Source organism: Thalassophryne amazonica, chromosome 10, assembly GCF_902500255.1.
Source record: "Thalassophryne amazonica chromosome 10, fThaAma1.1, whole genome shotgun sequence".
NCBI classification, from domain to species: domain Eukaryota; kingdom Metazoa; phylum Chordata; class Actinopteri; order Batrachoidiformes; family Batrachoididae; genus Thalassophryne; species Thalassophryne amazonica.
The window spans coordinates 84,760,927-84,833,015 of NC_047112.1; the positions used below are offsets into that span (position 1 = coordinate 84,760,927).

Sequence of the window (72,089 nt, forward strand, 5' to 3'; positions counted from 1 at the left end):
ACCTCATGCAGTGGAAACCATCTATTCTGTCCCTGTTAGCTGGTGACATTAGCTCATCTTATGAATTGTTGCATGAAATGTTGTAGCATTTAATATGTATGTGCATATACACCTTACACCCCTCAGATAAATCCTCAGTTTTGTAGAAGCAGTTGCAAAGACCAAATTGTCTACCTGTGATTATTAATAGGATAAAGAGTATTTGAAGCAGACTGAAGATCAGGATTCTGACATTAACTTCCAAAGAGAGATATTGAAAATGTTCAAATACTGCAGATCAGTGGGAGCTGATCGTGAAGTGGGTGGATGGTTAAAAAAAAAAAAAAAACCACAGTGTAGTCCGAGTGGTACAGCTAGAAGAGGCTTTCAGTACTGCTGTGTGACTGAGAACTTAAGGCTCAGGTTTATAAGACCAGCAATGATGGATGGGTCAAAATTTGGATGTGGGAGAAATGAGAATGCTGTAGCATAAAATATTGTAATCACCTGCAGGAAGTTAGAAATGTATCAATTGCATTTAGAGTCAAAAGTCCTGAAATGAGGGGTTAAACATCTGCTTTAACTGGATACAATACAAACAACGTCTGTGTCTGTGTCAGGTCTGTTGCCCTAACTGGACCTGGCCTTAAACTGTGCCTGAGATCGGATCCTGCAAACACAATTTCTCAAGCACATCACATAAAAAGAGACAACATTAGACAGAGATCTCTTTGTGAGCTTTGCGCAAAGGGGAGAAGCTTCGGAGAGAGCGTACAAACCTAAGACAACCTTGCTTTCCCCTGCTCCTCTCTGCCGCCCCCCGGTGCTTGCTCTTTTATTAGGAAAGAAAAAAATCATAAACAATACAACGTAGCATCAGGGTACATTGTGTTTGGGGAAGGGAGGGGTGAACGGTTGCTTGTGAGTTACGGTTTCCTGTGAAACATGCTTGTTTCTTTTACCGAAAGAAGGGAGTAAGCAGTTAAGTTTCGATGTCAACAGAGTCCTGAAACAACCTTTAGTTCATCACTGTGGCTGAGCAATCATTTAGCTTAAATGCAGCATATATGAAGGGGTACATAATTATTATGATTGAATGAGTAAATGAAGTATAAAAGAATATAATTCAGACAATAATAAATGTAGAATCCTTTAACAAGTCAGCTAAGACACATATTCTTCAGTCTTGTGGCTGGTTTCACTCCACATCACACAGATAACAGATAGTTGATACAGTTCATTTCACAAGAAGCAGAAACTCACTCAGACTACTTTTGATTACATTGAATATCATGTAAGCAGGCAATTATTAATTAAATAAATGGTAACAACTCATAAAATCCCCATCAGTCTGTTTTACCATTTATTACCCTAATTCAGGACACTGAAATTCCAATGCCTTGAGTAACCAGTGACATCAGTATGTTTTACAATAATAAGGTTGCAAAGACCTTGAGAGAGCGCTTTGCTTTTACCCATCATGGTTCTTGTGTGACACCTTTGTAATGAGACACTTTTTTTAGGCTATCATTTGGGACTGAACCATCTGGTATTAATTTGCACTGACAAGGGGCAGGACTGCTTTCTAATTAGTGATAGATTCAGTTGATGTCTTGGCTTTCCATGCGTTTTTGTACGTCCCTTTCTTCAGGTGTTCAATACTTTTCCTGTGTTATTTCACATTATTACACAAAACTAAATTCACGGACATCGATATTGGGTTGTTACTGACATCTAGTGAAAATTTCATGTCAGTAGTAACTTTACAAATATATTTACTGAGAAAAATGGTGATATGTTCAATATATTGTACCCACTGTACATGAGGAACGTGAGGAAAGATCTTGTCATGTTCATGTCCTGTATATATACTTTTTTTTTTTTCCATTCATGTCCTATGAATTGTGTGGATCATTTATCTCTTGGTATCGTAATCAGCCACCAAATTACATTAAATTAAACTTCAAGCATCTGTTTTCCAGGTAACACCTACAAGTATCAGGCAGGGAGCAGAATGAACGCCTTGCTGTGGTTCAAACACTTGAGTGCTGCCTGCCAGAGCAATAGACCACCGGTACAGTGCCACACCAACATATGCACACTCACAAACTGCTCAGTGCCCTCGGAGCTTACACACGTCTCTCTAATAGGTCCTGCTAACCTGATGTCATTTGAATGAGCAACAAAAGGAAGACGACTGACTGAGGACAGAACAGCGGGATGAGGAGGAGACTATTGATGACTTGAGTTGTGGGAGCTTCACTGCCACGAGGGCTGACCAGCGTTCCCTGAATTGTGCTCTGGCCTCACCGCAGCCTCACCTGCCACCACTGCCTTAATCACAGTCCCCTGTGGTGACGAGTCTGCGTGGCTGAAAGTGGCCGGGTTCTGACTACTGATCAAGGATCTGCACCACTGCTCCTTTATTTTTGTTTTTTTTGTTGGTTTTTTTTCTGTGGGCGTTCTGCATTCAGCGAAGTCATTTAACTTCTCACAGACTGTGCTGAGGGACACACACAATCTTCTCCTTTATTTATTTATTTTTTTTGTTTGTTTGTTTTTTTCCTGGGGTAACTTCTTTTAATTGCCCTCCGTTCACCCCCATCACGCTCTGACGCTGGATGTTTGCCTTTTCATTAATGGGATTCACTCATGCACAACATGCACGCTCCCCGTTGGATTAGTCTGCTAGACTTCAGAAGGTTTGAAAACACTTTATTTATTTATTTATTTTTTTCTTATTGCAGCTCAGTTGACCTCCTCCAGCACAGACATTTGGCTCGTTGTCTACGTGAGTTTGCTTTGGGTCACGATTATTTGCGTCACGATGCAATCCACACGCTTGACGCAAGCGTATTTGATTGCATTGTCTTTAACGTAAGGGCTCTGATTCGCAATCAATCCCAGCATAAATGCTTCCCCCACCTCTCTGATGGGTCTAGTTTTTAATACAGATCTTGTAATGTTGTTCCTTCCTTCCCATTCTGTCGTAGCCTTGCTAGGTTTTTGTGGATGTTTGTGTGTTGTAGAACAGGCTTGCTCGGGGTGGGTGTTCCAATACTTGCTTAAATACACCAGATTGTGTCCTTTTTTCTTTTTTCCTGCACAGGTACGATTATCCCAGAACCTAAACTAAGAAGTAGTCAGGGTTCTGGAGAAAAGTCTTCTTTTTACAAAGCTGCATTTTGTTTGAGTGGCATCAGCTTGGAAGGACCATGCTCCTTTCAGTGGACTCGCACACAGAATAAAACACTAAAGACTTGAAAACTGTGATGGAGCCCAAGGGAGAGAGCAATGAGAAATCCTAACACGTGGTTTTATATCCCTCCTCCCCTTATGGTTGGATCCTCTCATTCAGAGCTACCTGGAGCTATACACAACAGTGTTTTATGTCTTGTTCCATATTTATTTTGTTTTTGTTTTGATAGGCATGCTGCAGTTCACAGTATACCATGTAGTTGATGATTCATTGCACGTCAGTGTAGTTTGTCTGTTATATTTGAGTATTAAGTTGTTTTTTTTCCTCTTTTTTTTTTTTTTTGGTTTTTACTTTTTTTGAGTGATTGTTTTTCAACATTAATGTCCAGCTGGGTTTTACAGTCTTCCATTTGCTCCTCTTATTATATTGACCGGCACCCCCACCGATCACCTTTAGGCTCTAACCACTTCACGTCAGAACTGGGATAGCGTACACACCGTGAGCACTTTGGTTATGATTTGCGCAAAGCAATATCTTTGTCGCTCTGGTTTTCTTTAGAGAAGGCAGAGAGCTCCAGAGGAATAAGGTGTCGTAACAGCTGTTGGGATTTGATATTTTCCACCCAGCATCGCAAATGCTTCGGTGTGCCACAAATGCACAAATCCTGTTTGTTGTTGCACAATCAAATTCTGTGCTGGGAACTTTTCGCCCAGAATATTGTAGCCGTTCATTGTTGTTTACATTGTATTTTTACACAGTCTTGAGCCCACAGTCACAGTCCTCTGTCTGCTCCACAGCCCTTGGGGAAAGTTGTGCATCAGCAAAGTGGGCTTCCCATCTGTCCACAAGTTTTTTTCCTCTGCTCAGTCTGTGTCTAGACTGTTAGTGGAATAGAAAGGTTAACAGATCTATCAGCTGATATCCCTCCAACTCCCCTTTCACTGTTCCAGCCTTCAGCTGTTTTGTGGACCTGCAGGGTTCAGGCCTAAATAAAGCATCCACTACAATGATGCTTCCACACTAGGCACAATATGCAGCCATGCAATTTGTTGTGCACCATTTATTTAGTTCAGCTTGACATTAGAGAGAATCGTGGATCAAACCACATGATTATGTGTTGCCTGTAAAACTGTGTGTCGTTTGTTTTTTTTATAGCATCTTTCCTGTGGAAGAGAAGTTAGTGGATTCGCATGTGAAAAATGCAGTCAAGCCAAACATAGAATGCACACACATTCATGTGCCTCTGCGCCTCCATTTTTTTTTAAACACCAGTTCAAAGGAAGCCGGCTAGTCCCTGGACGCTGCCGTCACCGCTGAGCAGCTCAGAAGCCGGCAGGCCTGTGTACTGATGGCCAGCTCATACCCGCACTGGATAGTGTTGTATTGAATTCAAAGAACAGACAGAAACGTAATCGGTTCTGATATGACCGCGGTGTCGAGGCACAGGAAGAGCTTCTTGTGCGTCATAGAGCAGAAGCTGATGTGACACACTCTGATTGGTGGAGCTCTGTGCTGATGTTTGAACGGGTTGGGTGATTGTTGGCTGGAGCAGACAGTATGTTTAAAACAGCGTACTTTTGTTTGTTTACATTTGTATCGGAGAAAGAGTGGAATCTTGCCAGAATCGCACCATTTTTACAATTTGGTTACTCGATAAACTGCTGCTTTGCCTCAAATTTGGGAGCATGAGAAGTGTGACAGATCCTGTAATCATCCCCATCACACTTCCCGTCTAGTTAGTTAATCTTATGTAGGTGGTTATTGAGAAAATTATATGAAATGGTGTAATTCAGTTTGATTTCTTTGTTTTTTCCTTCCTGTTTTTCCACATCATAGACGAGGAGGGGTGCATTTGTAAGTTTTGAATACCTTTGTCATGTAGAGCACATTTTGAGGTTTCCTCATTGTAAGCAGTTTGCTGTTTTAAATTGTTTATGTGTAACGTATAGTCAAAATAATGGAAACACAATTCTATGGGTTGTTATTTTATGTTGCTGTTATTTTAGTATTTTTTTATTTATTTTATTTTTTAGGCCAAATCACTTTCACCATAATGACCGTGACCACCACAGCATGTGTGACATTTAGTATCTCCAATCAATATTAATTTTGAACTTTTTTTTTTGAAATGGCAAAAATACATTGTCTTACATGAATACAGATGTGATTGCCATGTTGAAAAATCGTCTTTACTGTGTTCATGATGTGCATCGTGTTTCCATTAATTTGGCCGCCCTGTTTACAAATGCACAGCTCATCTTCAACAGAGTCTATTTCCTCAGATTTTTTTTTTTTTTTTTTTTTTAGGGTCATAAAATGTTTAATAGTTGATATAACGGCTTCCAACAGAGGGAGCTGTAGTGTAATTATGACAGGTGTCTGATTTGATAGAGAAATGGAATGAGTACCGGCTGTGCTCCGGCCACTCTGCACCGGGCGAGTATCGTTCACTCTTCACCAGGGACGGCATCAATGTGTGTTCTAATCAACATATGTGACAATGATTATTTCTAAATGATCCTCACAGTCACCCTGTTCTTGGCTCTGCGTGCGCGTGTGTGTGTGCGTGTCACCCATGTGACTGGCGAGCGCTGTGACCTCAGTCCTGAGTGATGCGCTGCCAGGTGTGAAGACAGAACCAATAAACACTCTGCCCTTTTGTTTTTTACTCCACACACCTGTTTCTGTTCTTCACATACGTCTTTTGTGTCATTTTCTCTGGGACATGGGCACCGGTGTGTCTTCTGTGTGTGTTTGAATCGCTGCCACGATAACTGTTGACTGTGGGGTTTTTTTTAGTTTTGAGCAGAATGACCACCAGTAACTGTAAAAGTCAAATGAAGTGGCTGCTGTGAACAGTGTTTCAGGTGTTTAACTTTAATTACTTCCATCAAGGAGGATTTGTGATCACCGGTGCTGGTTTACCAGCAGGATATGTACTGCCACACATATGCGTGCGAACCCACCACACAAGGCACTGAACTGCACACCGGGAATAATTTTTTTATTTTTCCATCTGACGGGGATTTGGACCAAGGATCCTCTGGTCACAAGCGCATCACCTCACCTTGCCAGGATAACTTAGTTTTCAGCCAATCTCGCCAGAATGATTTCAAGAGGAAGAAGAACTCCTTAAATTCTGGTGTTGAATTGGCTCTTGATGAAGATACGAGATCATTATTTCATACAAATAAGGAGGAAACCAGGTGAAATTATGTTTCCAGAGGAAAACTGCATGGATGGATTGTTCATATTAATTGGCCTTTTCAGTTACCTCTAGAGCCGTTCTGACTGTTCCCGCTATAACAGTCTTAAGGATCTTTTTATTTATTTTCTTTGCTTTCTTAAATTCACATTGTAACATTTCATTATTTCTACTATTGATCTAGACAATTAGGTAATAACGCTGTTGTGTCTGATTTGCGGACGTTCATGCTGGTTATACGGTCGCAAATTGAGCTTTAAAAGGAGTTTTAAAAGGCTATTTGCGACCGTGTAACAGTATGAACGTCCACAAATCATCAGACACAAGGGGATTATTCCCATTCTAACTTGATTCCATCGTTTGCACGGTTTATTTTTCTGTAGGTAATTTGCTCGGCGAGGCTTATCGTGAGGCAGCGTCGCTCCAGCAGCGGTCAGTGCGTGAAGTAATCCATCAAACGTGAAAATCCATCAAATGTGGAACAGTAATTCTGTATCAGAATCCACAATAATACTTTCATATGGTAGCTCAAATTCACCCATTTCGGAGGTGGTACGTGACTTTCTCTCGCTCTCAGCTAACAGCGCTAACCACTAGCAGGGCACACAGCCAGTGTTCTGTCAAATTGTGCGTCTCGTCGCATAAATTGACAGTTCCGTGTCCCGACAATATTGTGCATGCATGCGCAGTTGTGCAGAGGACAGGAATGACATCTCAGAACACCGGTAAGGGCGCGGAGTAATACATCCAATATTTTGCCACTGTTACCCCGATATCATACGGTCTGAACTAATCAGATTCGTGAAAAAACGTAATTGGATTAGAATACAGATTAGCACAGCAATTCTTGTTTATCTTCAAACTGATAAATTCCAGTCACTACTTTTGCTTGAACACCACCCCACACCAGCTTTTTCTAAAAATGTATTTATTTTAATGAATGGGGCAGCACAAACCCTTCATGCACTTGTTTCCAAAACAAGATAACCGGTTCTGGTCCATCTGCAGTTTCACCAGGAAAGGCATAAGGGTAAACCCATACCAATCAACATGAGGATCTGTAGGTAATCTGCTCAGGAGACCCAGACAAAACAGGGGAAGCCAAGAGATTTAAAAAGTCAGTCATCAAAATGAATAGATTTTTTGGGGGGGGGGTGGGGTCGTTTCTCATAAGGAAGCTGATGGCAGACGTTCCCACACTCACACAATGGTAGAAAATCAAAACACAGACACCGTCCTAACCTTAAACTATCTGTGACCCAGACTTAAAGGTTCAGTGGGGATAACTTGGGTGTCATGATTTGGTCATTACATCAGATACTGAGTGCAATGTCAGGTTGTTAAAAGGAAAACGATCGCCTGCTGGTCGAAAGAGAACTTCTGTTTGTTCAAATGCTTTAAAATGATGTCTGCATCTAAAGTGATGCAATGCACATGAGTGATTTGTTTTGATTAGACAACATAAGTTCTTAATCCCTTGGGAGGACTCCCTCAGGGAAATTGAGGTTCCAGTAGTATTGGACAGCAGCACACAGGGTAAGAAGCACACAGAGTAACAAAATTAGAAGTAAGAAACAACCTGCAAAAAGTATAAACATAAATACCAGAACTACTGGCTGCAGCTGCTCCTCTCCTTCCCATCCCGTTTTGCTTAACACCAGCAGCATATAAACAGGAATAATTAGAAATCACACAACCATTCACTTACCTGACTCAGCGCTCTTCAAGCTGTGCGATTACTTGAGCATCATATAAAGAGCGCATGTCTGGAGTTTTTAGACTTTTATGTCATGACTTATGATGTTATTGAGTTTAAACAAATAGTATTTTCCATTTAGTCCTATTGCCAAATGGTTTGGGGTTTTTCCCCCACACGTGCTAATTTTTCAAAATTGCTTCAGTATGTCGCCCTGATGTTTCTTTTTTAAACATGTCGGTCCAACTGGGCAATCCAAATATAAGCAGGATTCTAAATGATTCTGCATCCAAACTCATGAAAAGGATCCGGGCTGCACAGGGGCTTAGTGGTTAGCACTGTTATATGTTCGAGTCCCACCTATGGCGGGGGGGGAGACAAAAAACGTGCGCAGCCACAGCTCTGACTGCGACACTGCCACCTGGTGTCGACGAGGAGGAACTGCGGCAGGAGGAAGTGGACGCGGCGAAGCAGAGAATCGATGGGAAAGTGCGGAGGAAAGGAAGCAGCTACTGAGAGGGGCTGGAGAACCCGCCTGGTTTCCAATACTGTGCTACGTTTCTCTTCAGCAGTGGGGACATTTTAGACGAGTGGAAGCTGGTGGCGTTCCGTGGACAGTGTATGGCCAGACGGTGAGTGTTTGGGCGGGCAGCACGTAAACACATCAGCGTTCTGTATCCGCTAGCTGCAGCTAGCTCCTTGCCGAGGGTGAGATTTTATCATGGCATCAACAATACGGCAGTGTTAGGCTGGCAACGGGGTGTTTACCGTCCGTTTTTTCCCATTGCTGTTAAAATGTCCACCAACCTGATGAAAGGGCGATTGTGTTGAGGCGCCTGCGTGGTTGTGCTGTTATTTTAGCTATGCTAATGTTAGCAGGTGCTGGCATTTAGTGCCTTGTTTTATTTTGACACCAGAAAGCTTCGCTGACGTTTTATTTTTGTGTGCGTGTGTGACTCCTGTGTTAATGTTAGGATGTAAACCTGCATTCTGGCTGTGGTTAAGAAGAGCATCCTGGAGCGCAGGTCCACCTGGTGGGACCGTCTGCAGCGCCGCAACTAAAACGCGGGTTTTAGGCAAACCTTCCTCCTGTCTTACCAGCTCGGACTGGAAGGTCCACCTTTTATTTGTCCTAACAGTACGAATTACCGTCAGTTCCATAGTGACGCAATTTTATTTTGTAATTTTGCCACAGTGTACCACTTCCACGGGGACTTGCATCAAACGTGTTCTTATGGCGCAGATTTTGAGCTTTAATTCAAGGGGAGTAACCATTTAGCAAATAGTTTTTAACACTCCCTCCATTGGACAAACTACATGAAAGTATTATTAATACAAGAACACATCTTTTTTGAGGGCTGGATCCAGAGTGAAAATCTGACAGATGCATTTTTGCCCAATGATAAAATAAAAATCGTATTGTTCATTCTTTATTCGTATTTTATTTTATTCGTGTATCACATGGCTGTGGAACTTCCCTGTTTAAAAATAGTCAAGTTTTTAGTTTTTTGCAGAATTTATTTGCTCCGGAAGAAAAGTAGATCTGCAAATTTACAGTGTAGTTTTTAGAATTTTATAGAATTTATTTTTAATATTTATTTGCTCCAGACGAAAATAAAAATAGATCTACAAATTTACAGTGTAGTTTTTGGAATTTTATAGAATTTATTTCTAATAGTATTTATTTGCTCCAGAAGAAAAAATATAACTACCAATTTACAGCATATTTAAAATATGAAGAAAGTTGAGAAAGTGACCTATGCCACGTGACTGAATGGGTGCCTTTGTTCGGATACATGTATTTAGTAAATAAATAAAATGTTTTCCGATCTGAAAGTTTGTGTGTGGCATAAATACACTTAAACCAGGCATACTTCCATGATGATTTATGGATAAATTAAATACTTTTACAATCAATGCATGTGGCATATCCGATATTGGCGACATCAACAATTGACAGCGGCTGAGCAAGTGGGTTTTGACCAACGATTTTAGTCAGAAAACCACAGAAAATGTAATGTCAGTCATCATAGAATGCCTTTCAAACCACACTATTGTCTGAAAACTATAAACCACTTACCATTTCTTGCTGAAATAAGCACCCAATTTTCCTTGCACAACAACTTTTTTCCTGGATTCCATGATCATTGACTCGACTGGACTGACGCTATGTTTGTTTTGATCCAGTTTGAATTTTCGTGTGTGTGTGTGTGTGTATATATATATATATATATATATACATATATATATACGAGGTCTGTCCATAAAGTATAGGTCCTTTTTATTTTTTTCAAAAACTATATGGATTTCATTCATATGTTTTTACGTCAGACATGCTTGAACCCTCGTGCGCATGCGTGAGTTTTTCCACGCCTGTCGGTGACGTCATTCGCCTGTGAGTACTCCTTGTGGGAGGAGTCGTCCAGCCCCTCGTCGGAATTCCTTTGGCTGAGAAGTTGCTGAGAGACTGGCACTTTGTTTGATCAAAATTTTTTCTAAACCTGTGAGACACATCGAAGTGGACATGGTTCGAAAAATTAAGCTGGTTTTCAGTGAAAATTTTAACGGCTGATGAGAGATTTTGAGGTGATACTGTCGCTTTAAGGACTTCCCACGGTGCGAGACGTCGCGCAGCGCTCTCAGGCGGCGTCATCAGCCTGTTTCAAGCTGAAAACCTCCACATTTCAGGCTCTATTGATCCAGGACGTCGTGGGAGAACAGAGAAGTTTCAGAAGAAGTCTGTTTCAGCATTTTATCCGGATATTCCACTGTTAAAGGAGATTTTTTTTAATGAAAGACGTGCAGACGGGTCAGCGCGTCGGCTCGCAGCCGCCGCGACGCTCCGCCACAGGAAAAACACCTCTGTTGGAAGCCTTAAGGACAAGTTGGAACATGTCCAGCTGTTAAACAATTTCTCATATACTCACTCCACTGAAAGCCATCAAAAACCGCCTGGATTTTACAAATGGTTATCAACACGGAGGTGTTTTTCCTGTGCCGCCGCACCGCGCCGGCTGCGTCCCGACGCGCGGACCCATCCACTCGTCTTTCATTAAAAAAATCTCCTTTAACAGTGGAATATCCGGATAAAATGCTGAAACCGACTTCTTCTGAAACTTCTCTGTTCTCTCACGACGTCCTGGATCAATAGAGCCTGAAATGTGGAGGTTTTCAGCTTGAAACAGGCTGATGACGCCGCCTGAGAGCGCTGAGCGACGTCTCGCACCGTGGGAAGTCCTTAAAGCGACAGTATCACCTCAAAATCTCTCATCAGCCGTTAAAATTTTCACTGAAAACCAGCTTAATTTTTCGAACCATGTCCACTTCGATGTGTCTCACAGGTTTAGAAAAAAATTTGATCAAACAAAGCGCCAGTCTCTCAGCAACTTCTCAGACAAAGGAATTCCGACGAGGGGCTGGACGACTCCTCCCACAAGGAGTGCTCACAGGCGAATGACGTCACCGACAGGCGTGGAAAAACTCACGCATGCGCACGAGGGTTCAAGCATGACTGACGTAAAACATATGAATGAAATCCATATAGTTTTTGAAAAAAATAAAAAGGACCTATACTTTATGGACAGCCCTCGTGTGTGTGTATATATATATATATACATATATATATACACACACACCTGCGCGGTGCATTGTGGGATCAAATCAAAAGCTGTGTTCACTGCGGGGACACTTTTTTTTTAATTTTGTTTTTTATTACCGATAACGAATGATGCGTAAAAAAAATCTGACCGATGCAACTGTTTTGGGCCTGTTTTTTGTCGTCACTGTGTTGCAAACTAACTAAAGGACAATAACGTTTACAACAAATCTGTCATCTGGGATGATCCTGGGTTAAAGGTTCACTCAAACAATGGACCTTTTCCATCGTTGTATGGACCAACAACACGTGCAGCAAGTCTTGACACTTGTTATAAATAATAAATGATTATATTTCTGTATATTAGTGTTTTAATGGTGCATTTTCTGCTTTCAGCTGCTCTGTAGTTACCATCTGAATGAGAGGGGAAATAAATCTCCGTAATTTTTTAAATTATCCGATGGTAACATTAATAGGTAACAGTGAATGTTGATATCACTATTAATTAGTCCCTGGTAACCAGACAAACTGTACAAAGGAAGACTCTCAACCTAGCCAGTTGAAAACATGACATCAACTAAATATGCCAAATATAATTATTCACAAAATTTTCTCATTTTAATTTTCTGTACTTTAAGCTAAAATCATTATAGAGAATCTGTATAATTTATTACCAGCCTTGAAAAATGTCAGCTACATATTTCATAAACATTACCCAATCTAGAACAGCGCGTTAGTAGTGAATGAATCAAGTTGAATTCATTCTGTATTGACCAATGAAAAAAATGCCTTAATGCACCAGTTCTTATGTGATTTGACCTGAGGTCTGATCTACACTACCAATCAAAAGTACAGACATGCTTTACCATTCAGTTGAATAGGAAAGCTTGACCGTTATTTGGCCCAAATCTGATCTACAAAATCTGTCTTTGGGACGAACTTGCTTCGAACTGTCCACATGCAGACTGGTATATTTTTTTATGTTTTGACCTAGCAAGCAAAATATGCATTTTAGTATTGTTTAGGGCTGCCACAAACAATTATTTTGATAATCAACTAGTCACTGATTATGTTTACGATTAGTCGACTAATTGGATCATACATAAATTGGGGCTTATCGCACCACCATGCAGCTGTTATTTGTCTTTGAATGTTGCTGTTGTTTATTATATAATTTAATTAATTATTTATTTCACTATGCCTTATTGTTGCCAATATTGTTTTAACCCATTCATGCCAATAAAGCAAATTTAATTTGAGAGTGTCACAGAGAGAGACTGACCTTCTCAATGGTTGTATCAGATTTCTTTTCCATCGTTGTGGTGAAAGCAGATTGGCCCTGTAGGTAGTTATGGTATTCTGAGTTGAACTGCTTGATCATCTCTTTGAAGCTTGGATTGTCAACAATGGACCAGGGTCTGATATTAGTCACCAGCATGTTCAAGATTTCAGGATATTTGCTTGCCGAGGTTTGCATCTTGTTGTCTTGGTAACAAAGTCGTCCACTGAAGAGGAACTTTTTTAGCACTGTAACATAGCGTTATAAAACATTAGTGTTATCACATTTCCTATTCAAACATGACATCGCTGTTATAACGATATAGTAACAACATATCATGTGTGCTAAGGCAAATGAAATCGCCATCGTTAATATTAACGTTTACAGCTATCAATATAAGTAGCTTGCTATAGATGGTAATATTACCAACTAACTAGCTAATTAGCTTACCAAGATGACTATCCCTGTTCGTCAGCATCTGACTCAGCCACAACGTGCTTCCTTCTCAGACGCTCCTGCATTGCCGTTGTACTGCCTTGAAAGGCAAGTTCTGCTTTGCAGAGTTTACATTGTGTGCATGCTGCATGTCTCATTAATTTGGTTAAAATGCTCCCAAACTTTTGAGCTCCGTTGGCAGCTAGCCATGATATTGTTTAGCGTAACTTTTACGGTGACATCACGACTGACCCCAATTACCACTACTGCACGTGTGTCAAGGACAGAAAGGCAGTAGAAGATACAGCAGCGAGAGAAAAACAAAGCTTCAAAAACTAAACAATGACTTTGATAATTAAATTAGCCACCAACGATTTTAATAGTCAAGGTAATCATGAAAGACCAGGCACCTAATTGGCTCTTTCCTACTCTCCTATTTTACTCTTCCTTTTCAGATATTTAGATATACCTTTATATACTAGCATAGTTCCACCTTAGAATTGGAATATAATATATAAGATATACCTTACTGAATTTTCATGACTAGTTGACTAATCGTGGCAGCCCTGGTATTGCTGAGAACGGAACGTGATATCAGCAACTACAATATTTATGCTATTAAAGGCCACTCCCCTATTAAAAGTGCCCCCCCCCCCCCCCCCCAATTTTTTTGGCACATTGCATGTAGCGAAATTGTGAATTCCTGAGAGAACAGAGTAAAATGAAATAGTCCTACCTCATTTCCACGAAATCTCAGCAAATCTGTTCTAGTTTTCATGTTGCCTATGCAGCCACAGTACCTTGTATGTCAGACTCTATCATGTGTCCTGCCGTTCTCCTTTCCTGAAACCATTTTATCAGCTCCTGATAACGCATCCCCCCCACCAGGCAGCCATTTTGCTGTTTTGGTCAAGGAAAATTTATCTTTCTTTCTACACCACTCCCAGATGCATTTCCTATGGACTAGGAAAATCCAAGCAACTTCTTTTCTGCTTGTTTCACAACTTTTAGCTTGAATGCTGCCAAGTAGCAATGTTTGCGCAGAGTCATTTCATGTAATTATGTAACAGCTACTGCATGCAGAAAAACATTCATTTCTACTCTGTACTGATTCTCTTGCATGCAGTACGCTTGTCTGTACATACCATAAGGCCGTACTGTGTACACCATGCATGCAAATGATCATCAGTAAACGCCCCTTCATGGAAGCTGCAGGTCCCCGATGTGTTTAATGCAGTAAATATGGTATTATTGAATGGTAGGTACAGCTTATCAAACTGTTTTTTAATTCATGTTAAGATGCTATCAGTTGTTATAGAACCATAACTTGTTGAAGACAAATGTTTGGGTAAATGTTGAGATAGTACAGGAACAGTCCAATGAAAATGTGCTTTTATGAAATAATTGTAATAACATATTCTAATCCATGTGACAGGCTATGTGTTGTCGGCCCATCATCTTGCCAATATGGGAAAAATGTTTTTTTGTGACTAAAATGGGCAAGAATATGTTACTGAGAAATGTCTCATTTAAATTAGATTAGATAGTACTTCATTGATCCCTTGGGAAAACTCCCTCAGGGACATTGAGGTTCCAACAGCACACAGGGTAAGAAGTACAGAGTAGCAAAAGTTAAAGTAAAAAAGAAAAATATTTTGCAAATGTAAATATCAATACTGGTTTACTGGCTACTACTGTACCTCTCATTCCCCTCCTCTGTCTTCCTGTTACTCCTCCTCCCCCTGAGTAAGGTGTTGTACAGTCTGATGGCCTGAGGGACAAAGGAGTTTTTCAGTCTGTTGGTCCTGCACTTAGGAAGGAGCAGCCTGTGGCTGAAGAGGCTCCTCTGGTTGGTGATGACTGTGTGCAGAGGGTAACTGGCATTGTCCATAATGTACAACAGTTTGTCCAGAGTTCTCTGCTACCATCGCCAGAGAGTCCAGCTTCATGCCAACCACAGAGCCAGCTTGCCTGAGCAGATGTGTCCTCCTTCGATGTGCTGCCCCCAGTACACCACGGTGTAAAAGAGGACGCTGGCTACTACGGACTGGAAGAACATCCACAAGAGTTTCCTGCAGATGTTAGATGACCGCAACCTCCACAAAAAGTTCAGCCTGCTCTGTCCCTTCCTGTACAGGTGGTTGATGTGGGTTGTCCAGTCCAGTTTGCTGTCCAGCCACAGCCTGAGGTCCTTGTAGGAACCCACAGCCTCTGTTGTGGGTTCCTGTTGACATGTACGTCCTGTTGTACTTATGTATTAACATTTTACAGAGGTGAGGGATACTGCTTATTTTCATGTGAGTCTTTGGACCATCTATGTGGCTTGACATGGAACGAGCCTTGTTTAATCTCTGAGACAAATGCTGAGTCATAGTAGCAGTACTTCAATAGAGTACAAGTATTACATTATTATTCCAAGTATTAATTATGATCATTATGACCTTAGTAATTCAATTCCTTCTTTCATGTTTTAAATGGTGAGAATGATGAAAAGAATCCTTGGTTTTATTTGGTTATTACTTTGAAAGAACTCTGACACCCTGTTGTTCAGTATGTTGTGCGGCGGCACTGTGCCATTGTCTACCCAGAGGGCAGGCTGGTTCTTGGCTTTCTCTCTGTATATTACTGACATGTACATGTTTGATCTCTCGTTTCATTTTTCCCTGTAGTCCTCTCTTATTTCTGCCCCCTGCCCTGTCACCTTCCCGGACCACGCGACGCCCTGTTTGCTCCAGAGAAACAGGCAGCTCTCATCCTTCAGGAGCATGCTGTTGGCCTCAGTGGGTAGGTGGCTAAGAGCTACAGAGGCCATGTGTCAGGGGTAAAAGGGTGTTCGCTGCTGGGGACACCACACACTGCGCCAGGTTGAGGGGTCTGTTGATGTGGAGATGAAGCTCAAACAGCGCATGGTGGTACTGTGCGCCGTGCTCCTCCTGCTGGGCCTGGCTAAGATCTTCCTGCTGGATGGAGGCGAGGGTTCTGCAGCTAGTCGCCGTGACCTGAGAGCATTTCGCAAGGTGACATTTGCGCTTCATGTTTTAAACAAGTTAAATGTTAAACAAATGCTTAATGTTCTCAAAGTTGACAAAATGTACTTTGTTAAAATGTAGTTAGAAATAGGGCTGGGCGATATGACATAAAATTCATATCAGAATATAACTTGAATACCTTCGCAGTAATGGTATATATCACGATACAAACCTAAGTGTAAAAGTTAGAATGAAAGTGTTTCTGAATGGGTCATATAGTCCATTTGCAAAACTAAATTGATTAAAAAAAACAAACAAAAACATATCATTAATTTTGAGCGCCTGATTCTCTGACTTGTTAGACATGTATTTTTGTGCATTGGCATAATCTCATTTCGCCATTCCTGCTTCTGTCCAGCAAGAGGCAGTGCTAGTTTGTCTGCTTTTGGTGGCGCTTTGTCCAGAAAGACCGCAGAGACGCCGCCACGTGGGTTGATGATCCTGATTGGCTTATGTCGTGGGGTTCCACCAATGATGGTGCAGAGGGTGTGGTCTTTTTTTCTCTGCTCACTTGCCCAAGATGGAGCTCTCAGCTCAGGCTTTCTGTAAATACGCGCACCAAATATGACCATAAAATTCACAAAAAAAATTTGTGGAAATGATTAAATTGGAATTCATGTTATAGTAGGCCTATTAACATAATTTAAAAACTTGTATAAAGCTTGAAACATGCACTTTTAAAATGCATTGAAACAGAGGCTGAGTCTGGTGAATTTAATGGGACAATTGTTTAATTTGGTCATGTGACTTTTACATGACTGAATTCAGTTAGCCGGCTCCAGAGGGTTAAAATATCTTCAGAGTCACTGAGGAAGATACGATGACATCATCAACAAGCATTACAGCGATTTGTCGGGGAGTCTAAATCATTACCGTCGGTCAAATTTATACCATGAACCGAATATATCAATTATATTGCCCACCCCTAGTTACTGCAGAGTACCTTTTTATTTCTGTGGTATAATTTTACTAACTTTATTACTGGTAAGAAATACTTATTTTGGGGCAGAGTCTGTGAGCAGTACAATCAGTTAGGTCCGTGAGGTTTTTGCGGTTTGAGGTGGGAGTGCATGTACATTGCCCAAGGTTGGAATTCATATGGCAACTGATGGCAACTCATATTCATATTGATATGGAAACTCGGAATTTACAGCTACATTTTTTTTTTCTTTTTATTTAATAAAGCAGTGATAAAATGTCAGTGTTCTCACTGAATCATTGTGGTAAACCGAGAGAAAATGTTGGAACTAATGTTTGTGTTGATAACTGACACGGCAGACCTGTGTTACTTTTGTCGATCAAATATACAGAATAAAGTATGATGTGTCCAGAATTCATCCATAGTTCTAATGAATAGTTGTGTCCACTGTTGTATTTTAATGGATTACAGTTGTACAGTAATGCCACAAATTCTCCCACCGATGTCAGGGTGTTGCCACACAAGGCATTCAATAAACACAGAGTAATTATGGGATTAAGGACTTTGTCCAAGGGCCTCGAGGTATAATGTGTCAAGCTCAGATTGTAACTGGCCTTCTGTGTCTCTAACATGCAGAGAGAAGCCCCACCAGGTTGGAAACATTTTGTTAACAATGCAGACAAAAAAATACAGACAAATATCCCATTAATTTGGTTGTTAGTATCTTACTGGCAGTCACCTGATTTTAATTTCATATTTTTTATAAGGACTGCAGGTGAGTCTTGCATGTCCTTGTGAGTAGTGCATAGCTCGCTCGGCAGCGCATGTGTGAATTCTATATATTCTACAACCCCTGGCAATAATTATGGAATCACCGGCCTCGGAGGATGTTCATTCAGTTGTTTAATTTTGTAGAAAAAAAGCAGATCACAGACATGACACAAAATTAAAGTCATTTCAAATGGCAACTTTCTGGCTTTAAGAAACACTATAAGAAATCAAGAAAAAAAAATTGTGGCAGTCAGTAACGGTTACTTTTTTAGACCAAGCAGAGGGAAAAAAATATGGACTCACTCAATTCTGAGGAATAAATTATGGAATCACCCTGTAAATTTTCATCCCCAAAACTAACACCTGCATCAAATCAGATCTGCTCGTTAGTCTTCATCTAAAAAGGAGTGATCACACCTTGGAGAGCTGTTGCACCAAGTGGACTGACATGAATCATGGCTCCAACACAAGAGATGTCAATTGAAACAGAGGATTATCAAACTCTTAAGAGGGTAAATCATCACGCAATGTTGCAAAAGATGTTGGTTGTTCACAGTCAGCTGTGTCTAAACTCTGGACCAAATACAAACATGGGAAGGTTGTTAAAGGCAAACATACTGGTAGACCAAGGAAGACATCAAAGCGTCAAGACAGAAAACAAAGCAATATGTCTCAAAAATCGAAATTGCACAACAAAACAAATGAGGAACGAATGGGAGGAAACTGGAGTCAACGTCTGCGACCGAACTGTAAGAGACCGCCTAAAGGAAATGGGATTTACATACAGAAAAGCTAAATGAAAGCCATCATTAACACCTAAACAGAAAAAAACAAGGTTACAATGGGCTAAGGAAAAGCAATCGTGGGCTGTGGATGACTGGATGAAAGTCATATTCAGTGATGAATCTTGAATCTGCATTGGGCAAGATGATGATGCTGGAACTTTTGTTTGGTGCCGTTCCAATGACATTTATAAGGATGACTGCCTGAAGAGAACATGTAAATTTCCACAGTCATTGATGATATGGGGCTGCATGTCAGGTAAAGGCACTGGGGAGATGGCTGTCATTACATCATCAATAAATGCACAAGTTTACGTTGATATTTTGGACACTTTTCTTATCCCATCAATTGAAAGGATGTTTGGGGATGATGAAATCATTTTTCAAGATGATAATGCATCATGCCATAGAGCAAAAACTGAAAACATTCCTTGCAAAAAGACACACAGGGTCAATGTCATGGCCTGCAAATAGTCCGGATCTTAATCCAATTGAAAATCTTTGGAAGTTGAAGAAAATGGTCCATGACAAGGCTCCAACTTGCAAAGCTGATCTGGCAACAGCAATCAGAGAAAGTTGGAGCCAGATTGATGAAGAGTACTGTTTGTCACTCATTAAGTCCATGCATCAGAGACTGCAAGCTGTTATAAAAGCCAGAGGTGGTGCAACAAAATAATAGTGATGTGTTGGAGCGTTCTTTTGTTTTTCATGATTCCATAATTTTTTCCTCAGAATTGAGTGATTCCATATTTTTTCCCTCTGCTTGGTCTAAAAAAGTAACCGTTACTGACTGCCACAATTATTTTTCCTGATTTCTTATAGTGTTTCTTAAAGCCAGAAAGTTGCCATTTGAAATGACTTTAGTTTTGTGTCATGTCTGTGATCTGCTTTTTTTCTACAAAATTAAACAACTGAATGAACATCCTCCGAGGCCGGTGATTCCATAATTTTTGCCAGGGGTTGTATGAAACAAACATCAGTCAGACTTGGAAAAACTTTGCTGACAACCAGGACAGTGAATTATCTTGATATTTCGAAGTGCCACATGACTGTCAATTGACATGGTCACCTTTGTGTCTTTTGGTTCTTTGATTTGTAAAGTAATATGGTAATCATAGACAGTGGTAACAGCTAGCTTTGCTAACTACTTCAAAGTCCCTTGTCCACACCAGAGCTGTCCTGTTGAGATCGCTGACCTGCCGTCACGTTCTTGCAAAATCGGATAAACTTGTGCAGCTTTCTTGTAGACGTGAAAATAAAACATGGATGTCAAGCACCATAAACACTGGGACCAGAAAAAAGTTGATGAAGCAGTGCATTCTGGGTCTTGTTTTTTTTTTTTTTTTTTTTCCTTCTTCTTTTTTGTATATGCAGTTTGGAGAATGGTAGCACTTGATAAGCTGAGATTCAGACTCACTTTATTGTCACTCGACCCTTACAGGCAGAACGAAATGCAGTTTCTCCAGGTCTTGGTGTAGTTAACTAAGACTAGTGACAGTTTAACCTAACCTTAATCTAAACTTTTACAATGTTCAATATACGCACCCCTATGGCCATAGAATATATATACAAGGCACAGGGTCGGCAGCAGCAGCATTAGAGCATTAAGAAAAGTGACAATGTGCATGTTAGTACAGTGTTCACAGTTCGGTGGTGGATGTTGAACTGTTCAACAGTCTGACAGCATTTGGGTAGAAGCTGTTTTTCAGTCTGGACGTTTTTGCCTGGATGCTGCGCAGCCTCCTTCCAGAGGGAAGGGGTGTGAACAGACCGTGCGTAGGGCGGGTAGAGTCTCGAAGGATGCAGGTGGCTCTGAATCGAGGCTTTCAAGCCTGTCACTGACTAGCTGGACTCAGCCTTCAGAAGTGTAATTGTATGTGGTTAAAGTGTTGAACTTGTAGAGGCATTCACTTATCTCAGCAGTGATATGCACGTCTCTGGTTCCTTGACGTTTCAGATCGAGAGACACGTGGGAACTGGACACAGGTGTTTGGCCATGCTTATGCTTTTACGGGCGGGCGAGCAAATTCCAAGTCTTTACGGTCGTGGTGCTTCTTGTCTTACTGTGTGGTTGTGAGACGTTGACTCTATTGACCTATCATGATGACTAGATGTTGTCGATACTGTGTCCTCGGAGAACCCTGGATACTGCTGGAATGACTTTGTGTCAAACAGTTATGTAGGGAGACTCAGATGAGGGATGCCACTTGCATTGTGAGGGAATGTCTTTTATGATATTTTGGCTATGTCGCCTGTTCCTCTGAGCGTGATCTCGCACACAAGTGCCTCAGTGTTGAGGATTCCAGCTACTGGAAAAAGCCAAGGGGAGGGATTGGCAGTCTGTCGGGGTCATTGCTCTCCAGGATCCACAGTGGTTCTGCAGTGTGGTGTTTGCAGCAGTGCACTACTGACCTGACCTAGATTTCTACACTTTTTAATTCAAGCCATTGATGCTTGGAACTGTTCCCAGGTTAGCTATTCCATTGTAACAAACTGTTAACTCGTAGTTTGTTTCTGTCAGTCACAGTAATGGCTGTTTCCGTGTAATGAAGGATGTGGCACAGCAGTGTGTCCTGGTGAGGAGGAACATCGTGTGTTATGATAGTATGTGTGTGTGTTTGCTGCTGGCAAACACCAGTAAATGCTGTTAACTCAAGATGAACTTCATACTCGGTTTGTACACTGGAAAAAGAAAAAAAAAACCTGCTCAATGTCCTGTTAAAGTGGTCTAAGGTGTCGAGTATGTGTCGTACTATGAGCACTGTTGAGACTGATTCCTGTGAACTGCATAAATGCTGTATAGTAATCATCTTTAATGTTGGTTTTTATGTTGTGACATGTGGTCTTATGTCTCACACCATTTACAGATGGAAGCTAGCCTTTCTCTCTCCCGAGGGGCTCGCCTCACTCACACCCTCCAGTCTCCGTGGGAGATAGCGAGCCAGTGGGTGGGTCCTCGAGAGGTGTACCCAGAGGAGACTCCAGAGCTGGCTGCTGTCCTCACCTGCCTCAGCACTGCCAGGATAGAACGGGCAGATGTGGGCTATAAGGGTACACAGCTTAAAGCACTGTTGGTGTTGGATGGGGGTCAGAAAGTTGTCTTCAAACCCAAGAGGTCAGATACTTGTTAAAATGATCATTATGCCCACACACATCCTGGACTCCCACGCGTGTGCTTTAAGCTTCAGAAGTTTCAGGTTACTAATTTCTCTCCTCCATCCCCCTCAGATATAACAGAGACTATGTGGTTGAAGGTGAACCGTATGCAGGTTATGACAGACACAACGCAGAAGTGGCAGCTTTTCACTTGGACAGGTGTGTTCAAAATAATACCTGAAACTTGTCATCGCTTGGTATCCTCAGTGCCAAAGTTTTAAATGTTGTGAGACAGAATGATGGAATGAATAATTAAAAAGGAGAAAAAGAATGCACACCCAGGTAGCTGTGTCGTCTAGGAAAATAAAGTAAATGGGAAAATAGTTGCCGCACACTCCAGTCTTATTTTATTAACCAATGTTTTGGCCCATGGCCTTTATCGAGGTTGAATGAGTGGATGCCATGCAGTGGTTCTTAAAGGTAAAGGTAGGTTGTTTTTGGGTAAAACAGCAGGTGCAAATCATTAAAATAATTTCAGATAGAGGCTTTCTCGGGTAAAGCAGGTGCCAGTAATACAGGTATCCACAATACTAATCCATTGAAAAATAAATCCCATGATAGGATGGGAACTTGTCAAATTCACAAGGTAATTCCATTATTTACACATAGAAAAATACAGACACCATCTTAAATCAATATATATTAAAATTCTTTATGGAACAGTCCCACGTTATATTTATATTACATTAAACAATATATTAATTCCAATAAATTATAACAAATCCAATAATCTATGTCATAAAATACAGGATGCTTTTTTCAAAATAACTGGTGTCAAGTCAAGTTCTTCATTTAGGCCTTGGGGACTTAGAGTACCCAGGTATGGGATCCAAAAAGCCTCCCTCCTTAATGAAGTAATCTCAAAGTTACCTCCTCTATTAGATTATTTAACACTTTCAATCCCTGTATATTTAAGTGAAGAAATTGGATGATTGAATTTTCTCAACTGTTGGGCCACAGGGTAGGTATTATTTCCATATCTTGGCTCCGCCATCAGCTCTGTGGATGCGAGTGTGGACGGAACAGGGTGACAGTCGTACTTAATAAAGCAAATTGCGATCATTTAAAAAATAAAAAGCCTTGACCAGACCTGATGCTGATCTTTAAGATCAGATCGGGACATCCCTGCTGTCTATTCTTATTTCTGTTGTCTGTGTCTCCCCCCCCCCCTCCCCCATCTCTCTCTTTTTGGTCTTGCACCAGTTTGAGAAAATTAATTGCCCTTATCCATGCATTTGTTGAATGATACTTTTGATCTGTCAGTAGAGAAGATTGTGTAGAAGTTTGTGGCATCTTACATGTTGCCCTGTGTCCTTCCTGCAGGATCCTGGGGTTCAGGAGAGCGCCTCTCGTGGTGGGCAGACATGTCAACCTGCGCACGGAAATAAAACCTGTGGCCACAGAGCAGTTATTGAGTACCTTCCTCATGCAGGGTGTGTAGTCTTGTCAAACAGCACACTGCAGTATGTGCCCTAGGTTGATGTCATGTTTTTGTTTTTCCTGAGTTGGGGGGGGGGGGGGGCACACATTGACTTCAGATAGATTATGAAAATAACCCAGAAAATCTGACAGTTCTTACTCTTTCTTAGCTGGAAACTTTTCCCTCAGTAGTTTTTTGTTTTATTTAATTTGAATGCAAAAATTTGAAAATAGTTATTGTCTGTAAATGAATAAACCAATTTAGTTTAGGTGTTATGGCATGTTAAAAAGTAAGTCCCTTCGACTTCTCCCATGTTTCACTCTGGGTCGCCACAACAGATCCAGGTTGTATCTGCATTTTGATTTGGCACAGGTTTTTATGCTGGGTGGCCTTCCTGATACAACTCCACAGTATATGGAGAATGGGCAGGGGTGGATTTTAACCGGGAACCTTCTACTAGGGGAACTACGACCACTACCTCTGCACCTCCCCAAGGACTAAACCAAACCAACTTTTTTAGGTTCCTTAGATGACCCCAAAACACAATCAGGATGTTCCCAAAAATAAAAACTGGCATCAAGCCAGTTGTCTAAGATGGCCGCCGAAATGGGGTTTTTCACTTAAACAACTTAAATATCACAGAGATTCAATGGAAAGAGCACTGCAGGTCACAGCAAACTCATTTGTGCCTAAACTAAATTCATTCATGGGTTTAAGATTCAAAATGGTGTCCAAAATGGCCACCAATAGACCCTTATCATTAAAATACATAGTAGGAAGTTGTTTATATGTTGCTTAAAGGTGTTTTTGTGAAAAAACCCTATTTTGGTGGCCATCTTGGGCGCCATCTTGAATAACTGGCTTGAGGCCCATTTTTATTCTTGGGAACATCCTAATTGTGTTTTGGTGTCATCTAGTAACTCCCTTCGGCTGCTCCCTTGTTTGCACTCGGGGTCGCCACAGCAAATCCAAGGTGGATCTTTATGTTGAATTGGCACAGGTTTTACGCCGGACGCCCTTCCTGACGCAACTCCACATGGAGAAATGTGGCAGGGGTGGGATTTGAACCAGGAACCTTCTGCACTGAAACCAAGTGCAGGGGTCATCTAAGGAACCTAAAAATCTTGGTTTGGTTTAGTCCTGGGGCGGGGGTGCAAAGGTAGTGGCCGTAGTTCCCCTAGTATTCCGCATTGGAAACACATGCACCAACCACTTGGCCAACACTGTTGCTCTTATAATAGTTACATAACTAGTGTGTTGCCCGTGGGAATCCACAGGGTCTAGATTGAGTAGTGTTTGTAGAATAAGTAGCTGATATTTTTCAAAGGTGGTGATAAATTGTGTAAGTTTCTACAATGAGTTGGAATGGTGTGTGAGTCCAAAATGTTTTTTAGAACCTTAGATTTCAACAGTTTTTAGACTGTTGAGGCCAGCTCTCCCCAGTGTGTCTGTTATCAAAGTCATATGCACACATGTTCGTAAACACAGAGCTTTTTGTCTTTTCTGCATTGTGCAGCAAGCAGGTGCTTTTATGTTTACACACCCACAAACAGACTGTGGCGGAAGACATCAAACGCACTACACTTCTCACTCATGGTAACGGCAACATGACACTTAATTAAACTGACCACTAATCCAATTGAACTACAAAAACACAATAAATCGATAAACTAAAATGAACCACAATAATATTTTAAATCCCAAACTCCCATAGTGCATTGTAGCACAACATCCATTGGTCACTGTTGTTCGCTAATATCACTAATGTCTCCAAAAATATTAGTCCTATCAATTTTCCATTTTCACAGCGTTTATCCTTGACCCAAAATACATAAGCATATCACCTGGTGGAGTGGCTGGTTGCAAAGAAAAAAATGCACTCTCGGCCCTTTCTGGAACGAATTTGAGACCTCTGTTTTAGGGTGATGGTCACTTGTAGGTTTGGGTGGGTGGGAGCCTGGAGCCTATCCCAGCAGTCAAAGGGTGTGAATTTACAAAATTTATTTAATATTCACTAAGGCATTGATTAAATATTTGTGTATTGCCACATCGTCTCACAGAAAAAACACTTGCAGACTAATGCCAAAACACACACTCTGCGATTGTCTACAATAAAATGATTGATCAAATAGAAATGTAGTTGGACTACAATTTATACAAAGAGAGCTATGGTGTGGATGCTTGTGGAAAAAAAAAAAAACATTTTCCTGCGTGGAAATGTCAGAATTTCACTTAAACTTATCCTACAGTGGTGCAGCGGTAGTGCTGTTGCCTCCCATCATGGTCAAAGCCTCCCATGCCCCAATTTTCTTGCACACAGAGTTACATCAGGGAGAGGATCCATGCAGGACCTGCTGTTAGCAAAAAGCTACAGCAACCAGAAGACTCGTTGATGTTCTCGTGTCAAAATACAGTGCAAAACACACACACACACAAAATTTTCCTGTACTCCTCTTACACTGATCTCAGCCCCCCCATGTTTATCTTTCCTTTGAGCATTTTCTCACAGCAAACGACCAGGATATCCGCGTAAAGTCCTGTTTGAACAGTGTCTCATATGTTAGTGTCCGTATGAAGTTACGCGTGTGACAAATAGATTTTCCACAGCTGTGTGTGCGAGTGTAAAATGTAGAGGGTTCGTCACCCCCCCCCCCCCCCCCCCCCCCCCCCCGACATGGCCGAGCAAGTTAGTACGAATAACAGCGTTTCTGCACCAATGTGCTGCAGCAGGTCCCAGGTTTTTTTTTTTTTTTTTTTTTTTTTACTCCTTTTTTTGGCACACATTCAACAAGCACACTCAATACTCACTGAGTGTGGCTGGCAGACAGAAAATGCAGGATGGGTGACCACACCTTTATCTAGACAAGACCTACAAACAATACGGCTAAGGGTGGATTGCTAATGCCATGGCGCCCTTCGCCAGATGCTCTGCAATCAGCTGGAATCCAGTGTCCAACCGCATCCTCACTGCCAGATTCCACAATCTGCATGGAAAGCTTGGCATCACAATCAGCTATGCTCCAACCATATTGGCAGAAGACAACACAATAGATCTTATCATGAGCATTACCATCATCTGTAAAGTAGTGTAGTCTGCCACTTCCCACAACATGACATCTCACGTGTCGTCATGGATGCTGATGTAACTTTTGTTGTAGAGCAAGAGAAGACTGGAGGGATAACATAGGCGCAATTATCTTTGATACTACAATTAACCAAAACTGAGAGCAAATTTTTGTCCTCTGTCGTGGCAGTGGCCACTGCATCACTGATACATGGCAGGAAGAGAATCCATCACTGGACATAGTATAGCAATGATGTAAGACTCTGGATCAGACCTGGTCTCCAGATGCTGGTTATGTTCCATATCCAACACCCACATCTTCAGGCGCACAGAGGTAGGCAGCACGGCCATTGTTTCCTTGTTACTCACAACCACTTCAAACTAAGAGGTGGCCCCACAGCCCAAAAGAATGACTCAACGTCTCCCACTTACAGGACCCGTCAGTCTCTCTGCCACAACGAGAACTTTTATAAGCGAGCTTGCACTTGATGAAACTGCTAACTTTGACATCTTCAAGGTGAATGTCACCAGAGGAGCTAAGGAGCATTCACCCCCACCGCCAGACAACCCAAAGGGCCTTTGGATCAACCAACATATGCTCAATATCAATGAACAGCTCTGTGCTGCCTGTTTTATTGACACCCAGGAAAAATACAGGCATGCGAATGCCATCCAAAATGCTGCATTCTCCAGCAACTGGGAAGAATTGTGGAATCAGGCAGCACAATGTCTCAGGGCCTCCACGGCCAGAAAAGATCAATATTTAGTTTACACTGAGCTCAGATGGCACTGAGCGGGTCTTAGTGAAAACCACACTTGTCAGACACGGTGCCAGCAACTTAATTGCTGTTGAATCCAAATGCCATGCCATGGACCACTTCCAGGACATGCTCAGCACACCTCCACTCCCCACAAACTCTCATCTCTTCCAACGTGCTGCCACGACAGAGACTTGGGGCATCTGTCAGACAGACAGTTGACAGACAGTTGTTGACAGACACAGTTGTTTGCAGGCTTTGCAGTCTAAAAATAACGCAAGGCCCCAGGCACTTGCGATGTCACTGTTGAACTACTCAAGACAGTAACTTCATGGTGGACTTGCTCAGAAACCTGTTCAACCATGCCTGGCACTCTAAAGGCCTACATAGTGACTGGATAAGTGGCATCATTTTTTCTTTCTTGAAGAGTGACCCTCCCCTATGTTCCAACCACAGAAATCACCCGTGTCCATCCCCAGGAAGCTCGTCATGAGAATATTACAGCAACCCACCCCACTTTCACAGTGCAGTGATGTCTCCAACAAGCAGGATTCATCCCAAACAAATTGATCCATATCTTGATTGAGAATCCCAGAGAGTTTTGAAAGGACAGAAGTCTGTTTAGCCCTTTTGTACATCTTAAGTCAATCTTTGACTCCATTGACTGGCCAAGTCTTTGGAAAGCAGTGCAAACTCTTGCCCCCCTCCCCCTCAAAAAAGCCAACAATGTCTCTACTCTTAGTTGTATGATAATGCTGACAGGTATGTGCACATCACTGGCCAAGACTTGGACTGATTCTCTTATCAATAGCAGCGTTCACCAAAGATGCCGATGCTCCTGACTTATTCAGTGTCATCATAGACTACCTTATGAACACTATGGCTTCCAAGATCCCTGGAGTCACCTTTAGTAACTACTTGCTGTCTGATGTCGAATACTCTGTTGACACAACTGTTTGCCACATTGGAGCAGGACAGAAGAAGCCAAGAAGCTTGAGCTTCAACCATGTTGGCCAAAAACAAAGCTTCTTTATGTCTGTGAAGGCCCTACACCCCAGGCCATACATGCCAAGGGCCAGGAGATTGAGTTTTACTCTTTTGTCTATTTTGGTTTAACCTTAACACCTGGAAATCTTGACCGAGGTGACTGTATGTGTGTTTGTTATAATTTTATTCCTTCTTGTTTTTTCTTATACTATTTGTTTTTATTTGGTTTATTGTGTTTTGTCTCTTTCACGCCTTTGATACATAAGGTGGCTTAATGTTTGTGTTGCCCCTTTTTTTTTTCTTTTTTTTTTGTCAATATGGGACCATACCCATACTGTAATACTGCTGGAAAAGTACATATATGGCTGACTGAAGTACTGTGGATAGTCCCACTAGATTCTGGTCCTTTAAAGAGGTCTGGGGTTTTCACCCATTTGAAACATCTTAAAACAGATGTGATTTTTCTCCAGGAAACTCATTTATGGATTATAACAGGCTTAAAAAGCCATGGATAGGCCACATCTATCACTCAAACTTTGACTCCAGAGCAATTGGGGTTGCAGTTTTAATTGGTAAGAAAATACATTTCTCACTTTATAAAATGATCATAAACACAAATGGAAGATATTCAATTATTGTAGGTACTGTCCTGCACAGTCCTGTTGTTCTGGGGAATGCCTAGGCTTCAAATTTTAATAATGCCCAGTTTGCTGATTCGTTTTGGGGATGATCCCCAATTTAAATACACACCTTCTGGTTTTTGGTGGTGATCTAAATCGCGTTGTTGATAGATCTGCCTCCAGCATGAAAACCCCCTCTGCTATGTCCAAATCTTTCTCAGGCTTTATGAACCAAAACGGATACATTCATCCTTGTCGATTTCATAATCAACAAGCCAGAGAATATTTTTTTTCTCGTATAGATACATTTTTTTAATTTTTTTTTTATTTTTTATTTTTTCTTGGTTAATGCCGCTTTGTCAAAATTTATAATTCCGAATATCTTCCAGTTGTGATCTCAGATCATGCTCCTTTGGCTCTTGATATTGCCTTGCCCCCTCACCATACATCTCAACCTCCTTGGAGGTTAAACCCCTTGCTACTCGATGACTCTACTTTCTGAGAGTATATTTTATCTATCTTTTTAATTACTACTATACCAAATATTAAGGTCTGTTTTTCTGTTGTATCAGATACTTATTTCATGCAATAAAATGCAAATTAAGTATTGAAAAATCATACAGTGCGATTTTCTGTTTTTTTTTGTTTGTTTGTTTGTTTGTTTTTGTTTTTTTTAAGATTCTGTCTCTCACAGTTGAAGTGTACCTATGAAAAACAGGATTGGCTGGCTGGCTTCTCTTCAAATTAGACATTGTGCATCTACTATTTTTCCACAGTTCCCCACTCAGCCCCTAAACACCCTTGGGAGGACGTCTTTGAACGTATGGCCCATAAGAAAGCTCTTATATTACAAATATAATATTGTTCTTGTAATGGACAATCATCCAGTCAATAAAACTATCTGTTTTATTCGTACGTCATCATCTTGTGCTCCCCCTCCCTCCCGGGAGGGCTCCCGGGAGTACGGGGTCCGGGGTCCTTTGCTAAGGGCTATCCGGTCCCTGTACGACCGAAGCAGGAGCTTGGTTCGCATTGCCGGTAGTAAGTCAAACCTGTTTACAGTGCACGTTGGCCTCCGCCAGGGCTGCCCTTTGTCACCGGTTCTGTTCATTATTTTTATGGACAGAATTTCTAGGTGCAGCCAGGGTTTAGAGGGGGTCTGGTTTGGGAACCACAGAATCTCGTCTCTGCTGTTTGCGGACGATGTGGTTCTGTTGGCTTCGTCAAATCAGGACCTTCAGCGTGCACTGGGGCGGTTTGCAGCTGAGTGTGAAGCGTCCGGGATGAAGATCAGCACCTCCAAATCCGAGGCCATGGTTCTCGACCGGAAAAAGGTGCTTTGCCCTCTTCCAGGCACGTCCCATTGGGAGGAGGCCCTGGGGAAGACCCAGGACACACTGGAGGGACTACATCTCTCGGCTGGCTTGGGAATGCCTTGGGGTTCCCCCGGACGAGCTGGGGGAGGTGTGTGTGGATCGGGAGGTCTGGGCAGCTTTGCTTGAGCTGCTGCCCCAGTGACCCGACTTTAGATAAAGCGGAAGAAAATGGATGGATGGATCATCTTGTGCAAGAGTTTACGTAATTCAATTTAAAGTAGTTCACAGGCTGCTTTTATCGAAGTCTAAATTATCCAAATTTTATTCCAATGTCTCTGATCTGTGTGATAGATGTAACTCCTCTCCCTATGATTTAAGTCGTATGCTTTTTTTCTTTGCCCCAAACTTCAAATACATTGGTATTTTAATGTTATCTTTCGCTTTCTTGTCCACTGATTACTGTTTTTGGAGTTTCTGTAGTCCCCACTGTGTCCTTTGCTAACTCGTAGGCGGATGTAATTGCCTTTACCTCATTGCTAGCTCGACGCAGAATATTATTATCCTGGAAACCTACACCTCCCCCATCTGTTTCCTTTATGGTTGAAAGATCTCGTTTGTTTTTTGTTTTACTTGAAATAATCAAGTTTAGACTCGGAGGGCTAATGGGTTTCTAAAACTGTGGTGAGCTTGTATCACTTGGATCATTGAAAATGTTTGGACCTAATTGAACTGATTGTCGTGGCTGTGTATGTGTTTTGTAGTGTATTGGGATTAGATGTTCATGAATGTTCGGGTTATAGCACATACTTGATTTCTCTTTAACTGTGCTTGTACTTTGGAAAATTATGTGCTACTGTTTTGTTTCTTGCTGATAAAAGATGTTTAAATAAAAATAAAAAAAAAAGCAGAGAGCAAAGTCCCAATGAACAGTATACACATGGGAAGTCAGTGTTTCACTCCCCTTTTCCAATGCAGTGCCTTAGCAGGACATGATCAGGAACATATCCCTCAGAGTTATCCAGAAGTCCTCAACACACTCCGGATTCTCAAGCAGCACTGCCTTAGTAGGAACAATGCTGGATGTTGTCCTTGAGATTCATCCAACTGTCTGCATGAAGTGCACCCCAAAGTCTGCATGACACAATACATGTGCCGAGTTTGAACTATAATGCAGTATGATACAGATCGTTTAAATAATTTAGTGCAACTCTAAAAACGGGTTTCTCCCTTTACACACTGAAGTGAAGGATGACATAACCTGTGAAAATAAAACACAAATATTGGTTGCCTGGACTGTAGAATATCGTATAATCAAATAAAGTGCATGCCTTTTCCTTCTTCTCTTTGTGTATCATGTGTTGGCAGCTAGATCACATAACACCACTCCATGTTGGTTGAAGTCCACATGCCTGAAGTCAGGATTTTTATGACACCAAACTTTGCAAAGAGCATTCATTTTATCTCAATCATTCCTCCCTGTTTTGGTTTTAAAACTGCACCCACACCTCAGGTTTAAAAGGTTGATGTGTTGATCTTGTATTTTCTGCCATGTTCACCTCTGAAGTAATGTCAGAACTGATGGGGGCCTGGTATTGTGAGGCAACCAGCGTTATAGCGACATCTACAGGACTTGTCATGACAATACCAGGGATTTGAGGGAATTTAAAGACATTTTAAATCTATCATCTATCTGGATTTGGGTCGCGGGGGCAACAGCTCCAGTAGGGGACCCCAAACTTCCTTTTCCTCCCTTCCCTCTATAGTATATACTATACTCTTTGCATGGCTCCTGGCCATGCAAAGAGACCTGTTATGTCCCTACACTCCCCTTTGGAGCCTGAGGTCAGTGGATCAGAACCTTCTGAGGGTCACTTGTACCCACTTTAAGACCTGAGGAGATCGCGCTTTCCAGGCCGTTGCGCCGAGGCTCTGGAATGATCTCCCTTTGTCTCTTCGTTCGCTGGACTCTGATGTTTTTAAGAGCAAACTTAAAACCCATATGTTTCTCCAACCTTAGTAGCGAGAGGGCTGTTTTATGACCAGTGTGTGTCTTAGTGTTATTTTATTGTGATGTACATTGTATTTTTCACATGATTTTTATCTGTGTGCGCCTTTTGTGTAGCACTTTGTGACTTCTCTTGTCTGTGAAAGGTGCTATATAAATAAACATTACTTACTTACTTACATCCTGTCCACATGCTTGTAAGTAAAACGTAAAACTCAGTGTGCAAATTGAGGGAATCATGCTGAGGAAGCCACCTGGCAGAAAGAGTGGAGTTAGACCAAAGAACAGGATGAGGTGAGGGAGGACATGCATCTGGTTGGTGTGACCGAAAAGATGCAGAGGACAGCGTAAGATGGAGACAGATGATTCGCTGTGATGAACCCTAATGGGAGCAGCCGAAATGAGACAATAAAATACAATTTAGGACCACTTTCATTGTCGTCACTTTTCTCTCTGCAGGTAATAATACATGTTTCTATGGAAAGTGTTACTACTGTCGGGAGAGTGAGCCTGCGTGTGCAGATGGAGAGATAATGGAGGGTTCTTTAACCTTGTGGCTCCCAGATGTTTGGCCTCTGCAGAAACACAGACACCCCTTGGGGACGCACATACAGAGAGGGCAAACTAGCCAGGTAGGTGTTGGTTCATTTTCCTAAACTGTTTTCACAGGGTTCACGGAGTCCTCAAAGTTGAAGCCAAGTTCTTGGTCTTATTTTTCCACTTTCTGCTTACAGTACAGGTGTGTAAAATGAGAGCCAAAATAAGAATTCAGATACTCCAATAAGATGAGTCAGATTTTGGGTGTTATGTACGTTACCATGTTTTGCTAATACTCAAAAGCTGCTATATTTATAAACTTCAATAAGTAAAAAAAGAAAAATCGCAATTTTTCATATTTAAAAATACATCATACAGTTTGTAAGAAAATCAGGTTGCATTTGATCAGTTTTTTACAACCATTTTATTGAGTGAACCTCGACAAATACCTGTATGTGGTGATGCACTGTCTAGGAAGTGCACTTAGAGTTGCAGAAAAAAGTGTGCATACACCTTCCAGTGTTCCCTCGAGATTTTTTTTTTTTTTTTCAGCTCTAATGGTTCTCTGCCTACCACCAGAGGGAGCTGTACCACAGTTTGTATGCAGGCTCCCTCTGGTGGTAGCCCAGTCAACTGAACAAACTAATTTTTTTTAATGGTGTAATTAAGTCTGCTTTATTTCAAATAGGGTTCAGGCTAACTCAACAACTTTTCATTGAGTGAATACAAACAAATGGGGCAGGCTATTCATAATGACGGATTTAACGGCTTTGAGACTTGAGCCCTGGTTATACTGAATCATGAATGATGAATAATGAGCCACGTAGCATGAATTTTTTTGTGTGAGTCGAGTTATTCCAGAAACGTGGGAGAACGAGGCTCATCTCTGAGTGTGGTGCTAGTTTTGTGAAGTTCAAAATTTAAAAAAATAGCGTGGATACAATGACGACAAACGAGGATGTTAGTGGTGAGTATGAGGCTGTTAGAGACCCATTATCCAAGTACCTGGCGGCTACGAGTACAGGATAGGCTACCTGCAACAGAGCAGGTTCCACTCTGAGAAAGCCCTTATAGCCTTTTTTCACATTAGTTTCCTGCAATTCCTTCGGAAGAACAATATGTAAGTTGCTCATTGTTCGAATAATCACTGAAATTTCTGAGATATCCATATTATTGATGGCTTTATTATTCGATCTGACCTGGGCTTTAAACAAAACCGATCTGACACCGCTCTCTGCTGAAAGCGAATCAAAATGGAGTGGTTCATAAGAGTTGGAATCAGCTCTACAAATCAATTGAAATCAAACAATGCTTCGTAAGAGTCGGGCTCAGCCCATAGCTATATTATAGAAATATAATATAAAAGAGTTATCTGTAATATAACTCCATGCCTCAGATATAGTTATGGGCTGGGCTCTGTAAGCAAAGCGATATGAAGCAGTGCTTCACAAGAGTCGGACTCTGCTAATACACACTGCAGATACCGAGCTGCAAATCAGATTCTGCTGTAACAGACAAGCAATTATAAATTTATAAAAATCTTTCGCATGCGTGTAGGCTTATTATCTTACATGTACAAGGTCTGCCATTGTCAGTACAGTTAGGTGTGTGTCAGTTAGTTATTCTCAAGCTTTTAATACATGCTTCTTTGTTTATTCAGTTTCCATGATGAGGATTTAAATAATTTCCAAACGTCGTCTTCCAAAACAAGGGCGTCTTAGGTGGACAACGATTTCCGTCAGAATGCGATGATGAAGCCATCTGAAAGGATGCAACAGGTCAGAATAAGACTTTATATTTGCTCTGTGCTGCTTCACATGAAGCAGACGTATAACCATCTGCCACACTTCAGCATTCTGCTCACGACAAGAATAAATCCTCTTAATGGTCCACCAAGACAAAAAAAAGTATATTAAATTACAGTTAACAGTAACAGAGTCAAATTCCTTGGATTTTTGTGCATACTTGGCGAATAAAGGCTATTCTGATTCAATAACATGTTATTAATTATGAACCACTGAGGTCACAGAGGCAGGGCTATGACATCTTTTCACAAAAGTTCTGCACATTCAACTTCTTTGTGCTCATGTGACCGAACCCGACCTATCCTGAGTACCATAAGTCGGTTGTGGAGTGATACTTTTAAAATCCTAAAGCCTGATTTATGCTTCTACAACTCCGTAAATCTGTGGCCATGCAATAACGTCGATGTGCACATGACCATTTTAAAGTTCTCGCGTTGGTATGGTGGCGTTGGCAATTTTCTGCAGGAACAGTGGCTTTTTCTAGATCAATTTGTCCCTCAATGAACTCCACTTCCTTATACAATCATCACCCTCCAAACCAACGTTACAGTACATGCAGTTTTCCTCTATAAATTGTGGGTCATTTGGGGGTCTTCTTCCGACTATGTTGTAAAGTTGGTCATATTTGCAGACATTTTTGCCAAACTTATTTGATCTATGGTTGAAATATAATCACAGTGCACACTGCAAAAACTTTTAAAATATAATGGGAGAGGAAGGAGTGAAAGCGGAAAAGTGACCAATCATAGCCTTTGCTGTGTTCATTGTTTAGTAGGTGCATGTCGGGCTACGGGGAGGGTTTGCAGCCAGGCAGAGGGCTCTGATCTAAAGCAGTTGTCTTTGGTTCGTCATACCCAGGGATATGTGTGAAACCTAACACCATATTACAGTGTAGGCAGCATTTTGTTAATAATCACTGGCCATGAATTACAGCCTGCCTCGTTTAGGTGCCATGGTTGAATACGGTTTGAAAAAAATAAATGCGAGTGTCAGTGCTGAACTTCATGTTGTACCTCTGTTACTGGGCATGTCCAGACTGTCTGTTAGGTACGTGTGTGGGGTTTTTAATGGAAATACGTTGCGATGGGGCGGGATGTTTTGTCTGATGTGCGCGACAATCTGTTACATACAATGTTTATTATGTGGAAAACCATACAAAAGTACTGGGACTTTTGCTTTTGCCCGGTGACTGTGAATATCCAGTTTATTCAATGATGGTTTAGGTGCATTTTACTATGTGTATATATAAAAACTAAAAGTTTTGTTATGTTAGATTTTGGTGTGATTGTGATGGATGTGAGCGTGTGTTCACCATCTAGGTGGGAATACGATGAGAGTTATTGTGAGGCAGTGAAGAAAATGCCTCCGTATGATGCAGGACCAAGGCTGCTGGACGTCATCGACACAGCTATATTTGATTATCTCATCGGGAACGCTGATCGCCATCATTATGAGAGTTTCCAGGATGATGGGGGCGCTAGCATGCTCATCCTCCTCGACAATGCAAAGAGGTGGGAAGTGTTCTTTGAAGTTTCATTAATCACAGATTATATAGGTCTAAATCTAAAGTGAAATTTGGTTCAGCCTTTAATGATTGAAGGATGATTGATTCTCTTTTTCTCTGTGTGTCTGTGACTGACTTTGCATAATTAAAAATGCGAAAGAATAGCTGAAAATATTCATGTTTGTTGGTTTAATCATTTTTCTTCTTCTTCTTCATTATTATTATTATTATACAATATTCAAATTGTGTATTTTGCAAGTCTTAACATAGCCCAGGGCCCTCACTTATCAATGTTGCATATGAACACAAATGTGCTGATACAAATGTGCTTAAACTGAGCTTGCAAACATTTATGTGAAAAATGTGGGAACCATAATTTTGTGCCTTCATTTGAAAATATGTATACATTTAATGTATACATTTAAACAACCTTCTGGCCATTTGTTCCTAGTGAGAGAACGGTTGAGCTACTGCCAAATACAGTCCATAAAATGAAGTAAGGAATAGCATCCTTGATCTAAATATGAGGCAATGCAGTGCATCCGGAAAGTATTCACAGCACTTCACTCTTTCCACATTTTATGTTACAGCCTGATTCCAAAATGGAGTAAATTCATTTTCTCCCTCAAAACTCTGCCCACAGAACCCCATAATGACAACATGAAAGAAGTTTTCAAAATTGTTGCAAATTTATTTAAAAAAAAAAAACTCAAATCATATGTACATAAGTGTTCACACCCTTTGCTCAATACTGTGCAGCACCTCTCAAGCTCCATCAGGTTGGATGCAGGAGTGTCAGTGCACAGCCATTTTCAGCTCTCTCCAGAGATGTTAAATGGTAAATGGACTGCATTTATATAACCCTTTCCATCTGCATCTGACACTCAAAGCGCTTAACACATCAATGCCTCACATTCACCCCAGTGCTGCTATGCAAGGTGCCCACTGCACACCGGGAACAACTAGGGGATTAAGGACATTGCCCAAGGTCCCTTAGTGATTTTCCAGTCAGACTGGGATTTGAAGATCCTCAGGTCTCAAGCCCAACACTTTAACCACGAGACCATCACCTCCCCTAGAGGTGTCCCCTAGATGTTAAATCAGATTTAGGTCTGGGCTCTGGCTGGGCCACTGAAGGACATTCACGGAGGTGTCCTGAAGCCACTCCTTTTGATATCTTGGCTGTGTGCTTTGGGTCATTGTCCTGCTGAAAGATGAACCGTCACTCCAGTCTGGGACACTAGTCAATCTTGACTAGTGTCCCAGTTCCTGCCGCTGAAAAACATCCCCACAGCATGATGTTGCCACCACCATGCTCAACTGTAAGGATGGTGTCTGGTTTCCTCCAAACATGACAGCTGCCATTCATGCCAAAGAGTTCAATCTTTGTCTCATCAGACCAGATAATTTTGTTTCTCATGGTCTGAGAGTCCTTCAGGTGTCTTTTGGCAAACTCCAGGTGGGCTGCCATGTGCCTTTTACTAAGGAGTGGCTTCTGTCTGGCCACTCTACCATACAGACCTGGTAGGTGGGTTGGTTGTCCTTCTGGAAGGTTCTTCTTTCTCCACAGAGGAATGCTGGAGCTCTGACAGAGTGACCGTCAGGTTCTAGGTCACCTCCCTGACTAAGGCCCTTCTCCCCCGATTGCTCAGTTTAGACAGGCGGCCAGCTCTTGGAAGAGTCCTGATGGATCCAAACTTCTTCCATTCGTGGAAAATGGAGGCCACTGTGCTCATTGGGACCTTCAAAGCAGCAAAAATGTTTCTGTATGCTTCCCCAGAATTGTGCCTCGAGACAATCATGAGGTCTACAGACAACCTTTGACTTCATGCTTGGTTTGTACTCTGACATACACTGTTAATTGTGGGACCTTATATGTAGACAGGTGTGTCTTTCCAAATCATGTCCAATCAACTGATTGGTCTACAATTAAGCTGTGGAAACATCTAAAGGATGATCAAACAGGATGCACCTGAGCTCAATTTTGAGTTTCACTGCAAAAGCTGTGAATACTTACATACATGTGATTTCCTCACCTTTTTTTTAATTTATAAATTTGCAAAAATCTTGATAAGCTTTTTTCACATTGTCTTATAGGGTATTGTGTGTAGAATTTTGAGGGGAAAAACAAATTTCATCCATTTTGTAATAAGGCTGTAACATTTAAAAAAAAGTGGAAAAAGTAAAGCGCTGTCAATACTTTCCAGATGCACTGATCATTAATGGCGCATTGTGGAGTTTTCAGCATCATCTAGTGGTGAGTTTTCAGATTGCAACCAACCCTCATCTCTCCATTTACAAGTAAGTGTGTACAACCCCAATTCCAGTGAAGTTGGGATGTTGTGTAAAATGTAAATTAAAAACAGAATACAATGATTTGCAAATCCTCTTCAACTTATATTCAATTGAATACACCACAAAGACAAGATATTTAATAAAAAAGAAAAATAACTGGTGCAACACAGGAATGAGTGCCAGAAAATTTAATAAGGTGCTGAAAGTAAAAAATGTTCAACAGGACTAACGTTTCGATGTGATAGCCACATCTTCCTCAGAGTCCTGCACAAACAAAGATGGTACAGTTTAAATACTGATAGGAAGCAGGTGCTTTCAAAAGGGCATGACCCTCCATCAGACACAACACTCACTCAATTAGTAATCAATTCATGATTAGAAACACACTGTCCCAAAACACACAAGACTAAAACCAGACTACAAAACAATTATTAGAGAAAACAAGTAAATTTTAGATCTTCATTCAAACCAAAAGGTTCCAAAGTGCTTAAAGTATAAATCCAAAATGCTTCTCTACATAAGAGTTTTTTGATAATATCTCCACCTCTGGGTTGGGCTATGATTCTCTCAATCCCCCAAAATTTTAAGGATGCTGGAGAGCCATGACCGGCCTGTTTATAGTGCCTTGCCATGGCATAAGTTAAATTCTGAGTACGGATTGCCGTTTTATGTTCAGCTATCCGTAATTTAAGTTGACGTTTTGTTTGGCCAGTGTATGCCAATCCACAAGGGCATTTTAAAATATATACTACATGAGTAGTATTACAATTCATGAATGAAGAAATAGGATATTGCTTACCAGTGTGAGGATGAGAGAAACATGAAGTATTAGTGGAATTTGAACAATGTGCACAATTACCACATCTGAAGAAACCTTTTGGTGGGCTGGAGGGCCAGGCAGTTGAGATGGGACTGATCATGTCTGAATGAACAAGTCTGTCATGAATATTTCTGGCACGCCTAAATATAAATTTAGGCGGTTCAGCACAGATGTCTTTAAGTGTGGGATCACTCTTCAGAATGTGCCAGTATTTATAAATTATGTTTTTTATTCTTCCCGCAAATGGAGTATAGCAGGTAGAAAAAAAACAATTTAGATGTTGAAGAAGATTTAGATTTTTTTCTTAAGTAAAGAGGCACGATCAGTATTTAGAGCTCTATCCCATGCTTTACCAATGTTAGTTCTACTATAACCACGTTGTTCAGAGTTGCTAGATGGGCTGCTTTTGACATGAAGTCTGTGATAGAACTGCAATTTCTTATAACTCGCAAGAACTGACCCACTGGTATGTTATGAACTAAATGGGGCGGATGATTACGATCAGCTCTCAAAGTATTTCTGCTAAGAGGTTTGCAGTAAATAGTTGATTGCAAAGAATTATTGACATCCTTGTAAATAGTGAGATCTAAAAAGTCTATGGAATGAGAGTTATAGTTCATAGTAAAAGATAGATAATCTGTGGTAGAATTGATGTAATTCAAAAATTAATGCAACTCATCATATGTGCCCCTCCAAATTAAGAGGACGTCATCAATATATCTGCGCCATAATGATAATTTTGAGTGAAAAGGGTTATTTTCACTACTAAAGATATGTTTTTCTTCCCTAAAACCCATCACTAAACAGGCATAAGATGGAGTAAAAGCACTCCCCATAGCAGTGCCCTGTAGTTGTAAATATTTGTCTGAGTATTTAAAAAGATTATTCGATAAGACAATCTCAACCAATTTAATCAAAAAATCTGAAGGTGGCAGCACATCAGTAGGACGTTCGGCAAGATAGAAAGAAATGGCTTCTAAGCCTGTGTGGTGAGGTATGCACGTATATAGGCTTTGTACATCCAAAGACACAAGGATATCATCACTTGCACAGTTCCGATTATTGATAAGATTTAGAACATCAGTGGTATCCTCAAGATACGAGGGTAATTTACGAACAAACTTTGCCCAAAAGAAATCAACAAATTGTGAAAGGGGCTCAGTAAGACTCCCTATTCCAGAAACAGTGGGCCGTAACGGAGGATCATCCAATTGTTTGTGAATTTTGGGTACACCATGAAATACTGAACAACGAGGGTATTCACTTAAAAGGAAAGCCGTCTCTTTTTCTGTTATCCAGCCCTTCTTATGAGATCAAATCAAATCAGAATCGATTTTATTTATATAGCGCCAAATCACAACAGTTGCCCCAAGGGGCTTTATATTGTAAGGCAAAAGCCATACAATAATTACAGAAAAACCCCAACGGTCAAAACGACCCCCTATGAGCAAGCACTTGGCGACAGTGGGAAGGAAAAACTCCCTTTTAACAGGAAGAAACCTCCAGCAGAACCAGGCTCAGGGAGTGGCAGCCTTCTGCTGGGACTGGTTGGGGCTGAGGGGAGAGAATCAGGAAAAAGACATGCTGTGGAAGACAGCAGAGATCAATCACTAATGATTAAATGCAGAGTGGTGCATACAGAGCAAAAAGAGAAAGAAACACTCAGTGCATCATGGGAACCCCCCAGCAGTCTAAGTCTATAGTAGCATAACTAAGGGATGGTTCAGGGTCACCTGATCCAGCCCTAACTATAAGCTTTAGCAAAAAGGAAAGTTTTAAGCCTAATCTTAAAAGTAGAGAGGGTGTCTGTCTCCCTGATCCGAATAGGGAGCTGGTTCCACAGGAGAGGAGCCTGAAAGCTGAAGGCTCTGCCTCCCATTCTACTCTTGAAATCCCTAGGAACTACAAGTAAGCCTGCAGTCTGAGAGCGAAGCGCTCTATTGGGGTGATATGGTACTAAGAGGTCCCTAAGATAAGATGGGACCTGATTATTCAAAACCTTATAAGAAAGAAGAAGAATTTTAAATTCTATTCTAGAATTAACAGGAAGCCAATGAAGAGAGGCCAATATGGGTGAAATATGCTCTCTCCTTCTAGTCCCCCGTCAGTAGCTCTAGCTGCAGCATTTTGAATTAACTGAAGGCTTTTCAGGGAACTTTTAGGACAACCTGATAATAATGAATTACAATAGTCCAGCCTAGAGGAAATAAATGCATGAATTAGTTTTTCAGCATCACTCTGAGACAAGACCTTTCTAATTTTAGAGATATTGCGCAAATGTAAAAAAGCAGTCCTACATATTTGCTTAATATGCGCATTGAAGGACATATCCTGATCAAAAATGACTCCAAGATTTCTCACAGTATTACTAGAGGTCAGGGTAATGCCATCCAGAGTAAAGATCTGGTTAGACACCATGTTTCTAAGATTTGTGGGGCCAAGTACAATAACTTCAGTTTTATCTGAATTTAAAAGCAGGAAATTAGAGGTCATCCATGTCTTTATGTCTGTAAGACATTCCTGCAGTTTAACTAATTGGTGTGTGTCCTCTGGCTTCATGGATAGATAAAGCTGGGTATCATCTGCGTAACAATGAAAATTTAAGCAATGCTTTCTAATAATACTGCCTAAGGGAAGCATGTATAAAGTGAATAAAATTGGTCCTAGCACAGAACCTTGTGGAACTCCATAATTAACCTTAATCTGTGAAGAAGACTCCCCATTTACATGAACAAATTGTAATCTATTAGATAAATATTATTCAAACCACCGCAGCGCAGTGCCTTTAATACCTATGGCATGCTCTAATCTCTGTAATAAAAATTTTATGGTCAACAGTATCAAAAGCAGCACTGAGGTCTAACAGGACAAGCACAGAGATGAGTCCACTGTCTGAGGCCATAAGAAGATCATTTGAAACCTTCACTAATGCTGTTTCTGTACTATGATGAATTCTGAAACCTGACTGAAACTCTTCAAGTAGACCATGCCTCTGCAGATGATCAGTTAGCTGTTTTACAACTACCCTTTCAAGAATTTTTGAGAGAAAAGGGAGGTTGGAGATTGGCCTATAATTAGCTAAGATAGCTGGGTCAAGTGATGGCTTTTTAAGTAATGGTTTAATTACTGCCACCTTAAAAGCCTGTGGTACATAGCCAACTAATAAAGATAGATTGATCATATTTAAGATCGAAGCATTAATTAATGGTAGGGCTTCCTTGAGCAGCCTGGTAGGAATGGGGTCTAATAGACATGTTGATGGTTTGGAGGAAGTGACTAATGAAAATAACTCAGACAGAACAATCGAAGAGAGAGAGTCTAACCAAATACCAGCATTACTGAAAGCAGCCAAAGATAATGATATGTCTTTGGGATGGTTATGAGTAATTTTTTCTCTAATAGTTAAAATTCTATTAGCAAAGAAAGTTATGAAGTCATTACTAGTTAAAGGAATACTCGGCTCAATAGAGCTCTGACTCTTTGTTAGCCTGGCTACAGTGCTGAAAAGAAACCTGGGGTTGTTCTTATTTTCTTCAATTAGTGATGAATAGTAAGATGTCCTAGCTTTACGGAGGGCTTTTTTATAGAGCAACAGACTCTTTTTCCAGGCTAAGTGACGATCTTCTAAATTAGTGAGACGCCATTTCCTCTTCAACTTACGGGTTATCTGCTTTAAGCTGCGAGTTTGTGAGTTATACCACGGAGTCAGGCACTTATGATTTAAGGCTCTCTTTTTCAGAGGAGCTACAGCATCCAAAGTTGTGCTCAATGAGGATGTAAAACTATTGACGAGATAATCTATCTCACTCACAGAGTTTAGATAGCTACTCTGCACTGTGTTGGTATATGGCATTGGAGAACATAACAAAGAAGGAATCATATCCTTAAACCTAGTTACAGCGCTTTCCGAAAGACTTCTACTGTAATGAAACTTATTCCCCACTGCTGGGTAGTCCATTAAAGTAAATGTAAATGTTATTAAGAAATGATCAGACAGAAGGGGGTTTTCAGGGAATACTGTTAAGTCTTCAATTTCCATACCATAAGTCAAAACAAGATCTTAAGTATGATTAAAGTGGTGGGTGGACTCATTTACATTTTGAGCAAAGCCAATTGAGTCTAATAATAGATTAAATGCAGTGTTGAGGCTGTCATTCTCAGCATCTATGTGGATGTTAAAATCGCCCACTATAATTATCTTATCTGAGCTAAGCACTAAGTCAGACAAAAGGTCTGAAAATTCACAGAGAAACTCACAGTAACGACCAGGTGGACGATAGATAACACCAAATAAAACTGGTTTTTGGGACTTCCAATTTGGATGGACAAGACTAAGAGTCAAGCTTTCAAATGAATTAAAGCTCTGTCTGGTTTTTTGATTAATTAATAAGCTGGAGTGGAAGATTGCTGCTAATCCTCCAACCTCGGCCCGTGCTACGAGCATTCTGGCAGTTAGTGTGACTCGGGGGTGTTGACTCATTTAAACTAACATATTTATCCTGCTGTAACCACGTTTCTGTAAGACAGAATAAATCAATATGTTGATCAATTATTATATCATTTATTAACAGGGACTTAGAAAAGAGAGACCTAATGTTTAATAGACCACATTTAACTGTTTTAGTCTGTGGTGCAGTTGAAGGTGCTATATTATTTTTTTTTCTTTTTGAATTTTTATGCTTAAATAGATTTTTACTGGTTGTTGGTGGTCTGGGAGCAGGCACCGTCTCTACGGGGATGGGGTATTGGGGGGATGGCAGGGGGAGAGAAGCTGCAGAGAGGTGTGTAAGACTACAACTCTGCTTCCTGGTCCCAACCCTGGGTAGTCACGGTTTGGAGGGTTTAATAAAATTGGCCAGATTTCTAGAAATGAGAGCTGCTCCATCCAAAGTGGGATGGATGCCGTCTCTCCTAACAAGACCAGGTTTTCCCCAGAAGCTTTGCCAATTATCTATGAATCCCACCTCATTTTTTGGACACCACTCAGACAGCCAGCAATTCAAGGAGAACATGCGGCTAAACATGTCAATATTATGAGTCAATAAATTCATGAATCATACTATTAATATTAGAGGTGGGATTGGAAGATAAAAGTTGATAGTGTTTGGCATTATTCAACAGTTTAATATTAGAATCCAAATCCCTTTTATTATTAGACTCATTGTTAGATTTAGAAAAAAAATATTTCAAATGAAGCTGTCTAAATAATTTGAAAGAATCAACTATAAGAGAGAAGGAGTCAAGGTGGTTAGAAGGGGCAAAGGAGAGTCCTTTCTGTAGAACCGCTGTCTCAGTAGCTGTGAGGACAGAATCAGAGATGTTAATCACAGTCTCTTCGGATGCGTCCGCATGGACCAGCGAGTGGGCAGCGGGGGTTCTCTTCTTTTTCTCCCTCGAGCCCCACCACGTCTTACTCCTTGACGAGTGGGGCCTTGATCTAAAAAAGAGGAACTGCTGGATTGAGAGGCACCACGTACTCCGACATCACTCAGTTCATCAGAAGAATCTCTCTCGCTCGCCGTAGAAAGAGGCATGTCCCTGAGCGTCTGAAGGAGTAATGGGCGTTTATTATTGACGTCGGAGTACGTGGTGAGTCTAATAATGAAAATGAGTCTAATAATAAAAGGGATTTGGATTCTAATATTAGTGAGTCTCTAAGAGAAGTTATTCCTTTTAAAAAGAAATCAAGTTTTTTGCCGTCTTCAAATTTAAATCCTACTATAGTGACTGTTAGCCAGGTAGTTGAGCGGGAACTTGCTAAACTAGGGGCTTTATGTCCATCTAAAAACAAGAATATGACAAAGAGTGAATTGGATGTATTACGATCTTTGGAATCCAGACGGGATATCATCATTCACCCCGCCTATGAAGGGGGTGCTGTTGTTGTTATGGGGTTGGAGAATTATGAAAATGGTATACTGAAACTATTGAATAATGCCAAACACTATCAACTTTTATCTTCCAATCCCACCTCTAATATTAATAGTATGATTCATGAATTTATTGACTCATCTCATAAGAAGGGCTGGATAACAGAAAAAGAGACGGCTTTCCTTTTAAGTGAATACCCTCGTTGTCCAGTATTTTATGGTGTACCCAAAATTCACAAATTGGATGATCCTCCATTACGGCCCATTGTTTCTGGAATAGGGAGTCTTACTGAGCCCCTTTCACAATTTGTTGATTTCTTTTTGGCAAAGTTTGTTCGTAAATTACCCTCGTATCTTGAGGATACCACTGATGTTCTAAATCTTATCAATAATCGGAATTGTGCAAGTGATGATATCCTTGTGTCTTTGGATGTACAAAGTCTATATACATGCATACCTCACCACGCAGGCTTAGAAGCCATTTCTTTCTTTCATTTCTGCCGAACGTCCTACTGATGTGCTGCCACCTTCAGATTTTTTTGATTAAATTGGTTGAGATGGTCTTATCGAATAATTTTTTTAAATACTCAGACAAATATTATTTACAACTACAGGGCACTGCTATGGGGAGTGCTTTTGCTCCATCTTACGCCTGTTTAGTGATGGGTTTTTTGGGAAGAAAAACATATCTTTAGTACTGAAAATAACCCTTTTCACTCAAAAATATCATTATGGCGCAGATATATTGATGACGTCCTCTTAATTTGGAGGGGCACATATGATGAGTTGCATCAATTTTTGAATTACATCAATTCTACCACAGATTATCTTTTACTATGAACTATAACTCTCATTCCATAGACTTTTTAGATCTCACTATTTACAAGGATGTCAATAATTCTTTGCAATCAACTATTTACCGCAAACCTCTTAGCAGAAATACTTTGAGAGCTGATCGTAATCATCCGCCCCATTTAGTTCGTCCATACCAGTGGGTCAGTTCTTGCGAGTTAGAAGAAATTGCAGTTCTATCACGGACTTCATGTCAAAAGCAGCCCATCTAGCACCTCTGTTTGAACAACATGGTTATAGTAGAACTAACATTGGTAAAGCATGGGATAGAGCTCTAAATACTGATCGTGCCTCTTTACTTAAGAAAAAAATCTAAATCTTCTTCAACATCTAAATTGTTTTTTTCTACCTGCTATACTCCATTTGCGGGAAGAATAAAAAACATAATTTATAAATATTGGCACATTCTGAAGAGTGATCCCACACTTAAAGACATCTGTGCTGAACCGCCTAAATTTATATTTAGGCGTGCCAGAAATATTCATGACAGACTTGTTCATTCAGACATGATCAGTCCCGTCTCAACTGCCTGGTCCTCCAGCCCACCAAAAGGTTTCTTCAGATGTGGTAATTGTGCACATTGTTCAAATTCCACTAATACTTCATGTTTCTCTCATCCTCGCACTGGTAAGCAATATCCTATTTCTTCATTCATGAATTGTAATACTACTCATATAGTATATATTTTAAAATGCCCTTGTGGATTGGCATACATTGGCCAAACAAAACGTCAACTTAAATTACGGATAGCTGAACATAAAACGGCAATCCGTACTCAGAATTTAACTTATGCCATGGCAAGGCACTATAAACAGGCCGGTCATGGCTCTCCAGCATCCTTAAAATTTGGGGGGATTGAGAGAATCATAGCCCAACCCAGAGGTGGAGATATTATCAAAAAACTCTTATGTAGAGAAGCATTTTGGATTTATACTTTAGGCACTTTGGAACCTTTTGGTTTGAATGAAGATCTAAAATTTACTTGTTTTCTCTAATAATTGTTTTGTAGTCTGGTTTTAGTCTTGTGTGTTTTGGGACAGTGTGTTTCTAATCATGAATTGATTACTAATTGAGTGAGTGTTGTGTCTGATGGAGGGTCATGCCCTTTTGAAAGCACCTGCTTCCTATCAGTATTTAAACTGTACCATCTTTGTTTGTGCAGGACTCTGAGGAAGATGTGACTATCACATCGAAACGTTAGTCCTGTTGAACATTTTTTACTTTCAGCACCTTATTACATTTTCTGGCACTCATTCCTGTGTTGCACCAGTTATTTTTCTTTTTTATTAAATATCTTGTCTTTGTGGTGTATTCAATTGAATATAAGTTGAAGAGGATTTGCAAATCATTGTATTCTGTTTTTATTTACATTTTACACAACATCCCAACTTCACTGGAATTGGGGTTGTACACACTTACTTGTAAATGGAGAGATGAGGGTTGGTTGCAATCTGAAAAATCACCATTAGATGATGCTGAAAACTCCACAATGCGCCATTAATGATCAGTGCATCTGGAAAGTATTGACAGCGCTTTACTTTTTCCACTTTTTTTTTAAATGTTACAGCCTTATTGCAAAATGGATGAAATTTGTTTTTCCCCTCAAAATTCTACACACAATACCCTATAAGACAATGTGAAAAAAGCTTATCAAGATTTTTGCAAATTTATAAATTAAAAAAAAGGTGAGGAAATCACATGTACGAGGTCTCTTAGATAATAAACCGACCCTTTTTTTTTTTTAACTAGATGGATTTGAATGACATGCGATTACACCAATCATGCTTGAACCCTCGTGCGCATGCGTGAGTTTTTTCACGCGTGTCGGTGACGTCATTTCCCTGTGGGCAGGCCTTGAGTGAGATGTGGTCCCGCCCTCTCGGCTGAATTCCTTTTTCACACGCTGCTCGAGACGGCGCGCGTTGCTTTATCAAAAATTTTTCTGGACCTGTGAGGAATATCCGAGTGGACACTATTCCAGAAGTTAAGCTGGTTTTCTGTGAAAAGTTTAACGGCTGATGAGAGATTATGGGGTGTTTCTGTCGGTGTAAGGACTTCCCACGGAGCGGGACGTCGTGCAGCGCTCCCAGGCGACGTTGTCTGGCTGTTTCGAGCTGAAATCATCCTAATTTAAGGTTCTGTTGACCCAGGACGTCGTGAGAGAACAGAGAAGATTCAGAAGAGGCCGGCATGAGGAGTTTATGTGGACATTCCACTGTTAAAGGTCATTTTGTAATGAAAGAACGTGCGCTCAAATTCGCCGAGTCGTTTCCGTGACAACGACGCAAATCTGTGTGCGCCGCAACCAGAAAAACACCTCCGTGTTGAAGACCATTTGTAAAATTCAGGCGGCTTTTGATGGCTTTCAACAAGTGAGTAACTGAGAAATTGTTTAACAGCTTGGGCATGTTCCAACTTGCCCGTTAAGATTTCCAACGGAGGTGTTTTTCCTGCCGCGACCCCCCGCGGTCGGGTCCAGCCCGACATGCGACTCTGCCCGCACGTTCTTTTATTACAAAATGACCGTTAACAATGGAATGTCCGAATAAACTCCTCATGCCGACTTCTTCTGAAAGTTCTCTGTTCTCTGACGACTTACTGCGTCAACAGAGCCTGAAATGTGGAAGTTTTCAACTTGAAACGGCGAGACGCTGCCGCCTCGAAGCGCAGATCGCCGTCAGGCGCCGTGGACCGTCCTTAAAGCGACACTACCAGACCAAAATCTCTCATCAGCCGTTAAAATTTTTACCGAAAACCAGCTGAATTTATTGAATGGTGTCCACTCAGTTGTGCCTTACAGTTTTGAAAAAATTTTTATCAAACAAAGCAACAGTCTCTGAGCCATTCCTAAACAATGAAAAAAATCGACGAGCGTGTGGACGACTCCTCACTCAAAGACTGCCCACAGGCGAATGACGTAACCGACAGGCGTGAAAAAACTCTCGCATGCCCACGAGGGTTCAAGCATGTCTGATGTAATCACACGTGATTCAAATCCATATGGTTTTTGAAAAAATAATAAGGTCGGATACTTTTCTAATAGACCTCGTATGTAAGTATTCACAGCTTTTGCAGTGAAACTCAAAATTGAGCTCAGGTGCATCCTGTTTGATCATCCTTTAGATGTTTCCACAGCTTAATTGTAGACCACCTGGGGTAAAATCAGTTGATTGGACATGATTTGGAAAGACACACCTGTCTACATATAAGGTCCCACAATTAACAGTGTATGTCAGAGTACAAACCAAGCATGAAGTCAAAGGTTGTCTGTAGACCTCATGATTGTCTCGAGGCACAATTCTGGGGAAGCATACAGAAACATTTTTGCTGCTTTGAAGGTCCCAATGTTGCACCAGTTATTTTTCTTTTTTACAAATTAGTCCTACTTGGCTGCACCAGATTTGTTTGTGCTATACAGAAGCGCGGTGAACTCTTTGTTTTTGCTCTACAAGATATTTAATGTTCAAACTGATAAACTTTATTGTTTTTGTGCAAATATCTGCTCATTTTGAAATGGATGCCTGCAACACGTTTCAAAATAGCTGGGACAGTGGTATGTTTACCACTGTGTTACATCACCTTTCCTTCTAACAACACTCAATAAGTGTTTGGGAACTGAGGACACTAATTGTTGAAGCTTTGTAGGTGTAATTCTTTCCCATTCTTGCTTGATGTACGACTTCAGCTGTTCAACGGTTCGGGGTCTCTGTCGTATTTTGCGCTTCATAACGTGCCACACATTTTCAATGGACGATATGTCTGGACTGCAGGCAGGCCAGTCTAGTACCCAGACTCTTTTATTTCGAAGCCACACTGTTGGAACACGTGCAGAATGTGGCTTGGCATTGTCTTGCTGAAATAAGCAGGGATGTCCCTGAAAAAGACGTTGCTTGGATGGCAGCATGTGTTGCTCCAAAACCTGGATGTACCTTTCAGCATTGATGGTGCCATCACAGATGTGTAAGTTGTCTGTGTCATGGGCACTAACACACCCCCATACCATCACAGATGCTGGCTTTTGAACTTTGCGCTGGTAACAATCTGGATGGTCCTTTTCCTCTTTTGTCTGGAGGACACGACGTCCATCATTTCCAAAAACAATTTGAAATGTGGACTCATCAGACCACAGCACGCTTTTCCACTTTGCATCTGTCCATTTCAAATGAGCTCGGGCACAGAGAAGGCGGCAGCATTTCTGGATGTTGTTGATGTATGGCTTTCGCTTTGTATAGTAGAGTTTTAACTTGTACTTGTAGATGTAGTGGCCAACTGTGTTAACTGACATTGGTTTTCTGAAGTGCTACTGAGTCCACGTGGTAAGATCCTTTACGCAATGATGTCGGTATTTAATGCACTGCCGCCTGAGGGATCGACGGTCACGGGCATTCAGTGCTGGTTTTTGGCCTTGCTGCTTATGTGTAGAAAGTTTTCCAGATTCTCTGAATCTTTTGATTATATTATTGACTGTAGATGATGGAATCCCTAAATTCCTTGCAATTGAACATTGAGAAACATTGTTCTTAAACTGTTGGACTATTTTTTATTTTTTTTTTTCACACAGTTGTTCACAACGTGGTTATCGTCGCCCCATCTTTGCTTGTGAATGGCTGAGCCTTTTTGGGGATGCTCCTTTTATACCCAATCATGACACTCACCTGTTTCCAATTAGGTGTTCTTTGAGCATTCATCAACTTCTCCAATCTTTTGTTGCCCCGTCCCAACTTTTTTGCAACGTGTTGCAGGCATCTATTTCAAAATGAGAAAAGATTTGCACAAAAACAAAAAGTCTGTCAGTTTGAACATTAAATATCTTGTCTTTGTGGTGTATTCAGTTAAGTATAGGTTGAAGAGGATTTGCAGATCATTGTATTCTGTTTTTATTTACATTTTACACAACGTCCCAACTTCATTGGAAGTGGGGTTGTACATGCTACACTGAGCAAGCATTCTGGCTTCACTGAAGAGATGTGACGTACTAAATCCAAGAAGACTGATCATCTGAGCTGTATGAGTACTAGTAATGAGTGATATGTGTTACAATTTTGCTGAAAGAAGACCTAGAAGAACAGAAAAAGCAAAATATTCTATATTCACTTTATGCCCATTCACTGTTCACATATACGAGTATCCACTTTGTCCACCCCTTTTGAAACTTATCTGTATAAAGTCTTATCAGAATGTAAGTCTTTCCATTTCATAAATATCCTTCACAATGGCCGACCACTCCCTCATAACTGATGGATCCTTATCCAGCCATCTCCTTGTTATTGTCTTTTTACTGGCTGTGGGCAATATTTTGAGAAGATATTTATCTCTAGTATTTAATTCTGTTTGTCTGTTTCCTAAATACAGTAGTTTTCAGAATAATAGTAGTGCTATGTGACTAAAAAGATTAATCCAGGTTTTGAGTATATTTCTTATTGTTACATGGGAAACAAGGTACCAGTAGATTCAGTAGATTCTCACAAATCCAACAAGACCAAGCATTCATGATATGCACACTCTTAAGGCTATGAAATTGGGCTGTTAGTAAAAAAAAAAGTAGAAAAGGGGGTGTTCACAATAATAGTAGCATCTGCTGTTGACGCTACAAACTCAAAACTATTATGTTCAAACTGCTTTTTTAGCAATCCTGTGAATCACTAAAGTAGTATTTACTTGTATAACCACAGTTTTTCATGATTTCTTCACATCTGCGAGGCATTAATTTTGTTGGTTTGGAACCAAGATTTTGCTCTTTTACTAGTGTGCTTGGGGTCATTGTCTTGTTGAAACACCCATTTCAAGGGCATGTCCTCTTCAGCATAAGGCAACATGACCTCTTCAAGTATTTTGACATATCCAAACTGATCCATGATGCATGGTATGCGATATATAGGCCCAACACCATAGTAGGAGAAACATGCCCATATCATGGTGCTTGCACCACCATGCGTCACTGTCTTCACTGTGAACTGGGGCTTGAATTCAGAGTTTGGGGGTCGTCTCACAAACTGTCTGCGGCCCTTGGACCCAAAAAGAGCAATTTTACTCTCATCACTCCACAAAATATTCCTCCATTTCTCTTTAGGTCAGTTGATGTGTTCTTTGGCAAATTGTAACCTCTTCTGCACGTCTTTTATTTAACAGAGGGATTTTGCGGGGGATTCTTGCAAATAAATTAGCTTCACACAGGCGTCTTCTAACTGTCACAGCACTTACAGGTAACTCCAGACTGTCTTTGATCATCCTGGAGCTGATCAGTGGGTGAGCCTTTGCCATTCTGGTTATTCTTCTATCTATTTTGATGGTTGTTTTCCATTTTCTTCCACACGTCTGTTTTTTTTTTTGTTTTTTTTTTGTCCATTTTAAAGCATTGAAGATCATTGTAGATGAACAGCCTATAATTTTTTGCACCTGCGTATAAGAGCCCAGTCACACAGCACATGACGATTCCTGAATGAAGGGGAAAAGTAAAAAACGTCACAATTCGTTGAGAAAAGGTGGACGAAAGAGCTTTTATCACCGAACAGTCTGTGAAGCAAGAGCGCAAAAGGGACGAAAGAGGAACTTAAAAAAAAAACGAAGCTCACGATCTCGACGCATTAACGAAACGCGCCTGGAGCCACAGCTGGAGCGGTGTTTGTGTGTTTATCTCTGCGATACAGGACTTGTCGCTGGGACGGAGCTCACAGCACCTGAGTCCTGGAGAAGCTGCAAACAGAATCTGTGGAGATCTGAGTGCACATCGGTGGACCACCTGCTCTGGTTCCTCTTCCAGAACAAAAGAGGGATCATCTCGATCATTATCAGAATCCACACTGTCTGTCCACAGCTCTTTATATCATTTTGATTCATCTACCTGTTGCCACATGTACAGGACGACTGGATTGTCATTCCTACACTCATATTGTTATATTTAATACAAAATGATAAGTGCACGCCGCTGATGCTGCATTCACGTACCGTCGGAAATTACACAACTTTTTTGTTGTTTCAAATTAAAAAGTTGCTAGTGGCAAAGTAATTAATTATATCCACACAAAAGATTAATTCTGGTCTATGTAAGGTGCCTGAGCCCATTGAAGCTGGGGCTGAGTTTGCCCTGTAATTTCCAACGGTATATGAATGCAGCACCAGCCTCAGCGCTCAGAAACCAGCTTCTACACTGTGTGAAAACATCTGCCAGATTTCTCCATGAAATGTGGAGTTGCATCAGGAAGTATATGCGGTGTAAAACTTGTGCCAAATCAACATGCATATCCACCTTGGATCTGCTGTGGCGACCCCGAGTGCAAACAAGGGAGCAACCAAAGGGACTTACTTATTGGGTTTTTATTATAATATCATTATCATTATTATTATTTATTTAGTACATCATATTTGTCAGTTAATGTGTGGATGGACCTGTTGGGCTCTTCAGTACAGAGACGGACCAGTTTGTTAATTCAGGTGTTTTCATTACAATTTACTACCACTGATACATGCAAATAAATGCTATGCTCTGTGCGTGCGTGCGTGTTTTGAGGAGGCATCATTTTGTGTGAGGCTATTTGTTTTATCTACATTGGCAAAAAAAAGTTGGCTTTTTCAGGTTTTACTTAAATCTGCTGTCGTAGAACAAAAACCAACTTTTCTTGCTGCATGTGAAACTAGCTCCCCCTAAAGGAGACAAACCTGTCCTGCGCCTGTGAGGTGGTTCATGTTTTTGGTTCCTGTTCTACTGTACTGTATCATTTTTAATGTTCAGAATTGCACATCAAACAAGAGTGAAACAGCTTTTTTTGACTAAATACAAAAGTGTGTTTGCTTTGGTGACCTCACAGGGGAAGTCTCAGTTTGCTGCTGAGTCGAATGTGTCCTAGAATTGCAATACAAAGTGTGTGTGTGTCTGTGTTTTTTTTTTTTTTTTTTTTTTGCCATGTGTGGTGTTCTCTGTTCTCCGTGCAGCCATCATTCTTCTTTTCTTTTATTTGTGCAGCTTTGGGAATGCACCTCTCGATGAGCGAAGCATCCTTGCTCCACTCTACCAGTGTTGCATGTGAGTAAAAAAAGAAAGGCGAGTGGGACCAAAAAAAACCCAATATGATGATGGAAAACTATATTTTAATTGAAATATTTGGTGTCTTCCTTCTCAGGATTCGAGTGTCTACATGGAACAGGTTAAACTTCCTGAGGGGCAGAGCTCTGAGTTCAGCCATGCGGCTGGCTTTGGCCTTTGACCCCATTCAGCCCGTCTTGGCTGAGCCACACCTCTCGGCCCTGGACAGGCGTCTGTCGGGTGTCATAGCAACTGTCAAACAGTGCATGGAGACGCAGGGCCCCGACAACACACTAATAGAAGACCGGATGAACCTGCCTCATCCTTAAAAGATGAGGAGAGAAAGAGGAGGCGGGGTTTGACCTCATTTGACCCCAGGAGGATGGTTTTGACAGCAGGACTCATCCTGAGCTTTACCTCTCAGAGCGCACAGCTGTTTGAACTGTGGAGTCTTTCTCACGCGGGTCACCACAGGACCATGGCCACAGCGACTGGTAGTGATGGCGGACCTGGTGCTCGGTCTCTCTCTTTACCTTTGGAGGCAGCAGACAGTCGATGTGACTCTGAGCCACAGACGTCCTGACGAGTCTGTACAGCGATTTCACATCAGCTACACGACGTCAAATGTCACATCATCCCAGAGGAACGTGATTCCTTTTAAATTAATACAAACTGAAGTCCTTTTTAAATGTCTTAAATCATAAATTGCCTTGAAAGTGAAAATGGAAATTAACTGACCATTGTGTGTATATATATTTAAATGCATACCATAGGCTTACCAGACAAAATATGTTTGTGGATTATAATTATTTTGTGTGTGTGTGCGTGCGTGCGTGCGTGCGTGCGTGCATGTGTCAGAGGGTAAGGTGTGCCATAATGTGCAGAAATTGTTAAAGCTACTGACCTTTCAGACTTGAACTGTGCGCGTGAGGGCGTCAGGTGTTTGGGTTTAAGTTTCTGCATTAAATTGGTTTAAACCATTCGGCCAATGTTTTTTTTTTTTTTTCTCTCCATTTCCACAGTAATCAGAGCTACAGAGTCAGGTTTGTTTTAGTTTAAATATTGTAAATGAACCTTTAGTCTGGTAGCAGCTCATGTTTTGGCAGGGAATTTTGATTGGTTTTGCTTAATTATTACTCTGTGTCGGTGAGGCAGCAGGCAGAGCATTGTTCTCACCTGTGGGGGTGGGTGGACACATAAATCAAGAACTGGAGGAATATTTTTCAGTGTTGGTGGGAGTATTGTAAAAGCAGTTTTGTAAAAGGTCAAGGAACACATGGTCCATAAAACACCTTTTTTTTTTTTTGTACATTTCAGTGACCATTTGATGAGCAAAACTTGGTATCAGTGACCTCAAATGAAGTCATACACAAGTCATTTGATGAAGTCATACCCAGTCAAAAACACTATTACAGACAAATGTGTATTTACTTGTACTTTTATTTTGGGCGTGCAGAGTTTTTTTGCATCATCTCTCTGAGGGCTTTCATTCAGATTCTGTTTCCATTACAGGCACTTGTTGGCCAGCAGACCTTAGTTTTAGAAATAAAATTCACAAACTGATTTTAAGATGCACGTGTTGAAAGAGAGATGAGGAAGAAGTGTCTGCTGTAGGTTACATTCATACAAAATCCCATGACCATGTTATTTGAGTTTTGCAACTTAACTACTGTTAAATGGGGAGAAACATCTAATAAAACTTCATTATGCACAACTGCAAGCAAAGTTCTCTAACTCACACACTACCTGGAATTGTGTGGGTCTGACTTGTATCCTGCCCTCTACACACCCACGTTCACCCACAAATGGACAATGCAAAACATCTCAAGACGATTCAAGCATAGGTATTTTTGTTCCCACCCATAACAAGCCATTTATTCATATTGTAGCATGTTGCTTCTACATTTGATGTCACAATCACTTATGGACAGAACTTTTACAAGCTCACCATAAGAACTAGCATAAAACTTTTCCAAATAACAGAATAAGTAGTCGATGACGTTTCATTGCAGTTGTCCCTGTGAGTAGCGAAAATGTGTGCCAATTTTTAATGTAAAATTGTAGGAGGGAAATTTATTTGTTTAATACCAGTAGCAGCAGACAAGACTTTACACTTCGTGTAAATGATTGTGATAATCCAGTTATGTCCATCATTAAGGACCCCTTCACACATAACATGAAGTTGGGCGTAAGAAGCAGAAAATGGCCAAAAATCTGCGAGCAAAAAACAATGGGGAACTGCAAAACATTCCACCTGCTGTCGGAAGGGACGCACACAATCAGACAGGCGTGAACGATACACGGCGACTGTTTCGTGCACACTCGTGTCCATGCACGAACACAGTGCGAGCATATGGAAAGTCGTGCACACAGCAGTGGAACAATTAGAGGCTGGACATATGTAGATGAACGAATGAAAATGTGTAACAAAATAATCAGTGCACAGATTCGGAACAATGAATGTACTGTTTAAATGTAAGACCGTTATATTAGTGGTCATGAATCTGTTCTCACTGCAACAAAAAAACAATTTATAATACTTAATTCCTGTTCTAAAGAGCAGACTATGCCTCAGCGTAGACGTACACCAGGAAGTAATGACATGACATGGATTACTGTTCCTCCTGTTTTACGTGAATTACCTGATGCTCTCGTCTCATGAAGAGCTGGCTCTTGTGTCGTGTACACATCAGCCAGCATAGTGTGTCCAGTGCACTGATTTGCTGGTGACCGCATTGCATATGTGGTATGTTTTAATTATTGCAATGTGGAGAAATCCGTCAGATACTCGCCTCACAGTGGCATCCTATTAGGTGATTTTCCATATGGCACGATATTGTCTAGCCTTGTGGTGTGGTTTCATGTACTTGGCTTTTATATTTAACCATAGAACAGTCCCTATGGAATAATTATCACTCACAATCACAAATGAAGATGCTGATTTAGTTTTTATGGTAAAGTACATTTGTATGTGACATATAGCACACGTGTCATTGTATGTGTAATGCTGCCACTCACATTTTTTCAGCTATGCAACTTTACTGTCTCCAAAATGCTTCAAAGTTTGTGTGCATACAAACATTTTGCCGCCTAACTTGTTTTTGTAAATTGCAACGTATGTATGCAACAGTTATAAATGTAGCAGGCTGTTGTTGAAACAGTCTCCATTCCTGCTCCTAACATTATCAATGCACCATACTCTAACTGTCCAGCAGGGGGCAGACACTAATGGGATTGTAGAATACCGACATGGGACACTATAGAGGTGAAACAAGCAGTGCAGAGAGTCGCAGTGCCTTGATGCGACCAGTTAATTTTTTAGCTTTGCTTTAATATGTGAGGTCTGACACATTTGTTGGCACTAGGAGTGCCGTATTCTCTGCGGAAGACTTTTTTCCTCATGGACTTCCTGAGATATGGTTATCAATATATTCTGGACAACAGCCTCTGATTTGACCGTGACCTATCAAACATGACATGACCTGTGTTCTGACAGGATCAACCAAGTAATTGAAACTAAATGTGAGGTGGTGTTCATCTCCTTAGCTGTGTTCAAGTCTGCCATCTGGAGTTGATCATCACTTGGGTGTGTGTGTGTGTGTGTGTGTGTGTGTTCCACATGTTCTCGATGGGGTGAGAGGTTGGGACTCAAAGTGTCTGTAGCTTGACTTTGGCACATTTTGGGCTGATGTCCCATTGGAACGTGCAAACAGTGGCTTGAGGTTCGGCTGTATTGGTTGTGCTGTCCACTTCCTGCAGCACACAGCTGTCATTGATCACATACTTATTCAGAGGGGATTAAAACACGGGTCTTTAATTATTTCTTTTTTGCTGCTGTTATTTGAGAGCTCTGGTTTCGATCCTGACTTTTACGTCCTGACTTCTGGCTGGAAAAACCTGTGTAATTTGTGGTCAGAGCTCACTATTAGTGTGAATGATTGTGATCTCATTTGACTGGTGGGTTTTCAAAGTATCTATGCTATGACCTTCAAGGGGAATTTTAACCTTTTTTCTGTTTTCTGATGTTCTCGGCTTTGTCTTTTCACTCTGCACCAAAACAAATTTAATCTTTTAAGTGTTGATTTAGATTTAAAACACCATGAGAGGCTAAACAGCTATATAATGTAATGGCACCGGACAAGCTAAAAACTGCTTCCTGTCACTGCAGAATAGGTGAAAGGCGTTAGAAGTGTCTAAAAATAGAACTTAGGTTGAAAAATGTCAAACTTCCCTTTAAAGTCTTAATGGGCTCCTTTGAATTCAAACAGGTTCCTAATTTCAAGCATTTAAACTTGACTGTATCTGATTTCCACCAAACATTTAACCTAGTTGTGCACCCGCTACCTGTTTCACACTGCGATGGCACACGGCGTGCCGGGGTTTTATAAAAGGATGTGTGTGGGTTGATAACTTGTTGATTGACCTGATAGTTTTTCTTCCACAAACTCAAACTTTCCTTATGGTTGACATGTCAGGTGGAATTTAAAACTTGCCCAAACAAATAAATAAAACAAGTTTATTTCAGTATTTTTATTATTATTTCCTATTAATTATTTGACGTAACCAGGACCCTATGTGTTGTTACAATGCTTCACGGTTTTCCCCTTCAAATATGTGCTTTTGTTTCCGATCATTTCTAATGGGAGTGTATTCCTATCACTTGACATTTACTTGATCTTGTTAACACTGACAGTAGCTGCATCATGGCTACGCAGCAAGCGTGCTCTGTCCTGGTGTTTTGTGTTTTTGCTGACACCCACACAGGTGTCATTGTGAAACCACGTGGCAGGTCCCCCCTTTCGTTCTTAGCTGCCTGGACATGAAAGCACTGAGGCTTCCCACATCCAGCCCAGTGATGTAGGACATGTTTCATTTCATCTAAGCAGGTGTTTTACTTCATCCCTGTACCAAAACACTGAAACTTTGATAAAACCACACTGAAATGTGCCTGGGCATATCACTCTGATGACGAAGAGCCACTAAAACAGAGCAAACAACCTGAACACACAATGTAAAATATCATTATTGTGTAGCAAAACGTTTGTGTCAGATCATTTCTCAACAATATACACACTCGGCAGATAACAATGTTAATACAGTAATATATTTATAGCTACACTCCCTGTGCATTACAAACACATCAACAGTGACATGAGAGGCGCTTCGTGTCTTCAATGTTGGAAAAATGTAGGACTGTACCCTCCAGAAACAGTAAGTGAGTAGATGAATGAGAATTTGCTTATTCGCTGTTTCTCAGTTGTGAACCTCACGCCGTCTTGCAGTCCATGACACACACGCAAGGTCCGTTTTAGCAGAGTTCTGGTGTCGCAGACCAAATGGTCCCCCCCCCCTAAAAATTGGTCTGCCCTGCCTTTACTGCACATGCGTCATTTGGGACCACAGCAGCTCATCTGAGACAGAGTCTCTTCACCCAAAGCGATCAATGGATTAATGTGATTATTAATCATCAGATGACAAGATCAAACCTCTCAAATCATTCTAAATTCAGTTTTAAGCAGAAACTAGGTGATAATCTGTGACACTTTGAAATGACGGACGCGCAATGAACGCAACAGCTAGCATCTCGTATAGCTGTCGTGCTTTGATCGCTTTCTCCATCTTTTATTATGAAACAATGCTGAATTTACGTGGAAATGATTGTTATACAAAAGCTTGAGATATCTGTCACTGAGATAGATGATGACTGGAGTGAAGTTTTAAGCAGAAATAAGGTGATAATCAGTGAACTGCAGCTGATGACGCATGCGCAGTGAAGGCAGGGCAGACTGATTTTTCGGTGGGACCGTTTGGTCGGCAGCAGAAGTTCATCACAGGTGCTACACCTCCTCTAGATAACCCTCTCAACTCGGGAGAACATGTTATCATCACAATTGCTTGTGAACCTGCTGAATTGGCGCCATCCGCATCGTCACTAGCCATTGTTTACATGGCTTTGAAACACCAGAACTCTGCTGGTGCTGCGGTGCATTCTGGGAAGCACAGGGAGATTATAAGAAAAATTAAATTACAGAATGTGACATCCCATAGGTGTGTGTGCTCCCTCCTGGATGACTAGTGAATAGTGTTTGATGATGGATTAGGAGCAGGTGTGGTTGTTCCAAAAAAATCACAATATTAATAACCTACAATTATATATATATAGTTGTGATTTAAAAAATTCTTAATCACAAGCCACCTGTTTGACACTTATTTTTCCACAGACAGAAAAATGTAGACTTTAAGGACAAAGGCAGCAAATGTTGTACATGCTGGTTGTAGTTCATGTCTCTTTGAAAATCTGACTAAAATGGGTCATTCCAGATTGTAATTCCCCTGATCTTTTGTGTCCCGTCCCAAAGACTGTTCAGTGTACTTTGATTCAAAAGTTGATCAGAGAGTGGAAATCATATAAAGAAGTACAGAAAATGATCTCAAATGCTTTAAAATGGCAACAAAACCAGAAAGATGTGTAAGAAAATGGAAAACCTCCATTCAAATGGATCGAAGAATAACCAGAATGGGGAAGACTCAGCCAGTGATCAGCTCCAGGGTCATCAAAGAGGGTCTAAAGTTACCTGTGACAATTAGTAGACGTCTATGTGAAGCCAGGTTTTGGGCAAGGAGCCCCCGAAAGTCCTACTGTTGGGGGTGGGGGGAACAATGTGCTAAAGTGGTTCAAATTTGCCAAAGGACACATTGACTGGCCTAAAGATAAATGGCACATTTTGTGGACTGACAAAAACAAGATTGTTCTTTTTGGGTGTAGGGGATGCAGACAGTTTGTCAGACGGGCCACAGAAACTGAAATCAAGCCAAGGTACACTGTGAAGACAGTGAAGCCTGGTGGAGCAAACATCATGATATGGGTACCCACTGCTCTGCCGGTCTTTGATGTGTTTTGGCAAAAAGGGTTGTGATACAGGTCAAAGCTTTGGGGTAGAATCTGTTCCTCAGTCTGGCAGTTCTGAAATTGTAAGTCCTGAACTGCTTGCCCGATGGCAGCTGTTCAAACAGGGAGTGGCCAGGGTGCATATAGCCCCTGAAGAATACTGATGTGTGAGTTTTTTCAGCCTGTCGGTTGCATCATTCGCCTGTGAGCAGGCTTTGTGTGAGCAGTGGTCCACCCCTCTCATCGGATTTTTATTGCGAATAAATGTCTGAACGATTTGGAGCTTTGCTGCATCAATTTTTTCCAGAAACTGTGAGAGACAGCCAGGTGGACACCATTTGGAAAATTCAGATGGCTTTCAGGGACGATTTTATGGGGATTACACAGATTAAGGAGTGCTCCAGCCGGTTTAAAGACCGCCCACAGCTGCAGAGAGCGCGCCGCGCTCCGAGCGCCAATCGACAGGCTGAATCAACCAGATCATTTCCAATGTGAAGGCTTTGTTGATCCGGGACGTCGACTGACTTACACAAAAATGGCAGGAGACGTGGACATCAGTACTTTTTTAGCACATTCCACTGTTACAGGAGTTTTTTTCATGGAAAGAGAAGCGAGCGAAGGGATGCACCACGGAGCCGTTCATGGCGCGGCACAAAACCACGTCCGTGTTGGTCTCACAGGACGGCTTTGAGATGGCTTTCAGATGGCTTTCGGTGGCTTTTCAGTCATGTGACTATCCGAGAAATTGTGGATGAGCCTGGACATGCCAGAACATGTCCTGTGAAGCTTCATCACGGCGTTGCTTTGCGCCATTTGGACCACCCAGCTTCATTTTGGAATAAGGTGCTGTGGACTGATGAAACTAAAATTGAGTTATTTGGAGATAACAAGGGGCGGTGTGCATGGCTGGAAAAGAACACAGCATTCCAAGAAAAACACTTGCTACCTACAGTAAAATTTGGAGGTGGTTTCATCATGCTGTGGGGCTGTGTGGCCACTGCAGGTACTGGGAATCTTGTTAAAGTTGAGGGTCACATGGATTCCAGTCGATATCAGCAGATTCTTGAGAACAATGTTCATGAATCAGTGACAAAGTTGAAGTTGTGCCGGGGCTGAATCGTTCAACAAGACAACAACCCTAAACACTGCTTAAAATCTACTAAGGCATTCATGCAGAGGAACAAGTACAATGTTCTGGAATGGCCATCTCAGTCCCCAGATCTGAATATTATTGAAAGTCTGTGGTGTGATTTTAAGCGGGCTGTGCATGCTCAGAAACCAACAAATCTAAGATGTTTTGTAAAGAAGAATGGTCCAAAATACCTTCAACCAGAATCCAGACTCTCTTTGTAAGCTACAGGAAGCGTTTAGAGGCTGTTATTTCTGCATAAGTAGGATCTACTAAATATTGATGTATTTTTTTCTGTTTGGGTGCCAAAATTTTATGCACCTGCCTAATTTTGTAAAGAATTATTGCACACTTTCTGTAAAGCCTATAAACTTCATTTCATTTCTCAAATATCACTGTGTTTGTCTTTTCTATATGATATATTTAACTGAAATTTCTGATCCAAACAACCAACGATTTATAAAGGAAAGTCATGCAAATCATCAGGGGTGCCCAAACCTTTGCATACAACTGTGTGTGTGTGTGTGTGTGTGTGTGTGTGGTGTGTGTGTGTGTGTGTGTGTGTGTGTGTGGTGTGTGTGTGTGTGTGTGTGTGTGTGTGTGTGTGTGTGTGTGTGTGTGTATATATATATATATATAGATAGATAGATAGATAGATAGAGATAAGAACTACCAACTCCGTGGCAGAGACGCTGGACCGAACTGAGGAACGAAGAGACCCGTGGTGGCAGACTTCCTTCCACTGAGCAACATCAATTCAATGCTTCACTATCCAGGTGTGTCCTAAAACCAAGGGTGAGGTGGATGGCAAAACGACAACAAAAAAAACTGTATGGACTCCCAGTGATTATTAGACACAACTAACATGTTCGGCTCCATCTGATGGGTGACTGCCGGTAGGGACGTGCCATCATGCACTGAAAGGGGTGAGGGGAGAGGCTTGACCAAAAGATGTGCCTTGAACAAGAACTTCTGGTCCAGAAAGTTGCCTTCTGCACCAGTGTTAATGATTGCTGAAACAGTGAGGGACGGGTCTTTAAACAGAATCATACTCTGGATTTGAGTGCATCCAAATGGCCCACCCTTGAATTTAGCTTGGCTCACCCATAGCCCAGTCCCTATGGGCGAGCATTGGCTTTAAGCCGAATGGGGCAGGTGTTGTGTACATGTCCTTTAGTACCGCAATATAGGCACTCTTAGGCCTCCAGTCTCTGCTGACGTTCTTCAGGGGTTAGTTTGGCCTGCCATGCTGCATAGGCTCGTCAGTAAGGGGAGCTGGTGAGTCGGAGAGGGGGGACCCTATGGAGCTTGGAAGGGGAGGTCCTGATCTGTGTTGGAGAGGAGCCCAAGTAGAGGCAACCCAGTCAGCCCTGCAGCCCTTCTCCTGCCGGTGCTCCCTCAACCGGCTGTTTAAAAGGGTCATCATTCTGGACCGCCAGTTTGTCCTTAAGGGATGCGTTCATCCCGTTGATATAAATGCTTTGCAATGCCGTGTTGTTCCAGTCAGCTTCCACGATGAGGACGCGGAAGTCAACAGAATAGTCCATGGCACTGCGATGCTCCTGTCATAGTGCTAGCAGGCGCTGGGAGGTGGAATGCTTCTCATCGGGTGGTCAGAAATTAACCTAAATTCTTAGGAAAAATCAGTGAAGGAGTGAAAAAAGGGGAATTGTTGCTACAGAGTGTCATCGCCCAGGTGCGCGGCTCCCCCCAGAGCAAGTTGGTGATGTACACAACCCGGCTGCTGTCAGAGGAATACTGTGAGGGACGGTGAGAAAATAGCATTGAACATTTTATAACAAACTACACAAGTGTCAACACAAACAGAATAAGGCTCGGGGTGACAGATGAACGGCTTGGGAGCTGGCGCAACAGGAGTGTAGGTGGTGACTAACTGTGCGGGAAGACGTGGGGCCAGTGCAGGAGTGGCTGTGAGCTGGAGCTGAGAGAGCTGTGTAGGAAGATGTGTGAGGCGGGTGTCTGAGCATTTAACTTGTTTGGTGAGGCTGTTGACGTGTTCCATAACTGAGTCCATGGATTGCTGGAGTTTGCCTAATAAAAAGACTCCTTCATGGCTGAGAGCTTGCTGGATTTGGTCTGCTCCTGCTGAGTCCATGACGCTGGCCAGAAACTCCTGTTATGGTTTGACCCAGGACTGGACTTGGCGGACCCAAATGTAGGGAGCAAAAAGAGAATGGAATGAACAAACAGGTTTACTGTACAAATGAATGTGCAACAGAATTTGAAATTGGTCAGGAAACCTGCAGTATGGAGACATGGCCTGCACTGCGTTGGAAACAGGGAGCGACAGCCAATGGACTCAGAACCAAGACGTGGAAGGCGAAAAACAGAAGCAGGATGTGATGAGTGGAAGAATAAGGAACTGGAGCCAGGTGGTCGCCTGCGGAGCTGTCGAGGAGTGGATTCTCGGAGGAAATGGAAGAGACACAGAAAAGCCGAGCGCTGGAAAGTTCAATTCAGAAATGTTCAAGTTCAAAGTGCCTGAGTATAGGAGGCACGTGATGCATGGCTGGTAATTAGGCACTGCTCTTCTTATGGTGGAGGGTTCACTGGTCCTAACCTCCTTATATTATTTGTTGTGTGTTGCATATTAGTTGGTAAGGTTAGACCTTGCTTGTGTGGAGCGCCTTGGGGCACCTTTGTTGTGATTTGATGCTATATAAAATGAAATAAATTAAATTTAAGTTGAGAATATTATTTGATGGTGTATATTAAAACTCCAAACTGATTTTAAAGTTCACAAATAAATGCAATACTTTCAAATAGGTAACAAAGCAGATCCAGTTTTGTTCAATTTACAAAAATAAAACATGATTCTGTTGACATACACCATAAATCACCTTTAATTGTTCTGTTGTCTATAATCAGTTGAATTGAAACGCAACAAATAGTGGTAATTCACCACAATTAATTTTTTTGTTTGTTTTTTGTTTTTAATTGTCACTTTTGTAAGCCTAATAAAAGGACTAGGACTAGTGGTAAATTCCCCTTCTGATGTGATTTCTTAGGTTTTTTTTTTGTTGTTTGTTTTTTTTTTTTAAATAAATTTGCAAATATCTAAAAAAAAACTTTTTTACATTGTCATGGGGTATTGTGTGTAGAATTTTGAGAAAAATTAATTTCAGCAATTTTGGAATGAGGCTGCAACATAACAAAATGTGGAAAAAGTGAAGTGCTGTGAATACTTTCTGGATGAACGGTAGCCAAAGTCAGAGCTGCTGCTGTTGCCAACATGGTAACGCCCAGATAAGTGCTTCATATTAGCTGTTTTGGGACTCTATAGAAAACCTATTTGTGACTTCATGCCGGCTTTCTCCTATATATATATATATATATATATATATATATATATATATATATATATATATATATATATATATATATATATATATATATATATGATTGGCCAACAACACTTATTAAAGTGTTGCAATCTTTGTGCAAGTTCTTGCCTTAAAAAAAAAAAAAAAAAAAATCTGGAAACCACAGGTATAACTGATGCTGGGTCCCTCCACCAGACCTTCACTGTTGCTACTCTATCTTCATTTCTTCATTCTTGTCCATTTGTATTCAGTGAAGGTCAGGTCATCATTTTAGCCAGTGTAGAACAATCCAGTTTTTCGTGTCACCATATAAATAAATAAATAAATAAAATAACAGGTTAGCATTTTTCACATCATGCCATCTTCATCAGTTTTTTTTAAACAAACTCCATGTGGACTTCCTGTGTTTAGCGCAGATCTTTCGGTATCTTGTGGTGAACCCTGTGTTTTCCCTGGTGACGTCCCCTCTCGCTTGTTGCCTTTGACACAGACACACTAGCCTTTTGCAGGATGTTCTTGGTATGACCCACTGATAAGGGTGGCACAGAATGAATTTCATGGTGTGATTCTCTCATGTTGTCTTAATTATAACAAACCCTTCTCTGTGCCACTGCACCATAACACTGTCAAAGGCCAGTATCTCACTGACGCACAACTGGTGGAGAGGAGGCCGAGACGCAAGACTGAGCAAAAAAGGCGATATCTTTTGCATGTGGAATCTCAGTGAACTGGCTCTTTCAACATGTGTGTGCTAGGGATGCAATTTCTTTTTTTTTGCAACCCCAGATGTGTTTTGCTAGAAAACAATGAAAATCAATGTTGTGGGTTTTTTAGTGTTGTCTGAAAAATAAATAAAACCCAATAAATCTGGTCCATCCAGCTCGCCCATGGACATGCACACTGTGTGGGCGCCTGCCGGTGTTCTGTCAACATGTGCGGTCTTGTCGAATTGTGCATCTTGTCGCATAAATTGAGAGTTCCGCGACAATATTGTGCTGTAAATACAGTGTGCACATACAAATTATAACTTTTTAAAATTGAAAAGACACTTATTGCTGTTGTATTTTCATTCCTCGGTTGCTCATTTGGGGAGTTCAACACGGTAAAGAGAGGCATGTCAACTTCAATGGGGGAACGGGTGAAACTCTGGGTAGAGAGAACTACGCATGCGCAGTTGTGCGAAGGGCTGGCCTCTTGACAGGAATGACATCTCGTCAGAACACCGGCTGCACAGTGGGGCGGCTGGAGGCTGCTTGAGTGTTCAGTCACTTCCCGTGTGTGTCAGCTCCTCCTTGCACATTTTCTGAGTCGCAAAGACGTCGTGGTGAGCGGTATGAAACACTCGTCTGATGATTTGGCGAGGGAGTGCATCGCAGTGATTTTTTTTTCCAAAATCAAGCGACACATGGGCGCTGCTCCCCGGCTGAGGCAAGGGGATGGTGAATGGCTGCGAATCTCACACGGATCTGTACGAATTTCCTCGCAGATACTGTTTGCAGGCTGTCACAGCCCAGTGAGATACTAGCCTAACTGATGATGTAACAGAAAGACATTGCACTGTGCAGTTTCTCCAGTCACAGCCACAGAAGCCCACATCTTCTTTGGAGTTGTCATTAGGTGACATAATGCAGTTAATGTGAAGTGATATTGCACAGGTGAACTTGCTTCTGAGGAAGCAAGGAATGAGGAAGCAGTGGCCTAAAAGTTTCGAGGCAGATGATAGCTGTTATCTTTGGTTGTGACCAAGAGTGTCAGATGTTCAGTCTCCTGTGTAGACAGGAAAGTGTGGGTGAGCAATGGCTCATGAATTTATGACGTACAGTGCATCAGGTGTACTTTGGTTAATGTTTTCCACAGATCATCAGATTGATGATTAAAATTGTTGTGACATGCTGCAGGTCTTTTCTTGCATCTGCAGGGGTGGGGAAAGGGGGAAAATTCTTATCGGGTAATCGAACAATATCTCATAAGACATTTTTGGAGGGGTAAAGTGAAGCAGACCATGTTGGAAAATCATTCTAGATTACAATGTATTATATATATGTATCTATATATAAAACAAACCTCGATGGTCATACTTAAAAAAAGCCAGAGTGTTACTGGGGTGGGGCCAATTATTGTCACATACCTCCTTTGTATGAAATATGAAGTCCACAATTTTTGCAGAATTATTTTTGACAAGACTGATCTGTGTTTCACCCATTTGAAATTATCACTCGACTTCTCTTTGATACAAGTATCAGGACCCCAAGGATCAGACAAGATCCCAGGACCCGACCCCAGGACCCTTCCCCGAGGGACCCAAGGGAATGGATGATAGATAGATAGATAGATAGATAGATAGATAGATAGATAGATAGATAGATAGATAGATAGATAGATAGATAGATAGATAGATAAGAACTTTATTAATCCCGAAGGAAATTGCATTTGGCCTGCTGCTCATAAAACATCAATCATACAACAAATAAATAACTAAAATAGATGACAAAAATACAATAACATTACATTAAAACAGTCAGTTGTAAAACTGACAGACTATAAAGTTATACAAACATAAAAAGACACAAGACTCTCTTGCTAGATCAGAGTGTTGTGCAATCTAATGGCACGAGGCACAAAGGACTTCCTCAGTCTGTCTGTGGTGCAGCGCTGGGACAACAGTCTGCCGCTGAACACACTCCTCTCTCTGAAGGCCTCATATAGAGGGTGTGAGGCATTGTTCATTATTGCCTTGAACCGGGACAGAGTCCTCTGCTCAACCACATCTTCCACTGGAGCCAGCTTCAGTCCCACCACTGACCCAGCCTTTTTAATGATCTTATTCAGGCGGGAGATGTGTTGTGTGGGCCGCTGAAGAGGAGGTACTGCTGGCCCACCACCACCAGATGGCGCCCTGCTTGGAGTGCGGGCTTCAAGCACGAGAGGGCGCCGGAGCCACTGGGAGTGACAGCTGTCACTCATCCTCAGCACCAGCTGTCACTCATTCATCTCATCACCATCACCATAAAGGCCGGACTGCAACTCCACCTCCTCGCCGAGAAATCAGCTACCATTCAGGTAACTTTCTCTGCTGACTCAAAACATTGAGTAATAATCTGTACTTCTTTGCAGCCGTTTTCCTGTGGTGTGTCCTTATCTGTGGGATTGGCGTTTGGTGTGATCAGCGACGGCTTCGCTTCACACTCCAACCAGATAAGTGGTTAGACAGGAGCTGCACGAGTGTGTGATTGGAGGTGGAGGTGCTCCCTCCTAACTAAACACTGACTATGGGATTACTGAGTGTGCGAACTCACACTCATCAGGACTGTCTCTGTTTTCTGCCAGCAGTACCGGGTCTGACTGCTGAAGACAGCGGCCACCTGGGGCGCAGGGCTTGGCGGCTCCGGTGTTCTTCAGCTCCATTGGTGGTGGAAGCTGTGTGGGGATCCGGCTCTTCTCTCGCCAAGCGTCTTCTATCGTCGAGCCTGCCCACACGTCACCTGGTGTATGATTGACAGTCCATCATATTGTTATTGTCTGTACGTCGTTGTGCAATTCACAACATTAAATTGTTACTTTTGGCTTATCCATTGTCCGTTCATTAACGCCCCCTGTTGTGGGTCCGTGTCACGACACTTTCACAACAGGATTTCTCGGCCAGCGTCATGGATCCTGAGGGGCGTCAACCATCGCTTGAACAGCCAATGGAAGAGCGAGGTGCACAGGCGCCAGCAGGAGGCGTGTTGGGTGAGCTGCAGCACATCTTAACCGCCTTTACCGCTCGGTTGGACTTAGTTACCGAGCAGAGCAGTGTTCTCAATCGTAGGATGGAGGATCTCACCGCCCAGGTGGAAGCGCGTGCTCAGGGCGCTGCTGCAGCACCTCCTCCTGCTGACCGTGTGCCAGAAACAGACATTCCGCTGGTCATTCAACGAACCCCCCCACCGTCCCCTGAAGCATACATAAGCCCTCGGGAGCCGTACGGAGGCTGTGTGGAGACGTGCGCGGACTTCTTGATGCAGTGCTTGCTCGTCTTTTCACAGCGTCCCGTCATGTACGCAGCAGACGCCAGCCGGGTGGCTTATGTGATTAATTTGCTTCGAGGAGAGGCACGCGCCTGGGCTACGGCGCTTTGGGAGCAGAATTCACGGCTCCTAACGGTTTATACTGAGTTTGTGAGGGAGTTCCGACAGGTGTTCGACCACCCTCATAGAGGCGAGACCGCTTCAAGTGTGCTGCTGTCGATACGACAGGGGCGTCGGAGCACAGCGAAGTATGCAGTCGACTTCTGCATCGCGGCAGCGCGAGCCGGCTGGAATGCTGTTGCGCTCCACGCCGCCTTTGTAAACGGACTGTCTCTGGTCCTTAAGGAGTACCTGGTGGCGAAGGACGAGCCGCGGGATTTAGATGGGCTTATTGACCTGGTTATACGGTTAGACAACCGATTAACGGAACACCGACGGCAGCGAGACGAGGGGCGTGGTCAGGTACAAGCCGTCCCTCTTCCTCCCGGGTCTGAAAGGAAGCCGACTTCCCCACGCTCCACTGCCAGGGCTCTCCACGTGACAACAGCTCCCCCTGCTGATGTTGCTATGGAAACGAGCAGGGCCAAAAAAACGATCAGATCAGAGACAAAGGAGGCTGATCCGTGGAGAGTGTTTTCTCTGCAGCTCTACCGAGCACACACAGAGAGAATGCCCCAAACGGTCAAAACAGCAGCACTCGTCCTTAGAGACTGGGCTAAGGGTGGGTCACAACACCCACGTGGGGAAACCCCGACGATCTGCACGAATCCCAGTCACGATCCTGAGTGGGGATCTAACCCTTCACGCCCCAGCACTGGTGGACACGGGGTCGGAGGGGAATCTGCTGGATAGCAGATGGGCAAAGGAGGTTGGACTCCCTCTAGTGGCCTTACCGTCACCATTGTCGGTGCGGGCGCTAGATGGCACCCTTCTTCCACTAATCACACAGCAGACACAGCCAGTGACGTTGGTGGTGTCTGGGAATCACAGGGAGGAGATTGTGTTTTATGTAACACCTTCTACCTCCCGAGTGATTTTGGGTTTTCCATGGGTGTTAAAACACAATCCCCGGATTGATTGGCCGTCTGGGGTTGTGGTTCAGTGGAGCGAAACCTGCCACCAGAAGTGTTTAGGATCCTCGGTTCCACCCGGTGTGACAGCTAAGGAGGAGGTTTTAGGCCCCCCCCAATCTGGCGGCGGTGCCGGCAGAGTACCACGACCTTGCTGACGTCTTCAGCAAGGATCTGGCACTCACGCTGCCCCCGCACCGTCCGTACGATTGTGCCATTGATTTGATACCGGGCGCTGAGTACCCGTCCAGCAGGCTGTACAACCTCTCACGTCCGGAACACCAATCAATGGAGACCTACATCCGGGACTCGTTAGCTGCCGGGTTGATCCAGAACTCCACCTCCCCGATGGGTGCTGGTTTCTTTTTTGTGGGCAAGAAGGACGGTGGACTCCGTCCATGCATTGATTGCAGAGGGCTGAACAAGATCACGGTTCGCAACCGATACCCGTTACCTCTGTTGGATTCAGTGTTCACGCCCCTGCATGGAGCCCAAATTTTCACGAAATTGGATCTTAGGAATGCTTATCACCTGGTTCGGATCCGGGAGGGAGACGAGTGGAAGACGGCATTTAACACCCCGTTAGGTCACTTTGAGTACCTGGTCATGCCGTTCGGCCTCACCAATGCGCCCGCGACGTTCCAAGCATTGGTTAATGACGTCTTGCGGGACTTCCTGCATCGGTTTGTCTTCGTATATCTAGACGATATACTCGTCTTTTCTCCGGATCCTGAGACCCATGTCAAGCATGTACTCAGGTCCTACAGCGATTGTTGGAGAACCGGCTTGTTTGTGAAGGGCGAGAAGTGTGAGTTCCACCGCACTTCTTTGTCCTTCTTGGGGTTCATAATCTCCTCCAACTCCGTCGCCCCGATCCGGCCAAGGTTGCGGCGGTGAGAGATTGGCCCCAACCAACGAACCGTAGGAAAACTATAACAGTTCCTCGGTTTTGCAAATTTCTACCGGAGGTTCATCAAGGACTACAGTCAGGTAGTTAGCCCCCTGACAGCCCTGACCTCCACAAAAGTCCCCTTCACCTGGTCGGATCGGTGCGAAGCCGCGTTTAGGGAGTTGAAACGTCGGTTCTCGACTGCACCGGTTCTGGTGCAGCCCGATCCCAAGCGCCAGTTTGTGTTGAAGTGGATGCCTCTGACTCAGGGATAGGAGCCGTGTTGTCCCAGAGCGGGGAGTCCGACAAGGTTCTCCATCCATGTGCCTACTTTTCCTGCAGGTTGACCCCAGCTGAACGGAACTATGACGTCGGCAATCGGGAACTTCTTGCGGTGAAGGAGGCTCTTGAGGAGTGGAGACACCTGTTGGAGGGAGCATCGGTACCATTTACGGTTTTCACGGCCCATCGGAACCTGGAGTACATCCGGACTGCGAATTGTCTGAACCCCAGGCAAGCCCGCTGGTCGCTGTTCTTCGGGCGTTTTGACTTCCGGATCACCTACCGCCCCGGGACAAAGAACCAACGATCTGACGCCCTGTCCCGGGTGCATGAAGAGGAGGTCAAGACCAAGCTGTCAGACCCCCCTGAAACCATCATCCCCGAGTCCACTGTCGTGGCCACCCTTACCTGGGACGTGGAGAAGACCGTCCGGGAGGCCCTGACACGGAGCCCGGACCCGGGGACAGGTCCGAAGGACAAACTGTACGTCCCACCAGAGGCCAGGGCTGCGGTCCTTGACTTCTGTCATGGTTCCAAGCTCTCCTGTCACCCAGGGGTGTG

The 72,089-nt window shown here is 42.0% G+C and overlaps 1 protein-coding gene across 1 annotated transcript; it reads left to right on the plus strand.

Moving 5' to 3' along the window:
* Positions 1 to 8,554: 8,554 nt before the first annotated feature.
* Positions 8,555 to 54,724, plus strand: fam20b (FAM20B glycosaminoglycan xylosylkinase). Its single transcript, XM_034180402.1, is given in 10 exon segments — positions 8,555 to 8,711; positions 16,058 to 16,405; positions 21,757 to 22,004; positions 22,118 to 22,204; positions 23,369 to 23,478; positions 32,675 to 32,808; positions 32,810 to 32,847; positions 35,877 to 36,068; positions 53,859 to 53,918; positions 54,016 to 54,724. Coding segments are annotated over 9 exon segments (1,230 nt in total). The 5' UTR covers positions 8,555 to 8,711; positions 16,058 to 16,276; the 3' UTR covers positions 54,248 to 54,724.
* Positions 54,725 to 72,089: the final 17,365 nt, after the last annotated feature.